The sequence below is a fragment of the Gymnogyps californianus genome, unplaced genomic scaffold (assembly GCF_018139145.2).
Source record: "Gymnogyps californianus isolate 813 unplaced genomic scaffold, ASM1813914v2 HiC_scaffold_33, whole genome shotgun sequence".
Classification (NCBI taxonomy): domain Eukaryota; kingdom Metazoa; phylum Chordata; class Aves; order Accipitriformes; family Cathartidae; genus Gymnogyps; species Gymnogyps californianus.
This window is the reverse complement of record NW_026114213.1, coordinates 545,593-617,681: the sequence shown is the minus strand read 5'-3', so window position 1 is coordinate 617,681 and position 72,089 is coordinate 545,593. Positions and strand designations below refer to the sequence as shown.

General features: G+C 42.9%; 1 protein-coding gene across 1 annotated transcript; it reads left to right on the top strand.

Moving 5' to 3' along the window:
* The first annotated feature begins 18,389 nt into the window (after positions 1 to 18,389).
* LOC127028492 (alpha/beta hydrolase domain-containing protein 17B-like) lies at positions 18,390 to 45,290 on the top strand. Its single transcript, XM_050914255.1, has 4 exons — positions 18,390 to 18,503; positions 25,133 to 25,607; positions 43,727 to 43,906; positions 44,814 to 45,290. Exons 2-4 carry the CDS (start codon positions 25,141 to 25,143, stop codon positions 45,031 to 45,033), a joined length of 867 nt encoding a protein of 288 aa, XP_050770212.1. The 5' UTR covers positions 18,390 to 18,503; positions 25,133 to 25,140; the 3' UTR covers positions 45,034 to 45,290.
* Positions 45,291 to 72,089: the final 26,799 nt, after the last annotated feature.

Genomic DNA, 72,089 nt, shown 5'->3' with positions numbered 1-72,089 from the left:
CCTCAACAGGCTGGAGAAATGGGCAGGCAGGAACCTCATGCAGTTCATCAAGGGGAAGTGCCAAGTCCTGCACCTGGGGAGGAATAACCCCAGGCAGCAGTACATGCTGGGGGGATGACCAGCTGGAAAGCAGCTTTGCAGAAAAGGCCCTGGGGGTCCTGGTGGACACCAAGTTGAACATGAACCAGCAATGTGTCCTTGCGGCCAAGAAGGCTAATGGTATCCTGGACTGCATTAGGCAAAGTATTGCCAGCAGGTCAAGGGAGGTGATGCTTCCCCTCTACTCAGCACTGGTGAGGCCACACCTGGAGTCCTGTGTCCAGTTCCTGGGCTCCCCAGTACAAGAGAAACATGGACATACTGGAGAGTCCAGGAAGGGCCACAAAGATGACCAAGAGGGACATATTTGTTTTGTCTACAAATAAGCTGCTAACCTATTGCAGGTTTTAATTATTTTTCCCTCTGCCAGGGCAATGTTTAAAGTCTGTACAGACTCCTCAGATGCTGAATCTTACATTTTGCATAAAACATATCTTGAAAGTCAGACCTCACACAATCATAGAGATTGGATTAATATATTATATTGGGAGCCTTGCGGAAGACATTGTATTTGAGGAGTTAGTAATCTTGAGCAAGCTCTGACAGCCATATTGGGCCTTATGCTAAGGCTTGCGATACCTGTATGTTAGCATGAGTGACTGCTGTATAACCCCAGATATATAACAATAAAGGGGAACATGCTGGAAGACTCTGGATATGTACTGTTCCTGAATACGGTTCCTAGATACACGTAGCTAGATATGCTCTAGTGGGCATTAAGAAAGAGATGGCATTCCTATCTGTTAAAGCAAGATGTATAATTTTTTTGGTACACTAGATATAAGGAGCTACAGTATTGGGGGAGGGCGAAACTCTCCAGAGACAGGAATTCTGCGCAGCATGCTGTGGCTGTCCACTAGGGGCTGTCTGATGCTGCATGAGAGCGGGGTTCCCAGCATCTGAAGGGACGTTAAGATTTACTTGCTATCTGTATTTCTACTTCTATTTCTGTCATATTATTATTGTTATAAAAACAGTTTTGTTACACCATTTGCTGCTGTGCCTTTCTTATTGAGATCCGGAAAGAACCCTGCACCCCTTCCCAGTGCAGAACATATGCATCTTATTACCAGCTTGTATCGACAGCAATAATTAACCCTGCTAAGGTCCTAATGACCTTGGGGGAACTGATCCCTAGGCTGTTCTTTAAAGGATATTATTCTATACATAGATTTATGACAAGGTTACAAGGCATTTCCCTGGAGTAGATGTAGCTGTGATCAAAAATGGCAGATGGTGCTATCACACAGGTGATGCAAAACTGAGCAGCAGTGGGCCCATTTCTCATCCTAGGGGACCAAAGAAAGCCTGGTTCAGCATCTGCTCCTTCTTCAGTCCCTTCCTACCTCCACCTCCCTTGTATTAGTTAGATGGATAATAAATTAGTGTTATCCTGATCCCACATATCAGAATACATAGCAATTTTAAAAATTTGAACACCCTATAAAGATGAAAGAGAGGGCAGTTGGGTGGCTAAAAGCTTAAATTATTTAAATGGAATAATTTGATTTAAAAGTAAGTACAATATGACAAACTGAAGCACCCCAAGTGCAACAGAGTTATTGTTTCAGGCCTTCTATGAATTGAGGAAGATAATGCTGTGTCACTTAAAGTTTGTCTTATGTTGGTGCCATAAATAAAAACCAAAATCCCTCCAGCTTGTATTTTTAAAAGAAAGCTTAAATTTTAGATCACAGTACGCAACAAATTTTTCAGTTGTTTAAAACTAGACTAGTTTACAGCTAGGTAGTATTTGCCTGGCCATGTGTCTTATTCGAACAAGGGTATGTTTGTATCAAGGGAGGAAGAATAACTTATTCTTATACCTTTCTTTTTCAGTAGACCATTCTCTCTCTGCCTCCCTCACTGATCAGACCTGACTGCTTAAGTCCATCTCAGAGATAATTTATTTTTTTTAAAAGATGAAAAAGTGCTTTTGAATCATGCTAAATTGGATCCTACATTTACACATTTAACAGTTGACACAGCCATGCTCATCTGCCTCCACAAACCTGACAATATGCTTTGAGCCTTGTAGATCAATCTGCAAGGACAGTTTCAGAGGTAATAGGTGAGTCGAGATTTCCTTACTAGTCTCTGACTTGCCTTCTGATGCTACAAACAGCAGCACTAGTTGTGGTGACAGCAGTGTTGTGAGTTGCCACTCCAGTGAGCTCTGATGTCAGGGAATCACTCCATTCCTGCTTCCTGCCTTGACACAACCTGCAACACATATCCAAACACTTGAACTGGAAATCTGGAACACTTGAACTTGAATCTGGAAAAACTACTCAGTCTAGCCTTGATCTCCATTGAAATCTATTACTTCAAACAATATTTGCCTCTAGTCATTTTTAATATATAAAAGGGCTATAATGCTTTTGTGTTTTACATTCCTCTTGTTTTTGGGAAGTTCTGCAAAGATTTTTTTTTTTTTAAATCCAAGGCTAGATTATGGGAAACTGTACTTTTCACCTCCCTGCACATTGATTTCAGTAGGAGCCCCAAGTTGGGATGGCTCTTCTTAAACCTCTACCAACTGAATAAGCAGAATGTAAAGTTGGGAAGGACAAAACATTAATTAGAGCACAAGTAGGTAAGAGAGCACTGAAGTATCATCTATGGCTAGATATTCATATATGCAAACATCAAAATTCCTGTTACACTACAGACCTCAGCATCAAGAAATAGAGTAAACACTCAGATAAGTAATAAAAGATCTTTCTATTGACTTCATGGATCTCAGCTCCACAGGTGACAGAACTGTAAATAGAGGCAACTAAAAAGGTTCATGGAACTTCACCAAAGCTATGTTAATATACACAATAGGCACAATGATAATGAGAAACAACTTCTCTTCAGAAGATCTCAGTGCACTTTACAAAGTGAAATCTCTTTCTTGTTTTTCTGAGGAGGCACAGAAAAGGGGAATAATCAAGGTTGCCAGCTAGACAGCAGACCAAGAGCAAAACCTTTTTTTTTTTGAGCATCAGAAAACAACGTCTAACCACTGCATTTAAAAACAAAAATAGAGAAGCAGAGTAAGATGTTAAGTATAAGTAACTATATTAATTAACTGAACTCCTTCCTCCTCCTTCCCTCTCACCTCTACCCTGAGGTAAACTGAAGTCCATCTGTGCCCCTCCCCCTGCAAGGTTCTGCCTCTGTTTATCTTATTTTGCATTTTGATATTGTTGTGGTTTAACTCCAGCCGGCAACTAAGTACCACACAGCCACTTGCTCACTCCCCCCTCAGTGGGATGGGGTGAGAATCAGAAGGGTAAAAGTGAGAAAACTCATTGGTTGAGATAAAGACAGTTTAATAGGGAAAGCAAAAGCTGTGCGCGCAAGCAAAGCAAAACAAAACAAGGAATTCATTCACTACTTCCCATCAGCAGGTAGATGTTTAGCCATTTCCAGGAAAGCAGGGCTTCATCACATGTAACGGTTACTTGGGAAGACAAGCGCCATAACGTCAAATGTCCCCCCTTCCTCCTTCTTCCTCCCAGCTTTTATTGCTGAGCATGACATCATATGGTATGGAATATCCTTTTGGTCAGTTGGGGTCAGCTGTCTCAGGTGTGTCCCCTCCCAACTTCTTGTGCACCCCCAGCCTACTCACTGGCAGGACAGAGTGAGAAGCAGAAAAGGCCTTGATGCTGTGAAAGCACTGTTAAGCAATAGCTAAAACATTGGCGTGTTATCAACACTGTTTTCATCGCAAATCCAAAATATAACCCCATACGAGCTATGGCCAGTTCAAACAGTGGGAAGCCGATGCTAGCAGCAGCAGCACCGACAGCAGCAGTTTTTGCCATGTGCTGAGAGGAGTGCGAGGCTTGTAAGGTCCCCGGGGGTGTCTGAGGGGGTTTCTGTGCCCCCGGCACCCTTGGGCTGTGTATGTGGAGGGACAGGCCAGCAGGCAACCATTCTTGCAAGAGGGGCGGGCAAGAGTTGGGCAGTCAGTTCAAACCACGGGAAGCTGCATATAACCAGTCCCTAGGGAGCACCAGCGACCAGGAGCACTGCGAACAGAGTGTGGCTTCAGTTGGGAGTGGTATTGGCAGTTTGCGTGGAAGGGTGGGTGAGAAGGGCAGCCAGCTATCGGGCTGCTGTCTGCTCTGCTCACCAGCAGGCTTAGGCTGCTACCCCGATGGTCACCCCAGCTAGCTTGTGGCTGTGCAAGCCTACCCAGAAGCTTGAGGTCTCCAGGGAATTAGAAGGATGATCTCTTTCAAAAGAATGCCCATTTTATAAGTGGGCCTTTTTTTTTCTGGTAACTATAAGGAGACTGTGACCTGCTGAAAGAAAATGGTGCCTACCTGCTGCAACCATAAGGCTGAGGCTGAAACCCAAACAGAAGCACTACAGCCTACCTATGCTGACATCTCCACCCAAACAGACCTCCTAAGGACTGAAATAGCTGTCCAGACCTTAGGTTGCATGGAGCTCCAGCACTTGGAAGTCCCCGTAGCACCTGAAGGCAGCGATGGATGTCGTAGCTGCAAGCGTGCCCAGCTAGAAGAACTCTTCAAACAAGTAGCTATGTTACAAGAGGAACTCAACAGGCAGCACAGTATCCGGGAATGTGAGCGGTATTGTGCACTGTCCCAGGCTGAGCGACAGCCTGCCTTAAGGCTGCACAAGGGGAAGGTAAGCCTGAATTCAACCTCGAGCAGGCTGACAAAAGTAACCCATGAGAGATGAAGGAGATTGGACCCTTGTCTCTGCTCGGGGCAGAAGGAAGAACCTTCACCCTTCCCCTAAAGTGCCCCTACATAACAGATATGATGCTCTGGGGTTGGAGAATGAAGAGCACGTGAGTAACAGACAGAATCCAGGAGAAGCTGACCATGCAAAGTTGATCCAATCATTCACCCACATTAGAACCAGTGCCACCAAAAAAGAAAAGTATTAGTAATTCAAGATTCCTTACTGAGAGGCACCGAAGCATCCATTTGCTCTCCAGGCAACTTCTGTAGAGAAGTCTGCTGCCTACCAGGAGCTTGCATTCATGACGTCACTGAGAGGCTGCCAAGCCTGGTGAACCCTACAGACTATCATCTGCTCCTACTATTCCACGTAGGTTCTAATGATACTGCGATGAGGCAACTTAGAACCCTCAAAAGAGACTATATGTCCCTCGGAGCAATGCGAAAAGGATCAGGAGCACAGGCGGTGTTCTCCTCTATCCTCCCAGTCAGAGGAAGGGGTCCAGGAAGGAGGAGACGGATTGAACAGGTGAATGCCTGGCTGCGTAGCTGGTGCCATACTCAAGGTTTTGGCTTCTATGATCATGGATCTACCTTTGAGAAGCTGGGTCTGCTGGGAGCTGATGGGATTCACCTGACCAAGCGGGGCAAGAGGGTCTTGGCCAACAAGCTGGCCAGACTTACAAGGAGGGCTTTAAACTAGACTCAGCAGGGGGAGGGGATGGAGTTTTGAGCAACAGAGAAGAGCCAGGGGCTGCTAATGCGTTAGGAACCAACAGGGAAACACCTGTGAAATGCCTCAAAGGAATTAGGGCTTATTCCTCTAAAAAGGTGACATGGTCAATAGCCCAGCTGAAGTGCCTCTGTACCAATGCACGCATCATGGGTAACAAGCAGGAGGAGCTGAAAGCCACTGTGCAGCTAGAAAGCTACGATCAAATCACTATCACCGAAACGTGGTGGGACAAATCACATTACTGGAGTGCTGCAATTGATGGCTATAAACTGTTCAGGAGGGACAGGCAAGGAAGGAGGGGCGGGGGAGGGTTGCCCTCTATGTAAAAAAAAATTGATTGATTGCACAGAGCTGTCTTTGAAAGACAGCAATGAACAGGTTGAGAGCTTATGTGTGAAAATTAGGGGCCAAGCCAACAAAGAAAACCTCATGGTTGGTATTTCCTACAGGCTGCCCGATCAAGGGGAGCCTGTAGACAAAGCGTTCCTACTTCAACTACAGGAAGCATCACGCTCACAGGCTCTGATCCTGCTGGGGGACTTCAGTCATCCTGACATCTGCTGGAAAAGCGGTACAGCGAGGTGTAAGCGGTCCAGGAGACTTTTGCAGAGCATCAAGGATAATTTCTTAATCCAGGTGATAGACAGCCCAACCAGAGGAGAAGCATTACTGGACCTGTTGCTTACCAAAACAGATGAACTAATTAGAGAGGTCAAGATTGGTGGCAGCCTGGGCTGCAGTGATCATGCCCTGGTGGAATTCACAATCTTGAGAGATATGGGCCAGGTGAAGAGTAGAGTCAGGACGCTGAATGTGAGGGGAGTAAACTTTCAGTTCTTTAAGGAATTAGTGGATGGAAACCCCTGGGAAACTGCCCTCAGGGATAAAGGAGCTGAAGGGAGCTGGCAGCTCTTTAAGGACATTTTTCTTAGAGCGCAAGAGCTCTCGATTCCCACGTGTAAGAAATCAGGCAAGGAAGGCAGGAGACCAGCATGGCTGAGTAAGGACCTCCTGGTCAAACTAAAGTGTAAGAAGGAAATGCACAGGCAGTGGAAACAGGGATGTGTATCCTGGGAAAAATATAGGGACGGTTCCTGGATGTGTAGGGATGAGATCAGGTAAGTTAAGGCACAGTTGCAGCTCAATTTGGCAAGGGATGTGAAAAATAATAAGAAGGGCTTCTACAGGTAACTTGCTCAGAAAAGGAGGACAAAAGAAAATGTGCCCACCCCTGAAAAATAAGACAGGAGATCTAGTGACAAGCAACATGGGGAAGGCTGAGGTACTCAACAATTTTTTTGCCTCAGTTTTCTATGGTAATCTCTCTTCCCACATTTCTCAAGGCCCTGAACCTCAAGGCAGGGACTGGAGGAATGAAGTCTGTGGTAGGTTGACCTTGGCTGGATGCCAGGTGCCCACCAAGCTGCTCTATCACTCCCCCTCCTCCACAAGACAGAGGGAGAAAATATGATGAAAAGCTCATGGGTCAAGATAAGGACAGGGAGATCACTTACCAAGTACCATCATGGGCAAAAGAGACTCAACTTGGGGAAATTAAATTAATTTATTGCCAATTAAACAGACTAGGATAATGAGAAATAAGAACAAATCTAAGACACCTTCCCCCCACCCCTCCCTTCTTCCCAGGCTCAACTTCACTCCCAAAACTTCTAACTCCTCCCCCCGAATGGCACAGGGGGATGGGGAATGGGGGTTGCGGTCAGTTTATAACGTTTAGTCTCTGCTGGTCCTTGCTCCTCACACTCTTCCCCTGCTCCAGTGTGGGGTCGCTCCCACAGGAGACAATCCTTCACAGACTTCTCCAATGTGGGCCCTTCTCACAGGCTGCAGTTCTTCAAGAAGTGATCCAGCATGGGTCCTTTCCACGGGGTACAGTCCTTCAGGAATGGACTGCCCCAGTGTGGGTCCCCCACGGGGCCACAGTTCCTGCCAGAAAGCCTGCTCCAGCATGGACTCTCCACGGGGTCACAGCTTCATTCAAGGCACATCCACCTGCTCTGGCCTGGGGTCCTCCACGGGCTGCAGGTGGATATCTGCTCCACCATGGACCTCCATGGGCTGCAGGGGGACAACCTGCCTCACCATGGTCTTCACCATGGGCTGCAGGGGGACAACCTGCCTCACCATGGTCTTCACCATGGGCTGCAGGGGGACAACCTGCCTCACCATGGTCTTCACCGTGGGCTGCAGGGGAATCTCTGCTCCGGCACCTGGAGCACCTCCTCCCCCTCCTTCTTCCCTGACCTTGGTGCCCGCAGAGTTCTTTCTCTCACATATTCTCACTCCTCTCTCACAGCTGCTGTTGCACAGTGTTTTTTACCCTTTCTTAAATGTGTTATCACAGAGGCGCTACCACTGTCACTGATTGATTGGCTCAGCTTTGGCCAGCTGTGGGTCCATCTTGGAGCTGGCTGGAACTGGCTCTGTCCAACATGGGGGCAGCTTCTAGTGTCTTCTCAAAGAAGCCACCCCTGGAGCCCCTCCTGCTACCAAAACCTTGCCACGTAAAACCGTCGTAGCAGATCAGGTTCGAGACCACCTGAGAAACCTGAATATACATAAGTCCATGGGACCTGATGAGACGCATCCCAGGGTCCTGAGGGAATTGGCTGACGTAGTTGCAAAGCCACTCTCCACCATATTTGAAAAGTTGTGGCAGTCAGGCAAAGTCCTCAGTAACTGCAAAGAGGGAAACATCATGCCAATTTTTTTAAAAGGGTAAAAAGGACCCTGGAAACTACCAATCAGTCAGCCTCACTTCCGTGCCCGGTAAGATCATGCAGCAGATCCTCCTGGAAGTTCTGTCAAAGCATATGGAAGACAGGGAGGTGATTAGAGACAGCCAAAATGGCTTCCCCAAGGGCAAATCGTGCCTGATTAATGTAGTGTCCTTCTACAATGTCATGACTGCATCAGTGGACTGGGGAAAAGCTAAGGATATCATCTATCCGGACTTCTGTAAGGCCTTTGATAAGGTCCCCCACAATGTTCTTGCTGCTAAATTGGAGGGAGATGGGTTTGATGGATGGACTGTTAGATGGATAAGGAACTGGCTGGATGTCTGTGTCCAAAGAGTTACAGTCAACGGCTCAATGTCCAAGTGGAAACCAATAATGAGTGGTGTCCCTCAAGGCTCCATACTGGGACCAATACTATTCAACATCTTCATCAGTGACATAGACAGTGGGATTGAGTGCACCCTCAGCAAGTTTGCAGATGACACCAAGCTGAGTGGTGCAGTTGATTCGCTTGAGGGAAGGGATGCCATCCAGAGGGACCTGGACAGGCTTGAGGAGTGGGCCCATGTGACCCTAATGAAGTTCCACAAGGCCAAGTGCAAGGTCCTGCACCTGGGTCGGGGGAATCCCAAACATGGATACAGGCTGGGGGATGAAGGGATTGAGAGCAGCCCTGTGGAGAAGGACTTGGGGATATACTGGTGGATGAAAAATGGGACATGAGCCAGCAATGTGTGCTTGCAGCCCAGAAAGCAAATCATATCCTGGGCTGCATCAAAAGAAGCATGGCCAGCAGGCCAAGGGAGGTCATTCTCCCCCTCCACTCTGCTCTCGTGAGACCCCACCTGGAGTACTGCATCCAGCTCTGGGGTCCCCAGTACAAGAAAGACATGGACCTGTTGGAGCAGGTCCAGAGGAGGGCCACAAAAATGATCAGAGGACTGGAGCACCTCTCCTATGAAGACAGGCTGAGAGAGTTGGGGTTGTTCAGCCTGGAGAAGAGAAGGCTCCGGGGACACCTTATTGAGGCCTTTCGATATATAAAGGGGGCTTATAAGAAAGATGGAGAGAGACTTTTTAGCAGGGCCTGTAGTGACAGGAAGAGGGGCAACAGTTTTAAACTGAAAGAGGGTAGATTTAGATTGGACATAAGGAAGAAACTTTTTACGATGAGGGTGGTGAGAGACTGGAACAGGTTGCCCAGAGAAGTTGTGGGTGCCCCATCATTTGAAGTGTTCAAAGTCAGGTTGGATGGCGCTTTGAGACAGAGAAAGGGGGGGTGGGGGTGGGGGGAAGAGGAAAGTAAGTAAAAGAGAGAAAGAAAGAGTTAGAGGAAGAAAGAAGGAAAGAGGGAATGAGATAAAGAAATAAAGAAAAATAATGAAACAGAGAGACAAAGAAAGAAAAAGGAAGGGAGGAAGGGAGGGACTTAGGAAGGCAAGGCAGGCAGGCAGAAAGAAAGCAATCATGGTGAGTAGACCTTGGCTGGCTGCCAGGTGCCCACCAAGCCATTCTATTACTCCCCCTCCTCAACAAGGCAGGGAGAGAAAATACAATGAAAAGCTCGTAGGTCAAGATAAGGACAGGGAGATTACTTACCAATTACCCGGGCAAAACAGACTCGACTTGGGGAAATTAATTTAGTTTAGAATCATAGAACAGATTCATAGAATCATTTAGGTTGGAAGAGATCCTTAAGATCATCAAGTACAACCATATAAAGTAGAAAAGCTATGATGTTCCTTAATTTTTTTTTTTTTAAGAATATGGAAAATTATTCCAACTAGTTTTATTTACCTTTGTATTCAAAGAAACATATTTCAATTTCTACTTTACTTAAAGGAATATGCTTCATTAGATGGGAGAGGTTACTTTAAAATATTAAAGAGATGACTTTCATTACAAAGTAGAAATTATTTACAACTTGTCTTGCCCTCTATGCAATATAAAATGGAGCTGTATTTAATAATGAGAAAAAAATTCTTTAATGTGCTGTCGTGGTTTAACCCTAGCCGACAACTAAGCACCACACAGCCGCTCACTCACTCCCCCCCAGTGGGATGGGGAAGAGAATCAGAAGAGTAAAAATGAGAAAACTCATGGGTTGAGATAAAGACAGTTTAATAGGGAAAGGAAAAGCTGTGTGCGGAAGCAAAGCAAACCAAGGAATTCATTCACTACTTCCCACTGGCAGGCAGGTGTTCAGCCATTTCCAGGAAAGCAGGGCTCCATCATGCGTAACGGTGACTTGGGAAGACAAATGCCATAACTCCAAACGTCCCCCCTTCCTTCTTCTTCCCCCAGCTTTTTATTGCTGAGCATGACATCATATGGTATGGAATATCCCTTTGGTGAGTTGGGGTCAGCTGTGTCCCCTCCCAACTTCTTGTGCACCCTCAGCCTACTCGCTGGTGGGGTGGTATGAGGAGCAGAAAAGGCCTTGACTCCGTGTAAGCACTGCTCAGCAATAACTAAAACATCCCTGTGTTATCAACACTTTTCAGCACAAATCCAAAACATAGCCCCATACTAGCTACTATGAAGAAAATTAACTCTATTCCAGCCAAAACCAGCACAGCGCTCACAGTACTTTAGCAACTGAATACTGAGTCTTATCAGAAAAGTTAATTTTGTACATGTAAAACCACTGAATATTACTTTCCTCCTTTCCTATACGTTAAAAAACAGTGATTACATCTTGATTAACCTTTCTATAATTTTATTCCACCTCTCAGATATATTCACAGGAGCCTAATAAATAGAAAAATATAAGTCTGACCCCAAGTGACCAAAAGCAATTCCAATCACTTAGATGCCTCAAAGTATCTAAAAGCTGTCATATTTGTGACCTTTAAGAATTGAAATGCTCTGTGGGGTTTCTTACCAGTGGTTGCTCTCCTAACATACACACACTTCTGCGTGTCTGTATGTGCTGAGGAGTTATATATCCACCCAGTCCATGCTCACTCTTGTGATGTTAGGGGAAAAAATGAAAAATAAAATTTTGGCTTATCTGCACAAAAGAGAAATCAAAGACAGAAATGCCTCCTTCAAATCACAACTGTAGTTGTGATACTCTGGGGGGAGTAGTGCCTCTGGTGTCACTGCTGGGAACTACACTGTCCAAGTTTGCTCACTGGGTATTTTCTTGTCCTCCCTCTATTCACTTCAGCTCAGGATATGCTCTCTTCTAGCCTTGACCTGACCTTAGGAAACATGCTATTTGCATGTATCTCAGTTTCTTGCACTGCTGCACATATGTAAGACTACTATTCATTGGCTAGGCTGGGCCCCAAGGCACCAGTATCACTAGAAGACCCATCATTATCTCATTCCTGACCCTTTCTTCCAGGTGCTATTTGTGGAAAGAGAGAAGTAGCCCCTAGTCCCTGTGCTATCTAGTGTACATGACTCATGTAGCCTGGTATTTCTTACAAACTGATAAGGTTTGCTTTAAAAAAAGGAAAAAAAAAAAAGATTAATATATTCACAACTAATTATGAAACTGACAGATTAAGCCTTTCATGCTCAGGGAATATGACAGCAAACGATTACAGAAAATGTATCATTTGATATAATTATTTTGGGGAATACCTTAACTCTGTAGATCAGTCCCTAAGTTCTCCACAAGTATTTGACATTCCATATCAATAGTTGGTACTTGCAAGTCATGTTTTGTCCTGTGCTTCAGCAAGGCGTTTAAGCAGGTACATATCTTCAGGTAGGTAAGTTATCTCATTAAATTTAAATGAGAGTTTGCATGTGTTTAAATTCACTTTACAGAATCAGACACCTGTTTAGATGTGACTCTTCAGATAGTCAAGTAGTTTGAGGAACTTTTGATAAAAATAAACTGAAATGAAAGAGTGAAATCAATGTAGTTAATCCTGCTGTAATACAGCAGAAAGAATAAGCTTATTCTCCAAGTAACAGAAGAACATCTCCATACATTCTCATTGTTGTCATATATGCCATTCTGCCATAAAACAGTGAACATCAGAGAGTTTTTCATTGTTCAAAAATTAGGTCATGGAGCAGATTTTATTGATGTTACCCTTGTTTATTATTGTAAAAACGTTTATTACTGTAAAAAGACAACACAGAGATAGGATGGACATGTTCCACTTATCTTTCACCATAGATGACTGTTATCAGCAAATCACTTGGAGAGGATCATCTGACTAAGGATACCAATTGAAGTTGAACAAAAGCAAGGCTTGAATTATGTTGATGACAGAAAATAGCTTGAGTTGGAAACCATGCTTATTATCATTTTCAGTGGGAAGTATACATCTTCAAATTGTCAAGTCAGTCTATACTCCACGATAGTTCCTCAATTTCTCATTGATGGTAAAGTCTGGGGGACCATCCCTGAGCAATTTTTTTCAACACTCCCAAGTCCTGTTGTTTCCACCAGGAAGCAGTGATCTAGTGTTCATCACTTCAGTTTTATCATTGTTCAGCTGAACTAGAGCTAAGCTGCCCAGCTGGGCTTGTGGTCTTTGGCGCTGTCGTGGTTTAACCCCAGTCAGCAACTAAGCACCACGCAGCCATTTCCCCCTCCCAGTGGGGTGAGGAGGAGGAAAGGAAAGAAAAAAAGTAAAACTCGTGGGTTGAGATAAGAACAGTTTAATAACTAAAGTAAAATATAATACTAACAATAGTAATAATGAAATATAATAATAATAATAGTAATGAAAAGGAATACAACAAAAAAAGGAAGGGGGGGAAGGAAAAAAACAGTGAGACACAATGCAATTGCTCACCACCCGCTGACCGATGCTCAGTTAGTTCCCGAACCGCGATCCACCCCTCCCGGCCAACTCCCCCCTGTTTATATACTGGGCATGATGTTCCATGGTATGGAATACCCCTTTGGCTAGTTCAGGTCAGCTGCCCTGGCTATGCTCCCTCCCAGCTTCTTGCACACCTGCTTGCTGGCAGAGCATGGGAAACTGAAAAATCCTTGGCTTAAGATAAGTGCTACTTAGCAACAACTAAAACATCAGGGTGTTATCAACATCATTCTCACACTAAATCCAAAACACAGCACTGTACCAGCTACTAAAAAGAGAGTTAACTCTGTCCCAGCCGAAACCAGGACAGGCGCATACAAGACTCCAGCCAGTGCCAAATTGGCAGCATGTGTCTTCGCTGACCGTGGCCCTGTGAACAAACCCCAGCTCCCGACCCAGTGCACTCAAAGAATAGAGTTCAGTGCCATAACCCTTATCTTCAAGATCTCAGTTGATCCCCATATTTAGGGGACCAAAACATTGATTTAAGTACTGTGAGAAAGACAACACAAAATCACTTTGTTCCTTTCACACTAAGAAATTGTCTGTATTAAAAAGTTATCAGTGCAGACTTCTGTGAGCTTGGTCTAATATTGCAGAATGGTCTCCCAGGGAAATTAAGGACCATCAGATACCTCACTACCTTCCCCTCAAAATGCACGCTGTGCTCTGCTTCCTCAACTGTGCTATCCCAAACCTATTATTCCTCTGGATATCTTTCAAACTAAAACACACCACTCCGCTTGTTTTCCCCCAAGGGGAAGACAAGAGAGCAAACACAAGATAGATGTTACTCCTTCTGTTTAATTCAGTACACAGATACATTAAGAGTGTGGTATAAGAACCTACACAAGCATTACAGACTACACAGCTACTAATGAGTCTAATTTTACGGTACCTTAAAAAAACTGGTTTAAGAAGTGCTCCACAGAATAACAACATACCTCTTATTCATGCCTTTCACTCAGTGGCTCAAAAAGTCCAGGAAATAATAGAAATGAGATAACAGAAGTTTCATGCTCTCTGTACCAATTTAAAAGCTATTAAGTTCATGCATTTTCAGATTATGTCAGGGTGTCATTTGTTTTTGTTTGGCACCAATTCTCTAGTAAGCTTGTCTTTTCACCATATAAATGGGTCTGATGCTGTATTAGCACAGAGGACTAAACAGAAGCAGCTGTATTATACTACCCATGCATTTAAAGGCACAACCTATTTCAGTTGATGTCAAAGGAGCTGAGCTTTCCCACTATTAAAGCTGAAACAGGATCTGACCATAACAGATAGCTATATTCCACTTGCAGTGAGTAGAAATAAATCTACAGCAATGCCATTATCAATACATTTCACTCTGAATTTACACTGTTGTCTCTGAAAGCAGAGTTTAGTTCTGCTTATCCTCAGTTTTAGTTTATTTAGTGAAAAGCATGGTTAAAGGAATTTTATATAGCTAGGACTACTGAAAGGAAGATACGTTTCAACCATTTAAATACTTTCAAATACAGGTTTTCTTTCTCAATTTATTGTGATAAGATTTGTTTCCTGAGGTGGAAGATGTAATTAACAATTAAACAACTGACAATTAAACCACCTGCAGATGACCCTGTAGAAATGGAAGATTTTTTTCTTTCTTTGTTTCTTTTTTTGGACATCTTTTTCTGCTAATCATACTGAAAGGAAGAGGAAGTACACATTAGACCTTTCAAATATGAATGTTGAATCCACCTTTTGATTTTGAGGCCTATTCTCATTTAGTGCAAGTATGAAAATCCTAGTAACACTCATCTGAGTTCTGCACCTGTCTGTTTAATTTATTGCCAATTAAACAGAGTAGGATAATGAGAAATAAGAACAAATCTAAAACACCTTCCCCCCACCCCTCCCTTCTTCCCAGGCTCAACTTCACTCCCAAAACTTCTAACTCCTCCCCCTGAACGGCACAGGGGGATGGGGGTTGAGGTCAGTTTTGTCTCTGCCGCTCCTTCTCCCTCATGCTCTTCCCCTGTTCCAGCCTGGGGTCCTCCACGGGCTGCAGGTGGATATCTGCTCCACCATGGACCTCTATGGGCTGCAGGGGGACAACCTGCCTCATCATGGTCTTCACCACGGGCTGCAGGGGAATCTCTGCTCTGGTGCCTGGAGCACCTCCTCCCCCTCCTTCTTCCCTGACCTTGGTGCCCGCAGAGTTGTTTCTCTTGCGTATTCTCACTCCTCTCTTCCGGCTGCTGTTGCTCAGCAATTTTTTTCCCCTTCTTAAATATGTTATCAATCACAGAGGCGCTACCAACATCACTGATTGCCTCAGCTTTGGCCAGCAGCAGGTCCATCTTGGAGCCAGCTGGAACTGGCTCTGTCTGACACGGGGGCAGCTTCTGGCATCTTCTCACAGAAGCCACCCCTGCAACCCCCCTGCTACCAGAACCTTGCCGCATAAACCTTGCCCAATACAGAAATAAAGAAGGAAAAAAGGCAGGAAGAAAGAGGGAAAGAATTAAGGAAGGAAGGTGAAAGAAAAGAAGGAGGGAGCGAGGGAGGAAGGAAAAGAAAGAAGGGAGGGAGGAGAAAAGGGGAAAGAGAGATGGAGGGAAGGAAGGATAGAGGGAACGAGGGAAGAAATTAAGAAGGGAAAAAGTAAAGGAAAGAAGGAAAGTGGGAGGGAATGAGGGAGGGTAGGAAGGATGAAGGGCTAGAAGGAGGGAGGGAAGGAAGGAGGGATGGAAGTACAGTAGGAGGGAAGGAAAAAGGGAAGGAGGGAAAGGAGGGAGGGAAGGAAGGAGGCAGGAGGGAGAGAGGGAAGTATTGAAGGAACAAGGGAAGGAGGGAGGGAAGGAAGGAAGGAAAATAAGAAATCATTTCCTGATATAATAATCTGATAACATAATTCTTTGTTTCTAGGATGGGCTATAGTAATGTCTCATTTTAAGGAGTGTCATTTTTGAGCTGTAATAATACCTTGGTGAGTAAATGGTCATTAAAAATCTTATAACTCTGTGCCTAAGATTAGGGCTAGTATTAAACTCCAAGCACTCAGTGTTAAACTTAATTATGGGCTAGTTCATGCTGCAGGATTGTCAGTGTAACTACATCAGTTTTAGTTATGAAAAGCTTTTTTTTAGTTTCACGGAATAGCAAGAAGAGTAGCTTCAGGCCTAGGATTAGGGCCTAAGTTCTGGTTTGCCTCTAGCTTTCCCCTCCCTCCCCTAAAGGACAGAAAATAATATAGGGTTAATTATTTTTTTAAAAATAATAAACATAGGGCCATTAAAATGTTTTCTAAACTGTTAGGGAACAATCAAGTCACATTTTCTTGTTTTCCCACAATCAGTAGTTAAAAATTTCCTGTGTTAAAAAAAAAAAAGATAATTTATCAATTACATGATTTCAGAAAGTATAGGGGGTGAGAAGGAAATAAGTAGGATAAAAAAATTACGGAAAATTGCAGAGTGGAACACCATGGTGAGAGGCATTGTGCATGTTTCCATCAATGCCAGACCCACGTGGGGCTGGCTGGTGCACCCTCAGAGCCACAGGTAGGCCTGCGAAGCAGCAGTGGCATCTTGCCAGGGCCACAGCTGCAATACAGGTTATTCCAGCTGTGCAATGTCAGGGTGGCTGTATGGCAGCTGCTGCTGCAGGGACCAGCATTAGGTTGACACGTTTCAAGTCACCCAGACAAGCAGAGGGGACCTTCGCAAGGAGGCGTGAGTGGTGGCCCAGGCCTCTCCAGGGTGGGAGGCAGGCCTGTGTGAGGTGGGTCTGTGTTGAAGCAGTGGCCATGGCTGTGAGGGGTGGGGTGACAGGGAGGCAGGAGCATAGGCCCCAACAGAAAAGGGTTGATCAAAGCTCTGTCCACTGGCAAAGCCACTTCGCAGGGCTATGCAGGTTGAGCCTGCCTCACTCCCCCCGCTTCCACTACCACAGAGGGGTGGCATTGGGCTAGTGGGTAGTAACTTTAGTGTGAGGCTCCGCAGCAGCTGGCAGATCCTGAAGCAGTGCCCACCTCGAGAGCATGCAGCAGCGGGAGGAGGAGTGAAGAGCAGTGGTGACTCCTCATGTGTCATCTTCTCCCTCTCCTGGGTTTCCCTCTTGTGGGCTGAAGGAAGACTCTAGGAAGAAAATAGAGCTGTTCCCCAGCAGCGAGTAACGTGGCAGCACCATGCTGCCAGTGGGTGCCCCTCTGAACCGCTGCTGTTGGCCTTGGGTGGGGGGCACAGCCTTCCTGTGGCAGGCCTACCCAGCAGCCAGGAGCACTCTGGGCAGCTCACCCCGTGGAGAGGAGCCTTCCTGGGTGGGTCCTCAAGCAGCTGGGTACAGCAGCTCTGCAGCCAGGATGGAGGCCAGTGGCCAGGCAGGACAGATAGCTCCCACACTAGGGACATGAGCACAGACAGGGCTCCTGACAGGTGCAGCTTGCTGTACTGGTTTTGGCTGGGATCGAGTTAATTTTCTTCACAGTAGCCGGTAAGGGGCTATGTTTTGGATTTGTGCTGGAAAGAGTGTTGATAATACAGGGATGTTTTAGTTATTGCTGAGCAGTGCTTACACAGTCAAGGCCTTTTCTGCTTCTCACACCACCCAACCAGCAAGTAGACTGAGGGTGCCCAAGAAGTTGGGAGGGGACACAGCTGGAACAGCTGACCCCAACTGACCAAAGGGATATTCCATACCATATGACACACTTTTCCTCTGCTCCAGCATAGGTCCTCTCCACAAGCTGTAGCCCTTCAGGGACAACCTGCTCCAGCATAAGTTCTCTGCTGGCTGCAATTCCTTCAAGAAACATCCAACTACTCCAGCAAGGGGTTCCCCACAGGCTGCAGTATGAATATCTGCTCTGATGTGGTCTCTCCTATGTAACCAGCACCACTGCTCCACCTTCGAGTCTACTCTAACTCCACCACCTTCCCCTTGGCTGCCAGAAGAAGGGCCCAAATCAACCTATCCATTGGCTAGAGCCAGCGTCTGTATAATTCCTCCGCGCACACCGATTTGCTGCCTCCTGGCTGCCCCTGCCTATCCCCGCTCAGGCGGAGCTTCAGTGGTCAGAGCTGAGCTGTGGGCTGTGTTCTTATTGGCGTACTGCAGCTGGTTGCTAGTTCCTGCAGGTCTCTTCCTCCTTCACCATTCTTTTAGCCGCTGAGGCAGTTACGTGGTTAGATGCGCTATTTTGGTGAGACTAGCGTAGCTCTCCTTGGGCCTTGTTTTATCTTCTAAAGAGTGTGGCTGGGGAACTGTAGGTGTTGGTTGGGGTCGTGCCATTACTCAGCACAACCGATTCCTTCGTCGGTCTGGTGTTCAAGCGGCGGCTGTTGGGGAAAGTGCGGGGCCGTGCGCGCGCTGTCTGCTGCCCAGCGAGGGAGACGGAGGCGGCCGCGCGCTATCGAACGAGCGTCAGGTGTAGGTACGGGTTCTTCTAACCTACCGCTCTCGTGGTGTGCGCGCGCCGGTGAGCCCCCCTTTCCTTTTCCCCTCCTCCCCAGCCACCTGCTGGAGGTGGTTGCTCAGAGCGAGGCTCTTTCAGCGGGGCCTTAGCATGGTGGAAGTTGTGGGAGCGGCAACGCCGCCGGTTGCGGTTCGTGGATCCGCTTTCAAGTTGCGGAGGCGAGTTAGCTTCTTGGTAGCTCTGACCGTTTATTTCTTTCCTCACCTTTTTATGTGCCCCCTCCCCGCACCTTCTCCATCACAGGGCAGGTGAGGGGAGATACCCACCCCCGATAACTGTTGAGCAGGTCCGGGAGGAAAGGCCGGGGTAGTCGCTGAGCCTCGGTGAGGGAGGCGGCGGTTCAGATCTCTGACCCTGGAGCGTGTGGGCAGGGTAGGTGGGTTGTGGTGATCTCCGCCGATGTCCTGGCTGCAGACCCTCGGAGGCTTGTGCCCTGCACCCTGTGGGGGGAGCAGCTCGCCGCTTCTCGCGCCACGGAAAGGGATGAGGGGATCTCTGCGCCCAGGGAGTCGGGGTGTCGTCCGCCGAGGTGCTTTAGAGGGCCTGGGGTGCTGTGTGCAGTCTGTCCTGGGGCTTCCGTTTCCGTGGTCTGGCTGTGGACGTCTTTGTTTAGGAAACGGGGACGTTGACTTAAATGCTTGTTAAATACTGTCTTTTACCAGATTTAAATAGTGGTTCTGTGTGAGTGTCGCTGACTTCCATGAGGTCCTTATTAAATACTGACACTTGAAGAGCTCCTTTCAGTTTGTCCAGCCTGACTTAATTTATTTCTTCAATTTTGGCTATTGATGGTGGGAGTGATGTGTGCCTTAAAATTGCATTAGAATGCATAATTTAAAAGTATTTGGCGAAAAGGTGACTATCGAAGCATGACTGCAGAAGCTAAAATAGAACTGCTTGAACATAGTCTAGTTTTAAAAGCATAGCTTTTCGTTATTTATACACTGACTGGTGCAGTGAAGCACCAGGCTGATGTCCGTGAAATACAATAAGGAGCTTAAGTGTCTGTCAGTGTGCAGATTGTTTTAGCAGGGCAGTTCCAGGAAAAACACTGTACTACAGAACATACAAAACACTATGTAATCTAACATAATCCCATGCTTGTCTATCTGGGATCTTATGAGGTTTTTTCTTTGGTTTTGGGGAGTTTGGTTTTTTTGGGGGGTAGGTTTTTAGGGGTTTTGGTGGTTGGTTTTTTTGTTTGTTTTGTTTTGTTTTTTTTTTGTGAGAAGGAATGGCTAGATTTTTGCAATCTATTTTCTGTGTTCCCCTTCTACTTTCAAGTGTGCCATTAGGTCTGTTTTGAAATATACAAAGTAACCAGCAAAAGAGTTGATGGTACAATTAAGAATGTTTCTGTATTACTGTAAAAACAAGTTAGGTTTTCTAATATTGTTAGAACTTGTGAGACTAGTAAAACTATATATATATATTTTTTTTTCTTTTAAAATCTGATGATTCCAAAATGAAATTTTGGTCACATCAGGCCACTCAGTCTTTGTGGGTTGTTTTGCTCTTTGAGACATACTTGAAAGGTTAGAGTTACTTCACAGTATTTCTGGGTATGGTTTTTTTGTTATTAAATAGACTTCATCTGTGTTCTTTTCCAGATCTACTGTGTGTTCTTTTTAAATTCTTAGTTGAATCCTTTTATATAATATTTGGTTGGACACTTTTTAATTTTTGTTTGTTCTACACATTTTGTTTCTTTAAACTAGTTGGAAAATGTTCATACCTTTCTGTTCCATGATAATATAATGCAGATGTTGAAATGAGTACTAGTGTTTCAGTAGTGAACTCAAGCCTTCATTGAATTGTGCTCAATGAAAGGGTGAGGGGAAACTGTTACAGTTTCTTACCTCAGCAGTATATAATGAAAAATGATTATTCAAAAAAAACCCTCAACAATGTGAATATCTTGCCTGTTGCACAGTTAGAGCAACACCAAAGATTTACAAATTGGCAACTGCATTTACAAGTTTAACTTTGTTCTAGGTAAGTGTTTGCAAGGGTTAGGCTTTTAAGGCTAAGCTACTAATATGGAGTGAAGTACTTGGCGACATAAATAATGGGAGCCGCTCTTGTTATGGCTTGTGGAGGAAAGAGGACAGGAATGATGACTTATACAAAAGAATTACATTTGTGTTATCATAGGAATCCCAAGATAAATATTTGAGGTGCTTCTGATTAGACAGATTATTTTTTTCTCCCTCTTCTATCAGCTTTAATGAAAAGGTTAATTGCTAAAGAGTGGACTAAAACTACTGTCTGTAGGCACTTTTAATTTTGTCATTCTGTATGTTACTTTTTTTATTCATATGAGAGTTAGACATAAGTTTGATAGAGTGATTGCTTTCCTTTTAAAAGCTTATCCTGCTGTACTGGTTTTGGCTGGGATAGAGTTAATTTTCTTCACAGTAGCTGGTAAGGGGCTATGTTTTGGATTTGTGATGAAAACAGTGTTGATGATAACACAGGGATGTGTCAGTTATTGCTGAACAGTGCTTACACAGTGTCAAGGCCTTTTCTGCTTCTCGGACTGCCTGACCAGTGAGTAGGCTGGGGGTGCCCGAGAAGTTGGGAGGGGACACAGCTGGGACAGCTGACCCCAACTGACCAAACGTCCATACTATATGACATCATACTCAACAATAAATGCTACAGGGAAGAAGGGAGGGCATTTGGAGTGATGGCGTCTGTCTTCCCGAGTAACTGTTAGGCTTGATGAAGCCCTGCTTTCCTGGAAATGGCTGAACACCTGCCTGCCAATGGGAAGTAGGGAATGAATTCCTTATTTTGCTTTGCTTATGCATGTAGCTTTTGCTTTCCCTATTAAGCTGTCTTTATCTCAACCCATGAGTTTTCTCACTTTTACACTTTTGATTCTCTCCCCCATCCCACTGTGGGGGGGAAATAAGTGAGTGGCTGTGTGGTGCTTAACTGCCGGCTGGGGTTAAACCACAACACTCACAAAGGCTGGGTAATGCCACTTGGGTCTATTTTGTTTCTTCGCCTGTCTTGGTACAATAGTAAGTTTTATGTTCTGTTTCTTCAACAGAATTTTATTTATATATGTAAAATATATGTGTGCAAAGTCTTGTATCATTTTTAAAGGTTATATACGTTTCTTAGTATACTTTTTTATTTTTGCTGTTATTAACTTTACAAACTTCCAGAATTGTATTTGCAGAACAGAACTGGCTTCTTGATTAGTACTGAATTAACAAACAGAAGTAGTGAAATAGGTATGTTTTTGGGATGTGTTGATCTCTATATCTGAAGATGTTACTCTAATAAGGGCAGAGATTTGCATTGTAAATGCTGAAAAGGCTTTATATGATAATGGGAGTCTTTCTCTAACATATGTTTTGAATAGATGAGTTAAAACTATTCATCTGTACCTGTGGAACTGTCTCCTTGAGGTAATTTGTGGTGGGTGTTCTTTTCTTCCCAGTTTTAGTAAGAGTTCAGGTAAAGCATTCATCAAGCCTGTTTGTTATTAGAGTGATTTTTAACACAAGTTTGTTTATGATACTTTGTTCATGTTCCATAAACTGTATTTTAGACTTGATGAAATTATTGGTCTTTTTAAAACTGATCTCAGAATGAGATTTTTTGAACTGTTTTTTGCCAAGGCTGGGCAATGCTAAATGAAGGTGTACTTCTGTGTGGTTTTTCTCCTTCTCCCCCCCCCTCCCCTTTTTTTTTTTTTCTTCTTTTTATCTTAATAGATGGAGAACATCTCTGGGATCAGAATCTTTAGATTCAATAGAGATAGCTTCTATTGGATTAAATGGATGTTACATTAAATCTGCATTACAGTCTAGTATAGAAGAGAAATAATACTTTAGCTATATTCATCAGCATAGGAAGTTATTTGCCATATGTGGCAAAACCCCATTTTTAGCACATTTAAGCTGTCTTGGGGCACTGTGCCCACCGCAGCTGATTTTAGTTAATAGCTAGTGTTGCTTGAAATGTTCACTGCAGTACTGCCCTGTATGTGAATTCCATAGGCCAGATTCCAGTCTTCTGAAACTATTATGACAAATAATTAACTTTTTTTTTGTGAAATCATATTTGCAGTGTTGTTGGGTTGTTGATAGTTATAGTGAAAACTGTTTTATTTGCTTCTTGATCCACTTGTCAGAAAGAACTAAGAAATTCTGTAGCTGTTGTTCTATTGCTGGCATGGAAGGCAGCCTGCTGTTCCTGGGCATAACAGGCTATTTGTACCTCACTTTTTGAGGTGTAGCTTTTCTTGTGCATAAGACAGTCTAAGCCTTTTGCAAATCCCTGGTCCTCTTCAATAGACCTCTTCCACTGCAAATTAAGGTCAAGTTTAATGTCAGATAATCTCACCTGACAGGGAAAAGATGAGCCATTACAAATTTGAGTGACTACTTGTGTGGAGGCTGTTGTTTCTTTAGCTAGCAGAAATATAGTAATTTTTATTCAGGATCTGTCATTCAAGAGGTAATTTACTCTTTTATGGGAAGTGACTAATACCCTTTTTCTGCCATCTCTAAATTGGTAGTGTTGGCTACCCATAGGTATCTAGGAATCTGTGGCTTCCCTCTGTTTTGAAGAAAGCTAGAGACCTTGGATGAAAGCACTTGGCTGTAGCAGTCTCAGCAAAAATACTACTGCTCTTCATAGTTCAGAGTATTCTAAAATCCTCATGTTTATCAGGCTGACTTGTGTTTACTGCTCTACAAGTATACTTTATTAATGTGACATTTTATGCAGTATATGTCCATACCCTACCATAGGAAAGAGACTACTCGTACATCCAAAATAAGGTTAACTGTTCTGTGATCTGTATTCAACAGTTCCTGCAGTGGTGCCTGATGGAGGTTTTTTTAAAAAAAAAAAAAAAAAATTAAAAAAAAATGCATGTAGGCATGAAAATTATGCTTCTATACAAGTTAGAGGATTGACTTTGAGATCAGTTCTCAATATTGTCAAGTGTTATAGTGTATTGGGTTTATGTGGCAAAGTTTTGATAGCGGGGAGGCTGCAGGGGTGGCCTCTGTAAGAAGAGGTAAGGGGCTGCCCCCAGGTTGGACAGAGCCAGTTTCAGACAGCTCTAAAACAGACCCACTGCTGGCCAAAGCTGATCAGCGAAGCTGGTGGTGCCTCTGTGATAATGTATTTAAGAAAGGGTAAAAAAAACCACTGCACAGCAGTTGTGAGAGAAGAGCGAGGGGAAAAAAATGTGAGGAAAAACAGTCCTGCAGATACCAAGATCAGTGAAGGAGGGGGAGGAGGTGCTCCAGGTTAACCCACCACATATAGTTAGAAGTAAGATTTTTGTTGTTGTTGGATTACATGGGTATTTCTAAAACAGAATGGGACTATAGACATCAGAAGTTAGCTTGTTTTGTTCCTGACTGTAAACTTGAATCTATCATTGAAGGTGGTGCATGAAACTATAAGAGTGTTTCTATTTCTATGACCTGGTAAGAACTGAACTTGAGACCTGTGGATAGAGTTGGGATGGAAAAGCTGTTTAAGGTGATACACCTTAGCATCATGAAAGTAGTATAAATGCTTATTTCAGCTGCACTGGTGTGGCCAGCATGGCTCTTGGCAGATTTTGTCACCCCTCCTCTCTGGGGGGGGGGGAATATTGTTGACAAAGGATATCCCCCTGCACCCACCCCTGTTGTAAATTAAGAGGACAAAGTACCTGTTGGTCAAGGCAGCTGTATCTTTACCTAGCTTGCTTCAGGTGTATGTGCAGTTATTGTTTTGGTTTTTTCTTCCCCGCTCTATTAACCAATAGTTTGAATAGGTAGTGTGGCACTTATTGATTTGCAGAATATCTATGTTAGAGCATTTGGGTTTGGGATGTTTTTGTTAAAGCATAGTACAAAAATAGTCTTATTAAAATGGATAATATCAACATAATCCCAATTCCTACTTACAAGACAGGAAACCTTGGTTAATTTCTGGAGGGTTTGAAAACATTGATGTCAGCCAGCATGGGAAGAGTTTATGTCTGGATTTCAGTGCACTGAAGGTCTACAGTGATCTGTAAAGCATCTCATTTTGTTTCTTAAAAGTCTTGACCTTCATGCACCTTTCCTACTGCTGATAGTGCTTGCAGGGGCCCATAACTTATACTTGCCATACTTTCTCTATAGTTGGGAAACATTGTAATGATTTTTTTTGCTGCAGAGCTCTTCATTGCGTTATTACCCTGCAAATGCTATAACATATTCTAATTGTTCTTTGACATGTATATTTGTCAAGGAGGTGAACACTTCTGTTATTGCCTTAAGGGGAGGGACTCTATTTCCTCAAAAGAAACTCCAAAACTCGTGCTTGTTATTGTTCTGGGTAAAAATTTTTTTGCTTTTGGTTTGTGGTGTGGTTTTGGTTTTTTTAGCTTTAACATCTGGCAGGGCTGTAGTTATCACTAAACTGTTGTATAGAAATTTGCTTATATTTCAATGTGTTTTGTTAAATGTTTCCACAGAAATTGCTTATTTACTGGAGAGATGAAGTTTGTATTTTTCATGAGACTTTTTTAATACGGGATTGTAACTAGAAACTGATACCATTCTCTCTTCCTATTTCAGACTAGAAGATGAATAATCTTTCCTTTAGTGAACTGTGTTGCCTGTTCTGTTGTCCACCATGCCCAGGGAAAATTGCTTCCAAACTGGCATTCTTACCTCCTGATCCTACGTACACACTGATTTGCGATGAGAGTGGTAGTTGCTGGACTCTACATCTCTCAGAGAGAGCAGACTGGCAGTATTCTTCTAGAGAAAAAGATGCCATCGAGTGTTTCATGACTAGAACAAGTAAAGGTAACAGGATTGCCTGTATGTTTGTGCGTTGCTCGCTTAATGCCAAGTATACTTTGCTCTTCTCGCATGGAAATGCTGTTGACCTAGGTCAGATGAGCAGCTTTTATATAGGACTGGGTTCACGGATTAATTGCAACATATTCTCATATGATTATTCTGGATATGGTGCAAGTTCTGGGAAGCCAACAGAGAAGAATCTGTATGCTGACGTTGATGCTGCTTGGGTGGCTCTTAGAACAAGGTAAGACATCTGTGGCCATTTTTATTTTTGTGGTAGGTTGATCCTGGCCAGCAGCTAAACACCTACCAGTGTGAGCTGCTTGCTCGCTCCCCTCCCCCAGCAGGATGGGGAAGAGAACTGGAAGAGCAAAAGTGAGGAAAAACTCATGGGTCGAGATAAAAGTTTAATAAGTGAAGGGAGGGGGGGACAGGGAATGCAAGTGATGCAAAGGCAATCACCACCTCCCACAGGCAGACTGATGCCCAGCCAGTCTCCAAGCAACAGCTACCTTGGAAAGACTAACCTCCAGTTTTATTGATGAGTGTGACATCATATGCCATGGACTATCCTTTTGGTCAATTTGGGTCAGCTGTCCTGGTTTTGTCCCCTCTCAACCTCTTGCTCACCCCCTGTTGTGGTTTGACCCCAGCCAGCAACTAAGCACCACGCAGCCACTTCCCCCTCCCAGTGGGATGAGGAGGAGGATCGGGGAAAAAAAAATGTAAAACTCGTGGGTTGAGATAAGAACAGTTTAATAACTAAAGAAAAATAAAATACACTACTAACTAAGAATAATTAAAATATAATAATTGTAATGAAAAGGAATATAACAAAAAAAAAAAAAAAAACCCAAGAAAAGACAAGTGATGCACAATGCAATTGCTCACCACCTGCTGACTGATGCCCCAGCAGTGATCCACCCCTCCTGGCCAACTCCCCCCCCCTTTATATACTGGGCATGATGTTTTGTTGTATGGAATATCACTTTGGCTAGTTTGGGTCAGCTGCCCTGGCTATGCTCCCTCCCAGCTTCTTGTACACCTGCTTGCTGGCAGAGCATGGGAGACTGAAAATATCCTTGGCTTAAGATAAGCGCTACTGAGCAACAACTAAAACATCAGAGTGTTATCAACATTATTCTCACACTAAATCCAAAACCCAGCACTGTATCAGCTACTAGGAAGAGAGTTAACTCTGTCCCAGCCGAAACCAGGACACCTCCCAGTCTATTCACTGGGGGGGCAACAGCAGCAGAGTGAGAAACCGAGAAGGCCTTGACATTGCACGAGCACTGTTCAGCTATAGCTAAAACATTGGTGTGTTATCAGCACTGTTTTAGTTCCAAGTCTAAAACACAGCATCATACAAGCTGCTATGAAGAAAGTTAACTCCATCTCAGCCAGACCCAGTACAATTTTCCAGCATGCTTTCCAAATGGTTGTACTTAATCTGCACTGGCAGTTTAAATAGAAATACTGTATTTTAGGATTAGATTAGTGGATTCATATCAAAGCTGATTGGTGGTGTTTTATACTGAAGGTATTGTCAATATTTAGCAGAATTATTATATAGTGCTGATGTACTAGAGAAATTGAAATATACACTAATAAACTTCATTCCACTTCAGTCTTACTTGAATGATTAGAAGATAATCCTTACTTATCACCATTTAGGATCTCCTCGATTGGAAATCTCAGAAGAGAAGAAAAACCTGTAATAATTGATTGCCCAGTAACTGAGCCACTGGTTTGATGTGGGTGAGAGAAAAATGCAAATTGGTTCTTCAGATGCATCTATTGCCTACTTTTTGTAGGGAGGAGTAGTAGAAAGGGGACCCTGGCAAGACTGCCAAAATTTTGTTGTAGTGTTCTGGTCACCTATGTTTCAGAATTCAGACTAGAAGCTACAGCCTCTGATTTTTAGAGAGATTAAATGGTAAGTTAAAAGGCTGTAGAGGCATTCTCCAATAAATGTAAGAAGCCCAAGTGTCAAATAAATACAGCACTGAACACCCAGTTCTTAAATTTGAGAGCATTTTTTTCACCATGGCTTATTCCATTTAAAAACAAAATTCTTCTTGTTCTACAAATGTCCAAACTACAAAAAGATTATTTTTGAAAATACTATGTGACCATAAGAATAGATGTTCACAAAATTACCATCATATTGCGTATTTAGCAATAGAAAAGCTGTGAAAAACTGAATTTTAATATTGTACAGCTGCTTATGGTTGGATCATCACAACTTGAGTATGCTGTTTAATAATAGGATGTGACAATGTAGGGACATGTGTAGAGATTGTGCAAATCTTGGGGCCTGGCTGTCACAGTGAATTTTGAACTTGTTCCATGTAATTTTAACCATTTCTCTGTTACTTTGGAGGGGATTATCCCTTTTCTGGGTTTTAAGTATGCACATTGTCTTGAATTTTTATTACATTATAACAAGGGCTTGATGCTTCCTTTTTAAAGCAGCATATATTTTAATCATATATTAAACCTCGTACAACCAGAGGGGGCAGGTATTCAGCCTCAGATATTATTATAAAACACTTGTTCTGTGTAGTTAGGCTAGTTTTGGCATTTCTCTTGATTACAGTAGAAAGTTGGGATAAACTAGACATCTGTTCTGTAAACAAAGAGCTACAGGTGCATTGGTGACTCTGGTCTGTAGTTGACAGGTTATCTGGAAGATAGCTACTTGATGAAAGACCCGGTAACATTGGCCACAAACAAGGTTATGTTTTTGGTCAATGTGGAAAACAATCAATTGCTTATACATATCAGCAAAACAGAAGCAAAATAGATGATGAAACTTAATTGCTTGTTTACATCAGTTTACAGGCTCTGTTATATGAACTAATTAGTAATTATATCCCTCCCAAATAATGTCTGATTGAAAAAAATTAAAGGAAATGTGATTTCAAATTGAATTCTCCCCTCTGTATTTCAACAACCCATAGTATATCTTCCCCAATCAAATAAGATTATTGATCAGAATAATATCCTATCTGAATATGCTCTTGATACATTCCATTGGAATATGCCCTTTTCTGAAGAGCCTTTGGGGGGGGACAGACTCTAAATACATGCTCTATATATTTGCTTTTCCCTTTCCAATTCAGGAATGATTTCACCTCAAGCACATCTATTGCCTGCATTTGTTTTTGTGTCAAAAACTTCTTTAGAAATGTAATAGGGTGTATAAAGCTTAGATTGTTCTGCCCAATTTGTGGATTTTGCAAACACGAACTTAAGGTTTTTTTTCATTAATTAAAAAGTGATTGGTACTACTAGTTTCCCCTGTGCTACTTTCAGCAACTTTCCAACTGGTAGACCTGGTCTTGTCTTCGTACCTGGATATTGAATGGAGAGGGGACAAATCTAGCATATGACTTTGGGTATACTGGCTCCTATCCAGTTACCAGTCCATGGTATTCTCTTGAGCCCTGAAACACAATGCTCAGCTGTGTTTAAATACTTGATTAATATGTGGACCAAAATACAGCCTTTGAGCATTTGCTGCAATATTGATTCTTTTTTCTAGCATAGCCTGTTTTGTCAGTATTACAATGATTGCATAATCAACATTTATGATGTCAGTGTTCTGCAAAAACAAATCTGTGGATTGTTTGCTGGATGGACATAAATATAGCTGTAACTCCTTTGAAATTCATGTTAATGGGATGAGAGAAGAGAAGGGATCCTAGGCTTTCAAACCATGTCTCCCGGGTTATATGATGGGACAAAGAAAGGAACAGAGAAATTATTACTGTGGGAGGTTGATCACAGCCATCCACAGCTCTCTACATTCCCTTTTGTGAGAAATGGAATCATAGGACCCAGCATTGAAAGGTGTTTCTGGGGCAATTGAAATATTGATGTGGATTTCATTTTACAGTCAACACAGCTGCTTGTGGTGGAGATGTGTTACTGTTTTATGTGGTATTTTGGAAGGACAATCCTGATGGCCTTTTGTAAATTGGCACAACTTTCCAGTGGGGACTGGAGACCTGAGATGAAATAGTCTGTGAACTAATATTTAGGGGGATGGTGAGGTTAGTACAACACTGTTTTCTTAAAAGTGGCTATAGTAACAGTATGTGAATATTGTCATTCATGTAGATGTATATAGAAAGCTAATTTGGTGGCCAAATGCTTCCTGAACATATAGAGGCAAAACATTAATATCTCTTTTCACAATCTTGAGTGTAAAGGGCATGTGAGTATAAATACACACCACCACCACCCCCCTTCAATTCTTGCAAGTTAAATTGCAGCCCTTGTGCTGGAGGCTGCTTCAATTTGTGAGGCAGCAGATCAGAAAAGGAAAAAAGCAGATGCAGATTCTGAGTTATCCTCATTTTTCACCTGCTTTGAGTATTTTAATAGGAAGCAGTACTTAGCTATGTGGATGCTGACTCTGGAAGATGACAAGATGTGATTCATTTTCATCATGTTTGGGAAAGGTGCACAGTGTTCCCATATTCATGGGCGTGGGACTATATAAAAGCTGCAAGTGAGGACACTCTTTTTGACTGTCACAGCTACGAAACGTTGAAATGCTAGTAGTCATTCTAGGGCAGCAGAAGATGGGTATATCTCAGTCTGTGAAGGCCTTTGACATCCTAGCAAGGAAGATGATGTCTAATCAGCCCTAGGCAAATGCAGGGTGAGGGGTGCTCACACAGATACCTGAAAGCTTGCCAGAGTTGCCTTATGGACCTAGATCTAACTTTAGGAAGCCAAACAACCTTGTCACTGTTGCTTACTGTGGACCCTGCCTGGATCCTGGGCCCTCTTACCTGCTTCACAGGTCTCCTATTTGCCAGATAGTCCAGCTTGATGCTTGCTAGCCAACAGATGCATGCATTCATGCACTTGTCTGACAAGCACTCCGCACTTGCAGATCCCCTTGAATACCAGTATGGACCCTCTGCCTGTCTGATATCCCTACCTGGACCTGGGGCTTACTACTTGCAGGCTAGTCCAGCTTGAAGTTTTCCAGTGAATTGCACATGGGCACCAGGTTGAGGGAAGATGCAATCACTTCCCCCTGCCCCCCAACAGCTGGTGCCCAGGTATATGGGCTTGTGACCCAAAGCTCTGCTCCAGTTGCTGATGCTGAGCTCTATACTTGCTTCACTAACCCTGTTCCCTCCCAGTAGTAGCTGGTTCTCAGGACATGTGCCATTCCTATCCCAGTGGCTGGTGGTCAAGACTCTTACCCATTCCAGTGGCTGGCACTGAGACTTCCACTTGCTCCAGTTGCTGATGCTGCAGGCCCAGGGATGCTTACACCCCTGGTCTGACTCAGGTTCCTGACCCCATATCTGCTCACACTGGTCTCACCAGTAGCTGACACTTAGTCCTTGCAGCACATGCATACATGAGTTGATAGTTAAGATTTAATAAGAAGATAGGACAGACTGCAGTGATCAGGTGCAGGGCTCAGTCAGACAAGCATACTGACCAGCCCCATTTTACACTCAACTGGCCCCTTTTATACCCTTTTCTGTGTGTTCCTCCCAGATTCCCTTCCCCTGCATGTTCTCTCATCAGTTGGCATAGTTCCACTGCCCCCCCTCAAATATTCCAAATCCTCTTGTTTCCCACTTATCAGTTACAAAATCCAGGTGTCCTTCTCCAAAGCTGTGCCTGGAGTTTAATGGTCCATTAATTAGCAGCTGGAGACTTTTGGTCTTTGGCATTGTCTCCATTATCCCTTGTCTACCAGGTTTGTGTCTCTGTGTTCTTGTTTATGCCTTCCCCCTTTACTTATTTTACCCTTTTGCATTGAAAAGGTCCTTGATTAGATAGCCTCAATGAAGCAGAGGCTCTCACCTTCCACATGCCCTTACAGGGAAAAGCAGTCTAAATTTATCATGAAGAGAAATCTTGCCAATAAAACAAATGTACCATAACTTTGTAAAGTTTAGAAAAGGCCAAACCAGTGTGAGAAAGGCTGAGGTGCAGTTTGTTGATTAGTACATGCATGGACTATGAGCTTGCCTTCCATAAAACATAGTTCCCTTTTTTTAGCAGTGTTACATTGCATAGGCTGTAGAAGAAGGTTGATCCGAGTTGAGGAAGAGGTATATGCTCATAAATTTTATTCATGGCATAGAATGCGCATAGCTAAAGATGTAGAACATGTTCACGCCCTTCATGTTCTGCAATTTGCAGCTGTAATCTCATGTGTTATGTGCATGATGACAAAAGGTCCTGAAACCTGCATTTAAAACTTCCTCAGGATGTGCCCCCTCGTTCCATGTGCCCCAAGTGCTGCTGTCACTTGGCTATGTCTGTGTGTTGCAATAGCTTCACAAACAGTAGCCTCTCTAGAGCGTAAGGGCCAGCAAAGTGTACTATGGAAATTTCAGCTGGTATCTTCTTGTTTAAGATGACTAAAGTGTGTTTTTTTAAAAAAAAAAAAAAAAAAAAAAAAAAAATCACTTGTTACAGCCAGACATGCATTTGGCAGTTTGCATGTCAGTGATGGTAACGATATATATCCGATCAGTAGGGAGAGGAAAAAAAAAAGACTGCTGCTAAGATAAGTGTTTAGGAAAAAATATAGTAAAGGTCTCTTGTTACAGAGGGAGAGGCAAAAATATAAAGGAAATTATAAAGGAGTTTCTGCTAGAGCATGTTGTGAAGATTGTCATAAAGGTAAAAAAAATAAATTTTTTTAGTTGAACAATTTTTTTTTTTTTTCTTCCCCTGCCAGAAGCTGAAAAGATCAGGCAGGAACATTCAGGGTTGCCTCCATTACAAGAAACTATCTATATCTAATCAACGTATATAGGCTTATAGAAGAGGATACTAGCTTTATCAGTGGCACTGTGTTAGCTTGGATGCTGATACTAGGGAGTGGTCTGATGGTACAGTTCAAATGGTATATTGGCTTGCTACTTCCTTCACTCTACCAGTGGCATGTCCTTTCTTGTCCTGGCAGACTTCAGGATCAGACAAAAGAACAGAAAACTAGTTGCTACCCTACTCCCCTGTCGTGGTTTAACCCCAGCCAGCAACTAAGCACCATGCAGCCACTTCCCCCTCCCCCTCCCAGTGGGGTGGGAAGGAGGAAAAAAAAAAAAGTAAAACTCATGGATTGAGATAAGAACAGTTTAATAACTAAAGTAAAATACACTACTACTACTAATATAATAATTGTAATGAAAAGGAATACAACAAAAAAAGAAATAACACCCAAGAAAAGACAAGTGATGCACAATGCAATTGCTCACCACCCACTGACCGATGCCCGAGCTGTGATCTGCCCCTCCTGGCCAACTCCCCCCTGTTTATATACTGGGCATGACATTCCATGGTATGGAATACCCCTTTGGCTAGTTTGGGTCAGCTGCCCCGGCTCTGCTCCCTCCCAGCTTCTTGTACACCTGCTTGCTGGCAGAGCATGGGAAACTGAAAAGTCCTGGGCTTAAGATAAGTGCTACTGAGCAACAACTCAAACATCAGGGTGTTATCAGCATTATTCTCACACTAAATCCAAAACCCAGCACTGTACCAGCTACTAAGAAGAGAGTTAACTCTGTCCCAGCTGAAACCAGGACATCCCCAAAGAGATTAGTTCAGTTTACTAAGGTAGTTGGCTATCCCCAGTGAAGGGGAACAGGTGGTGGAAGATGCAAATGGGAAAGTGGTTTCATTCCCCTTGACAATATATTGACTTAACAGGAACATTAACCTGCATCTTTAGTGTGCTGATAAGTCAGAAGTTTGTGAGCTCTCAGATGCTCTATTTAGATGCTAGCAAACTTGTGTCAATAGAGGTACATTTAGTTCTACATAAATACTGTTCTTAAAGTTCAACATGTTTTTGATGAAGGTAGACCTTAGGTGCATAAACATAAAGAATGAATCAGGTGTTGAAAGGAATTGAAATATCAGTTGCTGTGAGAAACAAAATGTTGTGCGCATCCTTTACACTGCAGAAAATATCTGCCTAAATTTTATGCCAGATTCAGTCCAGAGTAATTTGTCCCTGGTATTGCTTTCTTTGAGAATATACATCTGTGCACAACTACTTCCAGATTTTTTGTTCTAAGGTCAGTTCAGGTGACCACAGCTTTAAAAACAAACAAACAAAACCAACAACAAAACACCCAAAAAAATGAAGGTCTGTCTATCCTGGCACAAGTTACCTAACATTACTCAAGTGGATAGTAGTGTTTGCATTTGCATTGTTATGATCAACATAATGAGTTTTCAAAGATATCAACAGGTTTTGCAGCATATCTTTTGAGCTTGTCATCTGAACTTCAACTTAGAGTATAGCTCCTTAACTGTTACTTTTCCTTTCTTCAGGATGTCTTGTAATTCTAAGGCCCTGTTTAAGTGACCAATACTGATGTCACTTTTTTTTTCTTGTGTGGTAGGTTGACCTTGGCTGGCTGCCAGGTGCTCATTAAGTTGTTCTATCACTCCTTCTCCATCAACAAGACAGAGGGAGAAAATACAACAAAAAGCTTGTGGGTCGAGATAAGGACAGGGTGATCAATCACCAATTACCGTCATGGGCAAAACAGACTCGACTTGGGGAAAAATTAATTTAATTTATTACCAGTCGAACCAGGGTAGGGTAATGAGAAATAAAACCTGTCGTGGTTTAACCCCAGTCAGCAACTAAGCACCACGCAGCCATTTCCCCCTCCCCCTCCCAGTGGGGTGAGGAGGAGGAAAGCAAAGGAAAAAAAAAAAGTAAAACTCGTGGGTTGAGATAAGAACAGTTTAATAACTAAAGTAAAATATAATACTAACAATAGTAACAATGAAATATAATAATAATAGTAATGAAAAGGAATGCAACAAAAAAAGGAAGGGGGGGGGAAGGAAAAAAAAACCAGTGATGCACAATGCAATTGCTCACCACCCGCTGACCGATTTCCAGTTAGTTCCCGAGCCACGATCCACCCCTCCTGGCCAACTCCCCCCTGTTTATATAGTGGGCATGATGTTCCATGGTATGGAATACCCCTTTGGCTAGTTCAGGTCAGCTGCCCCGGCTCTGCTCCCTCCCAGCTTCTTGCACACCTGCTTGCTGGCAGAGCATGGGAGACTGAAAAGTCCTTGGCTTAAGAGAAGCGCTACTTAGCAACAACTAAAACATCGGAGTGTTATCAACATCATTCTCACACTAAATCCAAAACACAGCACTGTACCAGCTACTAAGAAGAGAATTAACTCTATCCCAGCCGAAACCAGGACAAAACCAAATCTTAAAAACACCTTCCCCCCACCCCTCCCTTTTTCCTGGGCTCAACTTCACTCCCAAAACTTCTAACTCCTCCCCCCAAGCAGTGCAGGAGGATGGGGGTTGGGGTCAGTTCATAATGCTTCATATCTGCTGCTCCTTCCTCCTCATGCTCTTCCCCTGCTCCAGCATGGGGTCCCTCCCACGGGAGACAGTCCTTCACAAACTTCTCCAATGTGGGTCCTTCCCACGGGCTACAGTTCTTCATGAACTGCTCCAGCATGGGTCCTTTCTACAGGGTACAGTCCTTCAGGAATGGACTGTTCCAGTGTGGGTACCCCATGGGGCCACAGTTCCTGCCAGAAAACCTGCTCCTGTGTGGGCTCCTCTCCACCATAGCTCCTGCCAGGAGCCTGCTCCAGCATGGGCTCTCCACAGGCTGCAGCTTCCTTCAGGGTACATCCACCTTCTCTGGCGTGGGGTCCTCCACAGGCTGCAGGGTGGATATCTGCTCTACTGTGGACCTCCATGGGCTGCAGGGGGACAGCCTGCTTCACAGTGGTCTTCTCCATGGGCTGCAGGGGAATCTCTGCTCTGGCGCCTGGAGCACCTCCTCCCCCTCCTTCTTCCCTGACCTTGGTGTCTGCAGAGTTCTTTCTCTCACGTATTTTCACTCCTCTCCCAGCTGCTGTTGCACAGTGTTTTTTCCCCCTTCTTAAATATGTTATCACAGAGGCGCTACCACTGCCTCAACAATGATATACATTAATCACACAATCTTCACAAACTTCACTTACATAAACAAAAAGAATTCCTCACGCTAAAATCAAAATAACATCATCACAACACCGACGAAGGTGAACAATTTACACGCACTCCACCCCTTGTCCCTTCACCACAATTACAACAACAACAATTCCCCACAATTATTCTGCTCTCTAGCAATGTTCAGTTCATGTTTTGCCTGTTACCTCTCCCAATTACTTTTCTTATATCGGATTCCTTATGCCCCATGTTGGGTGCCAGAAAGGACTGGCTGCCAGGTGCCCACCAAGCTGTGCTCTCACTCCCCCTCCTCAGCAGGACAGGGGGAAAAAATAAGATGAAAAACTTGTGGGTTGAGATAAAGGCAGTTTAATGAAGAAAAGCAAAGGCTGCACGAGGAAGCAAAGGAAACAAAAAGATTTATTCTCTACTTCCCATCAGCAGGTGATGTCCAGTCACTTCCTGGAAAGAAGGGCTGCAGTACACGTATTGGTTGCTTTGGAAGACAAATGCCCCCCCCTCCTCCTTTCTCTTAGCTTTTATTGCTGAGCACAACCTCATACGGTATGGAATACCCCTTTGGTCACTTTGGGTCAGCTGTCCTGGCTGCCTCACCTCCCAACCTCTTGCCTGCCCCCAGCCTACTGGCCTTTGGAGCGGGGGGTTTGGAGCGACAGCCTTGATGCTGTGCAAGGTGTATTAGATTTGCATGGCAAAGTTTTGGGAGCGGGGGGCTATAGGGGTGGCTTCTGTGAGAAGCTGCTAGAAGCTTCCCTTATGTCTGACAGAGCCAATGCCAATCATCTCCAAGACGGACCTGCTGCTGGCCAAAGCTGAGCCAATCAGCGATGGTGGAAGCATCTCTGGGATAACATATTTAAGAAGGGGGAAAAAAATTGCTGAGCAACAGCAGCCAGGAGAGAGGAGTGAGAAGATGTGAGAGAAAGAACTCTGCAGACACCAAGGTCAGGGAAGGAGGAGGGGGAGGAGGTGCTCCAGGCACCAGAGCAGAGATTCCCCTGCAGCCCGTGGTGAAGACCATGGTGAGGCAGGCTGTCCCCCTGCAGCCCATGGAGGTGGAGCAGATAACCACCTGCAGTCTGTGGAGGACCCCATGCCAGAGCAGGTGGATGCGCCTGAAGGAGGCTGTGACCCTGTGGAGAGCCTGCACTGGAGCAGGCTCCTGGCAGGACCTGTGACCTCGTGGAGAGAGGAGCCCACACAGGAGCAGGTTTGCTGGCAGGACTTGTAACCCCATGGGGGACCCACGCTGAAGCACTCCGTTCCTGAAGGACTGTAGCCTGTGGAAAGGACACGTGAAAAGGACCCACGCTGGAGCAGTTCCTGAAGAACTGTAGCCTGTGGGAAGGACCCACGTTGGAGAAGTTTGTGGAGGACTGTCTCCCGTGGGAGGGACCCCATGCTGGAGCAGGGGAAGAGCGTGAGGAGGAAGGAGCGGCAGAAATAATGCGTGATGAACTGACCGAAACCCCCCTTCCCCATCCCCCTGCGCCTCTCAGCAGGAGGAAGTAGAGAAATTGGGAATGAAGTTGAGCCCGGGAAGAAGGGAGGGGTGGGGGGAAGGTGTTTTAAGATTTAGTTTTTATTTCTCATTACCCTACTCTGATTTGACTGGTAATAAATTAAATTAATTTCCCCAAGTCGAGTCTGTTTTGCCCGTGATGGTAATTGCTGAGCAATCTCCCTGTCCTTATCTCGACTCATGAGCCTTTTGTTATATTTTCTCCCTCTGTCCAGCTGAGGAGGGGGAGTGATAGAGTGGCTTTGGTGGGCACCTGGCATCCAGCCAGGGTCAACCCACCACAGTGAGCACCGCTCAGCAGTAGCCAAATCATTGGTGTGTTATTGACACCGTTCTAGCTACAAATACAAAGCACAGGGCTATGAGAGCTGCTATGGGGAAAGTTAATTCCATTCCAGCCAGACCCAATATATTTTTATTTGATGCTTCTTAATTCTTTGCGAGCAAGTTGGCTGACCTGGTAAGAAGGGCTTTAAACTAGGAACTGGGGGGGTGGCAGAGAGTTACCAGCAGCCCTGTGTGGAAGTGATGGACAGGATTGACAAGTAAAGAGCTGGAGTTGATGTGAATGAAAGGGAATACATAATCAACAAAACAGGGCTTAAGTGGGATCATCTCCAGCATTTGCATGTAAGCAAGGAAGTGCCTACAAGGCACTGTTATGGGGAACACTGCCTCCCCCACCCCCCTCGACACATTCTTGGAAATCAGCACGCGTGGTGGGAAATCAGCATGCATGGTGCCTCTCTGAAGTGCCGATATGCTAATGCATGCAGCATGGGGAATAAACACAAGGAATTAGAGCTCTGTGTGCAGTTACCAAGACTACAGTCTTGCTGAGATCACGAAGACATGGTGGGATGGCTCGCATGACTAGAGTGCTGCAATGGAAGGATACAGGCTCTTTAGGAAAGATGGGCTGGGAAGACGAGGAGGTGGAGTTGCTCTTTATGTGAAAGAACAGCTGGAATGTATGGAGCTCTGTCTAGGGATGGATGATGAGCAACCTGAGAGCTTATGGGTAAGGAATAAAGAGCAGACCCATATGGGTGACATTGTAGTGGATGTCTGCTATAGGCCATCTGATCAGGAAGAACAAGTGGATCCATCCTTCTACAGACAGCTAGGAGCAGCCTCACCTTCACAGGCCCTGGTCCTCACGGGGGACTTCAACCACCTCGATATCTGCTGGAGGGACAACACAGCAGGGCATAAGCAATCCAGGAGGTTCCTGGAGTTCATCGATGACAACTTCCTGATCCAAGTGATAGAGGAGTGTCATGGATTAACCCTGGTATCCAGCTAAGCACCACACAACTGCTCACTCACTCCCCCATAAGTGAGGACTTATCCACGTACCACAGCCCCTTAGAGGTGTACCTGCTCCAGCATGGACTTATTCATGGGCCACAGTCTCTTCAGGGGTATACCTGCTGCGGCCTGGACTTGTCCACGGCCACAGACACTTTGAGGTGTACCTGCTCCCGCACAGACTTATCCAGAGATCATAGTCCCTTTGACTGGAGTTCACACTGGAGTTCCAGCCTGTCCAGTACAGTAGCACAGAAACAGCAGTGATGCCCTGGTCATCTGCCAGCCCAGGCACATGGCCATTGCTGTTATCAAAATGTTCCCAGGCACAGCAGAGTGAGATGATAAGCAGTACAGCAAACATCAGCCACAGTACGGCAGTACAGCAGCAAAAAGCAGCCACTAACAAGCACTAGACTCTAATATACAGTAAGGCGAGCAAGCCCCATGGCAAGTACAAGAGCCTGTCAATTAATACCTAAACAGCTATAACAGCTATAAATTCAGTCTAGCACACTCCAATGAAATCTGTTGTTATCTCAAACCATTCGAGACCCATGTTGGGCGCCAAAATGACTGTTGTGGTTTAACCCCGGTAGGCAGCAAAGCACCACACAGCTGCTCGCTCACTTCCCCCACAGTGGGATGGGGGAGAGAATCAGAATAGTAAAAGTGCAAACTTGTGGGTTGAGATAAAGACAGTTTAATAGGTAAAGCAAAAGCTGCGTGCATAAGCAAAGCAAAACAAGGAGTTCATTCACTACTTCCCATCGGCAGGCAGGTGTTCAGCCATTTCCAGGAAAGCAGGGCTTCATCATGTGTAATGGTTACTTGGGAAGACAGATGCCATCACTCCGAACGTCCCCCCTTCCTCCTTCTTTTCCCCTGGCATTTATTGCTGAGCACAATGTCATATAGTACGGAATATCCCTTTCGTCAGTTGGGGTCAGCTGTCCCAGCTGTGTCCCCTCCCAACTTCTTGTGCACCCCCAGCCTACTTGCTGGCAGGGCAGTGTGAGAAGCAGAAAAGGTCTTGAGGCTGTGTAAGCACTGCTCAGCAATAACTAAAACATCCCTATGATGTTATCAATACTGTTTTCAGCACAAATCCAAAACATAGCCCCATACTAGCTACTATGAAGAAAATTAACTCTATCCCAGCCAAAACCAGTACAAAAAGCCAACAAGGAGAGGTGCTATGCTGGACCTCATACTCACCAACAAGGAGGGATCCGTTGAGGGTGTGAAGGTCGAAGGCAGCCTTGGCTGCAGTGACCATGAGATGGTGGAGTTCAGGATTCTGAGGGGAGGGAGCAGGGCAAAAAGCAAGCTCACAACCCTGGACTTGAGGAGAGCAGACTCTGGCCTCTTCAGGGATCTGCTTGGAAGAGTCCCATGGAATAAAGCCCAGGAGGGAAGAGGGGTCCAAGAAAGCTGGTTAATATTCAAGGATCACCTCCTCCAAGCTCAAGAGCTGTCCATCCCAATGAGCAGAAAGTCAAGCAAAAATGCCAGGAGGCCTGCATGGATGAGCAAGTTGCTGTTCCCAAGTAGCAGCCCCCTGGCCAGCTTTCCCCCCAGCTTTATATGCTGAGCATGACATCATATGGTATGGAATATCCCTTTGGCCAGTTTGGGTCAGCTGTCCTGGCTGTGTCCCCTCCCAGCTTCTTGTGCGCTCCCAGCCTCCTCGCTGGCAAGGCAGCATGAGAAGCTGAAAAGTCCTTGACTTAGTGTAAGCACTGCTCAGCAACAACTAAAACATCAGTGTGTTATCAACATTATTCTCATTCTAAATCCAAAACACAACACTATACCAGCTACTAGGAAGAAAATTAACTCTATCCCAGCTGAAACCAGGACAATATCCACCCCTTATTCTATACCATTTACGTTATGCCCAGATCCCACACTTTCCAATACATTTCCAATTAATCACCACCACTTTTCCTGTCTTTTAATATATACACACAGATATCATTCCCTTAGTCTACGGGCCATCTCTGTCAAATGTCTGTTGAGTTCATTCAGTCCATGACTTTGGGCTCCATCTGTCATAACAGTCCTTCAGGGCAGGAGAGATGGTGTGTGGTGTTGGATTGTTGCATGCTGAAGCCAGTTCTGGTTCCATCAAAATTCATTCTTCATTAATCTGGGTAATTCTTACTGTAATACCGTTGATATGGCATATAGCAACCATAGTAGTGATGACATACACTATTATATAGCAATCAACATCATACAATTTAAGCTATTGGCTGTTCTCACCTAAAATCAAATCCCCTTGAGGCACACATCGGACTTCCCCATCCTTCCGCATTACCCACCAAGCGCACCTGGGTCTTTGAGCAAAAGCAATCCCATGAATGGGTTTGCCTTTGCCTGAGGCAGGAGTAACCCAGACTGTCTTCACATATTCTTCATGTGCACTACAGGGACTTTATCCCTTTCTACAGTGCGTAAAAGTTCTGATTGGGCGGGGCCAGCTCGATTGGCAGATCCTCTAGTGTTGACTAACCAGGTGGCCTTTGCTAGATGTGTATCCCAATGTTTGAAGGTCCCACCACCCATTGCTCTCAATGTAGTCTTTAACAATCCATTGTATCGCTCGATTTTCCCAGAGGCTGGTGCATGATAGGGGATGTGATACACCCACTCAATGCCATGCTCTTTGGCCCAGGTGTCTATGAGATTGTTTCAGAAATGAGTCCCGTTGTCTGACTCAATCCTTTCTGGGGTTCCATGTCGCCATAAGATTTGCTTCTCAAGGCCCAGGATAGTGTTCCGGGCGGTGGCATGGGGCACGGGATATGTTTCCAGCCATCCGGTGGTTGCTTCCACCATTGTAAGCACATGGTGCTTACCTTGGCGGGTTTGTGGGAGTGTGATATAGTCAATCTGCCAGGCCTCCCCATATTGATATTTCATCCATCGTCCTCCATACCAGAGAGGCTTTAACCGCTTGGCTTGCTTAATTGCAGCACGTTTCACATTCATGGATAACCTGTGCGATAGTGTCCATGGTCAAGTCCACCCCTCGATCACAAGCCCATCTATATGTTGCATCTCTTCCCTGATGGCCTGAGGTGTCATGGGCCCACCGAGCTATAAAGCTAAATACTAGGAAGAAAATTAACTCTATCCATCCCAGCCGAAACCGGGACAGTACCGAATGCCTTATGTGCCTCAGTCTTTACAAGTAAGACTGGCCTTCAGGAATCCCAGGCCCCAGAGACCAGTGGGAAAGGTTGGAGCAAGGAAGATGTACCCTTGGTGGAAGAGGACCCGATTAGGGAATACTTAAGCAAATTGTACATACATAAGTGCATGAGCCCTGATGGGATGCATTCATGAGTGATGAGGGAGCTGGCAGATGTCATTGCGAGGCCACTCTCAATAAACTTTGAACAATCATGGTGATTGGGAGAGGTGCCTGAGGATTGGAGGAAAGGAAATGTCACCCCCATCTTCAAGAAGGGCAGGAAGGAGGACCCAGGGAACTACAGGGCAGTCAGCCTCACCTCGATCCCTGGGGAGGTCATAGAGCAGCTAATCCTGGAAACCATTTCCAGGCACATGGAGGACAAGGAAGTCATCAGGAGTAGTCAGCATGGCTTCACCAAGGGGAAGTCATGCTTGACCAACTTGATAACCTTCTGTGATGAAATGAATGGCTTGGTAGATGAGGCGACAGCAGTGGATATTGTCTACCTAGCCTTCAGGAAGTCTTTTGACACTGTCTCCCATAAGATCCTCATAGACAAGCTGTTGAAGCATGGGCTGGATGAGCAAAACAGCCGGGCCCAGAGGGTGGTGATCAGTGGCACGAAGTCTAGTTGGAGGCCGGTGACTAGTGGTGTACCCCAGCAGTCTATACTGAGTCCAGTCCTGTTCAACATCTTCATTAAGGACCTGGGTGGTGGGGCAGAGTGTACCCTCAACAAGTTTGCTCATGACACACAACTGGGAGGAGTGGCTGATAGGCCAGAGGGTCGTGCCACCATCCAGAGGGACCTCAACAGACTGGAGAAATGGGCTGATAGAAACCTCATGAAGTTCAACAAGGGTAAGTTCAGGGTCCTGCAGCTGGAGGAGGACACCATGGAGGAACAACCCCATGCACCAGTATATGCTGCAGGCTGCCCAGCTGGAAAGCAGCTTGGCAGAAAAGGACCTGGGGGTCCTGGTGGACACCAGGTTGAACATGAGCCAGCAATGTGCCCTCTATCGGACATACGGGAAGCTTCTAGCAGCTTCTCACAGAATTCACTCCTGTAGCCCCCCGCTACCAAAACCTTGCCACACAAACCCAATACACTGGCTTTACTGGAGCTATGCAAAAAGGACCAATTTGAAAACTCCTCTGTGGATGTGGGTGTTCTCATCTGATTCTGCTGTCCTGGCTTTTCCAGAAAGGATGTATGCATCTATTGTAAGAGAGGTTGCAGCCTTCCTGTAAGCTTAAAACAGTTTGTTGTCTGTCCTTCTAGGAATATAGCCATTTGGTAGGCATTAAACTTATCCTGATGCTATGTATTCCTTCATATTTAAGGTACTCCCATTCCCAAACAAATAAAAAAAAAGGTGCTACAGGTGCTGACTGTAGAAGTGTGTCTAAGAGTATTTTGCTAATATAGGTTGATTTATCAGTAGTTTGTTTCTGCTGTGAATACTGCATTTGCCAGCATAGCTATCTGCTTACAGGCTTTTTCAGTACTGCTGTGTTACTTGGGAATCAGATCCTCTTTGTGTCCACACTAGTGCAGAAAAATATATTAGATCTGACTTGTATATGTGTTAATTTCAGGTTTCACAACTCAGTTGTCTACCTCAGTTAATTACAGAAAAAGTGAGAGTGGTTTCATCTAAGTATGAGAGGCTTTGACTTTAATTTTCTAGTGCTTACTGGACTGTCTCAGTTGTGGGTTAGGTTAGATATTCCTCTTCCTGCCTATGTGTCAAAGCAACTGCGATAAAAAAGAAGCATCACAGCTATTACACAGAATCCATAATATTCTGGCTACTGTCTGTATAGGGATCATTTAGGTCCCCATAAATTGCTGAGCAGGATTACCAGCTTTTAGCTTTTACCAAATATCAGAATAATAAAGCTGACCAAATTTTTGCATGTTTGACTACTTTCCACTTGATAACCATAGAGATAGTAAGTAAGGCTCCAATCAGTTTTCTGTTGCAGGTCCACTAGTGTTATCACTACTTGTATATGACTAGTATACAAGTTGTAACTGCATTCACAAATCCATATTTTAAAAAATAAACCCATATTTCAGCATCATTCAGGGCATAAGGCAAAAAAAGTACTGCAAATACAAAATAAATAATTTTCCTTTTATTTTAAGTCAGAAATGTTATAAAACATATTTGCTTGTTCTACCAGCTCCTGTTTCATAGTTTATCCTCTTCAGGAAATTTTTATCTACAGAGGGGCTTTTTTGTCTAGTTGTGTAGAAACCGATCTGTTTCATTTTAAATGACATTTGTGTTAACGTTTTTAATTTTCTAGGTACGGAATCCGCCCTGAAAATGTTATTATATATGGCCAAAGTATAGGAACAGTACCATCTGTGGATCTTGCTGCTAGGTATGAAAGTGCTGCTGTAATTCTTCATTCTCCACTGACCTCAGGAATGCGAGTAGCTTTTCCTGATACGAAGAAGACCTACTGCTTTGATGCATTCCCAAAGTGAGTTGTGGGATTTTTTGTGCATGCGTTTTTTTCTATTACAGAAGTTGTAGAATAGGGAAACAAGTAATATGGCAAATACTCTGAATTTTATTTTGATGGTTTAAAAACAATAATTGGAGAATAATCAGAGTGAATGAAAAAAATGAGAAACTTTTGAGGGAGCTTACAAAACTTTGTAAATCTTTTAGGTTTTTCATATCATAAATCATTTCAGTGGGCATCTGTGTAAAAGTGATTAGTTTTCCTATACATAACCCCTAAATACTAACAAGTAGTTCTCTTACAGTGAATTGTTACTCTAGGTGACTATAAATAGTCTTTTGCATGTATTTCTATAAGTAGCAAAGACTGGAAAAAATAAATAGACCTTAATTGAAATAAATAGAGTCCTGTCATGTATTTCAGAACTATGCCATTAGTTGGCCATTACAAACTGGTACACTTTGCTAGAAGAATTGCTTGCATTTTAAATATCTATCTTCAAGGAGTTTCCCATAGAGGATCAAAAGTTAAGAGCCAAAATTCTTCCAGTTCTGACAGGCTCTTTTTCTATTGAGGAAAAACTCTGAAGCAGTATTTTTATCAGTCCAATGACTTTGATTTTTAAAGTGAACATGGTAATGAATACCATTTTAAGATTGATTGCTCTGTTATGCAATCCTAGTAGTTTCCACTAGTGTTTTTCCTTTCTGTGTAGTTTTGCATATGCTACTCTAATGGCTTCCAGGGTGTTGATAATATCTAAATTTCTAATGATTTAAACAATTTTAAAATTTAATTATACATTGTACTTTTAATTACGCATTGTACTTTTAACCATTACAAAAAATTAAATTAAGACTCTCTGGTCCTTCAAGAAGGTTTAAAGCTGACTGTGTTCATGGATATAATCTTTTTCTTACAGCATTGACAAAATCTCTAAAATATCATCTCCTGTGTTAATCATCCATGGGACTGAAGATGAAGTAATTGACTTTTCACATGGCCTAGCATTATTTGAGCATTGCCAGAGACCTGTAGAACCACTGTGGGTAGAAGGAGCAGGCCATAATGATGTGGAACTCTATGGACAATACCTTGAAAGATTAAAACAGTTTGTGTCACAGGAACTGGTGAACTTGTAATTTTCTTTGTATATTTACATGCTTTTTCATTTCACTGCAGAATTGCACACCTTGATAAATACATAACATAAAATTTGCAGGTTGTGTTTTGAAATAATGTTGGTTGCCTTCATTAAATGTACAGGTAATGATTTGTCAACATAATTAATGAAGGTTTTAATGCCAGTATTATAAACTGGAATGACATGATCATGCAGTAAAGCTTGGCAGTTCATATAACTTTGAGGGTTTTTTTCTTTTTAGATGTACAAATAAAATCACAAGGAATACTGTATGAAATATTAATTATATAAAATGAAATGCTGTAAAAGTGTTGCCAAATGCTTTAGCATATCAAAAACAAATTTATAAATATTTTTTAAATATCTCAAAATGTATTGTGACTTACTCTCTTGCACAGGTGTAAAGTAAAAAATGGACTTTTAAACAGTTGTCCTGTAAAAATGCAATAGCCATTAAATTTGAGCAAATACTCATATATATCATGAGAATAGACAGTCACTGGAAATGACCTATGCCCTGTTATAGAGGGAGGGGCTCAAAATAGATTTCTTTTTCCATATTTTTCATGTCTTTTGTGCTTAGTTTTGCATTAGTTGTTTTGGGTTTTGGTTGGGTTTTTTTAACCTGAAAGATAAGGGTCAAATTTACCCAATCATCTTCTCAGTGATCCTGGTCTTGCCAAAATAATGTCACAAGTTATCATTTGTATAACATAAATATCATTTACATGATTGCTACTAAGGCCACTAAGTACTTCTTTGAAATCAGTAAGCCTTTTAGAACTTAGAAAAACTTTGTGGGCAACATAGTTTTAAGCATTGTAGAGATGCAGTATTTCAATAGAAAGAACCTAGAAGTTTATCCAACTTTGCAATAAACAATTTGCAAGTTTGCAGATGTCTGTTCAGGCTTACTTTTGGCTGTTTAGTGTAAGAAAGAGCTTGTTTTTTGAGTATTGCATGGAAATTTCACCAGTCACTCCAGGACAGTGCAAGGAGGGGACAAGAAGATAATGTTGACATTTTTCTACTAACTCGTAGTAAAATAAACTTTGTAAGATGCCTTTCCCTTGAATGCATTTTGCTTGAATAAAACTATGAAAGATAAACTTAATTATAAGTAGCCTAATTTGTAAACAAAGTAATATTCCAACAGTGCACATTGTGCTTGTAATTTTAAGGCCTTATGCAGCTTAATTGTTCTGCTTATTTTTGTGATTGTTTGAGAGTATTGTATAATTAAATGTATTATCAAGTATTATGAAGACTTTGATTCAGATCTGTTGATTAACAGTAAACAAAATTCCACACACTTGCTGTTCTTTCTTTTTTTCTGAAAAGAAATAGCAACTGTTAATTGTAAATCAAAATAATAAGCAACTCCTCACTTACTCTAGGAAATCAAAGAGCTAATGCAGTAACGAACTGTTATTAGTTATTGGCAGATTTCTATATTGGCATCTATTGCTCTGATTACCCTCCTATCCCCGTGTCAATTCGTACTTCTTTCTGCAGTCAGCTGTTCAACATACAGGTTTTCTGTTGCAGAGTTGCATTATAAACATTCTTCTGTAATGAATTCAAGTTTATCTTTCACTGAAATCATCAGTGACTTCTTGTCTTGTGCTTCCTGGTTTGTTATTTGAATATAAAGGAATTTAAGATTGTTCTCAAACAACTGGCTTTTTTGTTTGCTTTTTTGATCACTTTTTTGATCAAGAAAAGATCAATGTGTTCTGAACTTCAGACTAGTATTGAGGCACAATAATATTAGACTCATAATTTTCATCTTAATCCAAGATTTTGCAATTGGAAACACACTTCATTGGATATGTAACTCAGCTTTATTACATCATACTTTATATACAATTTGATTTCAGTTCCTTACTACCTTTCAGCCACTCTGATTTATATGGAAATCCTGAGCCTTTTTAATGAATTAGATCTGTTTCCAGAACCCTCTTCAGAAATTCACAAATAAAGAGTGTGGAACTGCAATGAAAAGTGATATAGATCAGCTGGTAGTATTGCAAATTGCAGGCAAATGATCAAGTGTCATCACTAGAACTATCTGATTTCTGAATTGTATGCTGGGGAATGCTATGGCACCCTGTAATTGAAATGACAAAAAAGGTGGCATAGCCATTTTGCTGCTCTTGTTTCTGTGTTTTGTTGAGGCAGAACAAAAAAAAGGCCTAATAGAGTTTTGCTTTCAGTAGATGCAGCTGTGCTGGATTACACTGGTGAGTAAAGATTCTGTTCTCTTAGGGACCACTTATGAATGATTAATTATTACCAGTTTGTTCTGATTCGTATTCTATACCTAGATTTTTTAGATAACTTGTTTACTGAAGGAATTGAAATAGCTTTTATGCATAGCCTTGTATTTTGTATCATATTATGGCAACAAATCTTTTATTGACATAAAGCAACTCCGAGCTATTTCAACTAGAAGGAAAACATTTCACATGGTGGTTGACTTGTCCTTAAACCATCATTTTGGTGAAATCGACAATGGGCTGTTATTTTATGTTATAAATACAATTGTCTCGTGATAAATAAGAGTTGATTCAGCATTCATTAATAAGACAATGTCTGATTTCAGAGAAAAGAACATTTTGTGAACCATGTAGACATTCCTTTTTTCTTTAATAGCCAAATATTTGACACTAAACTGTCTTTTCAGTTTTGGAAAGCTGGCAAATCAGCTTTAAAAACAACTTAATTTATGTAAAATGTGAGGTGACTTTCTAAAGGTGTGGTCTTTTGGGTCATGTTTTGGTCCTGTGCTGTCTCATACTCCCAGCTACAGATTTAAAAACAAACAAACAAAAAAGTCACAGCAATCATCTCCCTTCTGTTTACTGTCTGCCTGCAGTGGCCAAGTGATCTAGTGCATGGTCAATTAGCTACTGTTACTGACTGATTTCAAACCTGCTTTCCTTTTCAATTTTTTTTTAGTGAAAAAAAAAGCATGCCTTTACTTTTGAGCTTTTTTAATTAAATGCCATTGTGCAGTGATGTAGTCATTGCCTCCTGTTGTAGAATATTACAGGTGCTGCAGATACAAATTTTCCTCAGTGTACAATAGGCATTGTTAGTGAGTATTTGTCTTGATCAGCCAAAAATACAAAAATGAGGAAAAAATTGTTTGAGAAGTAGAGGAGGAAGAGGCATCCTGAATAAGTATGATATGGAAATCCTTCTTTAAATGGTTGGCAGTAGGAATATTTGTGCACCATCATTGTACACCATCTCAAAAGTGGAGGAGACTGTTGAATTACAAACATTATCATTATTTAGTGCTCCTTACTATGGATGCTTCATCTTTCAGCAACAGAAAGACAACAAAAAGACTACTATAGAAAAAGCCCACATCTGGCTATCTTAATCCTGAGACCATCAGTGCTTGATGTGCTATTGCTGGGACTGACTCTAATACCAAAATTTATACCACAGACAGTGTCATCAGAGCTCACATTGGTATCCTACTACAAAAGGAAGATTGAAAAGCTAAATGGAGCATAGGCATGCTATCCTAAAAAGAGAAATGCTTGAAAGATATCCTAAACCTTCTCAAAGATGGGAATGTTGCACTTATGACTACTATTATGTAACATGTGACAGACTTCTCTTTCACTTAAATAGTTCAGATAACAAAGTCTGACTCTTTTTATTCTTGAAAAATTTAACATGAAAATTGAGTGTAAGTAGTCCTAGATTGAAATTTCATCATGAAATAGCTTTAGAACTCTTGACAGATTGTATTGGGTGTACATGGCAAGGTTTTGGTAGCAGGAGAGGCTGCAGGGGCAGCCTCTGTGAGAAGAGACCAGGGGTTGCCCTGTGCCAGACACAGCTGGTTCCAGCCGGCTCCACAACGGACCCACTGCAGGCCAAACCTGAGCCAATCAGCGAAGTTGGTGGTGCCTTTGTAAAACATACTTAAGAAAGGGCAAAAATGCCACACACAGAGGAGGAGAGAAAAAAAAAGTGAGAAACAGCAGTGCAAACACCAAGGTCAGAGAAGGAGGTGCTCCAGGTGCCAGAGCAGATATTCCCCTAAAGCCTGTGGAAGAGAAAACACCGGAACAGGTTTTCACACAACAGCCCATGGAGGACCCCACACAGGAGCAGTTGGATATTTCCTGAAGGAATTACAGCCCGTGAAGAACCCACACTGGAGCAGGTTTTCCTGACAGGACTGCAGCCCATGGAAGAGCCCACGCTGGAGCAGATTTCTCCTGAAGGGCTGCAGCCTGTGGAGAGGGCCCACACTGGAGCAGGGGAAAAATGTGAGGCAGAAGGAGCAGCAGAGGAACTGTTATGTACTGACTGTAACGCCCCCCATTCCCCATCCCTCCCGTGCCACTAGGAGGGTTGGGTGGGTAGAGGAGTCAGGAGTGAAGGAGTGAATTTGAGCCTAGAAAAGGGGGGGAGGAAGTGTTGTTTTAATTTTTGTCTTTGTTTCTCACTACCCAAATCTATTTTAACTGGCAAGAAATTAATCTTCCCCAATTCGAGTCTGTTTTGCCCATGACAGTAATTGGTAGCCAATCTCCCTGTCTTTATCTCGACCCATGAGCTTTCCCATCTTATTTTCTCCCCCTGTCCTGTTGAGGAGGGGGATTGAGTGAGCAGCTGGGTGGATGTCCAGCTGCTGGCCAAGGTTAACCCACCACACAGATAGATACAGAACTTTTTAACCAATTTGCGTTGAGCAAATATTAATTGTAAAACAACCATAGAAAGAAACAGTGTTTTCCTGTGAAGAAATTCTACACCATACCTCCTTTAATTATTATCTTCTTGCGTTTATCAGGTATGATCTCTTGTCGTTTCTTTCTGTGAAAGTAAGCAAAATTTTAGCATATTTCTGAGAAAGTGTCAAGGAAAACCCTTTAAGAAACAGGATAGTTCTTAAAAACTTATTTTTCTGCCAGAGAGGAACGAGTCTTAAATAAGTGTCTCAGCATCAACTTCTCCCTAGAGGCATTAATAAAGTATCTTAACCTAATAATCTATTTCAAAATACTTAGAAAACCTCAGAAGGGTTTTGTGGTTGGTAAAAGGCATTATACAAAGGACTGTGATTTTTATAATGTGTTCCATTTGCAAATTTTTCTTGTTTGCAGAGGGCAAATAGTTTTCTAACCTCCAGCACTGAAGAGAAGACATCGAAGAGAAATTATCCAAGAATAGATCATCAATTTACCTTCCTATTATGATAGAATAGAATAGAATAGAATAGAATAGAATAGAATAGAATAGAATATTTCAGTCGGAAGGGACCTACAACGATCATCTAGTCCAACTGCCTGACCACTTCAGGGCTGACCAAAAGTTAAAGCATATTACTAATGGACATTGTCCAAAGACCTCTTAAACACTGACAGGCTTGGGGCATCAACCACCTCTCTAGGAAGCCTGTTCCAGGGTTTGACCACCCTCTCAGTAAAGAAATGCTTCCTAATGTCAAGTCTGAACCTCCCCTGGCACAGCTTTGAACCATTCCCACGCATCCTGTCACTGGATCCCAGGGAGAAGAGATCAGCACCTCCCTCTCCACTTCCCCTCCTCAGGAAGCTGTAGAGAGCAATGAGGTCGCCCCTCAGCCTCCTTCTCTTCAAACTAGACAAACCCAGAGTCCTTAGCCGCTCCTCACAGGACATGCCTTCCAGCCCTTCCACCAGCTTTGTTGCCCTCCTCTGGATGCATTCAAGGACCTTCACATCCCTTTTAAACTGTCAGGCCCAGAACTGCACACAGTACTCAAGGTGAGGCTGCACCAATGCTGAATACAGCAGGATAATCACCTCTTTTGACCGGTTGGTTATACTGTGTTTGATGCACCCCAGGATGCAGTTTGCCCTCCTGGCTGCCAGGGCACACTGCTGACTCCTATTGAGCCTGCTGTCAACCAGCACCCCCAGGTCCCTTTCTGCAGGGCTGCTCTCCAGTCACTCCTCTCCCAATCTATACTTGGGCCTGGCGTTACTCCATCCCAGGTGCAGAATCCAGCATTTGGACTTGTTAAATTTCATGCCATTGATGATTGCCCAATGCTCCAATCTATCCAGATCCCTCTGCAAGGCCTCTTGTCCCTCAAGAGAGTCACCAGCACCTCCCAGTTTGGTATCATCAGCAAACTTGCTAATGGTGCATTCAACTCCTGCATCCAGATCATGGATAAATATATTGAACAGAACTGGCCTCAGAATTGAACCCTGAGGAACACCACTGGTGACTGGTCACCAGCCAGATGCAGCCCCATTCACTACAACCCTTTGAGCTCTGCCCTTCAGCCAGTTCTTCACCCAGCACAGTGTGTACCTGCCCATCTCACAGTTGGACAACTTGTCCAGAAGGATGCTGTGAGGGACAGTATCAAAAGCCTTACTAAAATCCAGAAAGACTACATCCACCGCCTTCCCTTCATCCACGAGGAGGATGACCTTATGATAGAAGGATATCAGGATTAGTTGGACAGGACTTTCCCTTCATGAACCCATGTTGACTGTGCCTGATGATTGCATTGTTCTTTAAATGCCTTTCAATAGCACCCAGTATGATCTTCTCCATAATTTTTCCAGGAACTGAGGTTAGACTAACAGGTCTGTAGTTCCCTGGGTCTTCCCTCATGCCCTTTTTGTAAATTGGAATAACATTGGCTAGCTTCCAGTCAGCGGGGACCTCCCCAGACTCCCAAGACCTTTGGTAGATGATCAAGAGGGGTCCTGCCATAACATCCACTAGCTCCTTCAGTACTCTGGGATGAATCCCATCAGGCCCCATGGACTTATGAACATTCAGCTGATACAACTGGTCCCTTACAATTTCAAAATTTCATTTTGAGAAGTCAACAGATGAGTTTCTGGTGTTTAAGAGTACTCAGCTTCAGGAAAAGGGCTGGTGACAAGACACACCCTTATGTTACGGACTGACTGCTGTAGAATGGTCTTTTCAGCACAGTCTTCTCAGGGCATAGTCTGCAACTTAACATAGATATTTTGATGGTGAAATATAACAGAAATTTCCACTGTCTCAGAGATAAACTTGTTTTGTGCCATTGGATTAATATTCATATTTTCATAGAATCATAGAATAGTTTGGATTGGAAGGGACCTTTGAAGATCATCTAGTTCCAACCCCCCTGTCATAGGCAGGGACATCTTTCACGAGATCAGGCTGCTCAAAGCCCCGTGCAACCTGACCTTGAACACTTCAAATGATGGGGCACCCACAACTTCTCTGGGCAACCTGTTTCACTGTCTCACCACCCTCATCGTAAAGAATTTCTTCCTTATGTCCAATCTAAATCTACCCTCTTTCAGTTTAAAACTGTTGCCCCTCTTCCTGTCACTACAGGCCTTAGTAAAAAGTCTCTCTCCATCTTTCTTATAAGCCCCCTTTAAGTATTGAAAGGCCACAATAAGGTCTCCCCGGAGCCTTCTCTTCTCCAGGCTGAACAACCCCAACTCTCTCAGCCTTTCCTCATAGGAGAGGTGTTTCAGCCCTCTGATCATTTTTGTGGCCCTCCTCTGGACCCGCTCCAACAGGTCCATGTCTTTCTTGTACTGGGGACCCCAGAGCTGGATGCAGTACTCCAGGTGGGGTTTCCCAAGAGCAGAGTAGACGGGGAAAATCACCTCCCTTGGCCTGCTGGTCACGCTTCTTTTGATGCAGCCCAGGATATGGTTGGCTTTCTGGGCTGCAAGCACACATTGCTGGCTCATGTCCAATTTTTCATCCACCAGTGTATCCCCAAGTCCTCCTCCACAGGGCTGCTCTCAATCCCTTCATCCCCCAGCCTGTATCCATGTTTGGGATTGCCCTGACCCATGTGCAGGACCTTGCACTTGGCCTTGTGGAACTTCATTAGGGTCACATGGGCCCACTCCTCAAGCCTGTCCAGGTCCCTCTGGATGGCATCCCTTCCCTCAAGCGAATCAACTGCACCACTCAGCTTGGTGTCATCTGCAAATTTGCTGAGGGTGCGCTCAATCCCACTATCTATGTCACTGATGAAGATATTAAACAGCATCAGTCCCAGTACGGACCCTTGAGGGACACCACTCATTATTGGTTTCCACTTGGACATTGAGCCCTTGACTGTAACTGGATGCAGCCATCCAGCCAATTCCTTATCCATCTAACAGTCCATCCATCAAAGCCATATCTCTCCAATTCAGAAGCAAGAATGTTGTGAGGGACCGTATCAAATGCCTTACAGAAGTCCAGGTAGAGGACATCCTTTAGCTCTTCCCTTGTCCGCTGATGCAGTCACTCCATCATAGAAGGCCACCAGATTAGTCAGGCATGATTTGCCCTTGGTGAAGCCATGTTGGCTATCTCTAATCACCCCCCTATTTTCCATATGCTTCAACAGAACTTCCAGGAGGGTCTGTTCCATGATCTTACTGGGCACAGAGGTGAGGGTGACTGGTCTGTAGTTCCCAGGGTCCTCCTTTTTACCCTTTTTAAAAATGGGTGTGATGTTTCCCTTTTTCCAGTTCCTGGGGACTTCGCCTGACTGCCACGACTTTTCAAATATGGTGGGGAGTGACTTGGCAACTACATCAGCCAATTCCCTCAGGACCTTGGGATGCATCTCATCAGGTCCCATGGACTTGTGTATGTTCAGGTTCCTCAGGTGGTCTCGAACCTGATCTTCTCCTATGATGGGATGGACTTCATTCCCTAGTCCCTGCCTTGAGGTTCAGGGGCTTGAGAGATGTGGGAAGAGAGATTACCAGTGAAAGCTTAGGCAAAAAATTGTTGAGTACCTCAGCCTTCTCCGTGTCGGTTGTCACTAATTCTCCTGTCTGACTTCTTACATGTGGGAATCGAGAGCTCTTGCGCTCCTTTATTCCTGAGGGCAGTTTTCCAGGGGGTCCCATCCACTAATTCCTTAAAAAAATTATTGAGTACCTCAGCCTTCCCTATGTCACCAGTTCTCCTGTCTTATTATTCAGGAGGGTACATTTTCTTTAATCTTTCTTTTCTGAACAACGTACCTGTAGACGCCCTTCTTACTATTCTTTGCATTCCTTGCCAAATTGAGCTCCGACTGTGCCTTAGCTTTCCTGATCTCATCCCTGCACATCCAGGCAGTGTCCCTATATTCTTCCCAGGATGCGTGTCCCTGATTCCACTGCCTGTGCATTTCCTTCTTACACTTCAGTTTGACCAGAAGGTCCTTACTCAGCCATGCTGGTCTCCTGCTTTCCTTGCCTGATTTCTTATGCATGGGAATCGAGAGCTCTTGTGCTCTAAGAAAAATGTCCTTAAAGAGCTGCCAGCTCCCTTCAGCTCCTTTATCCCTGAGGGCAGTTTCCCAGGGGGTCTTTTTACTTTTTTACTTTTTTCCTCTTGCCAATTCAGATTCTACTTATGAGAGCAATGCAAGAGAAAGAAGATATCTTTAGAAATCTAATTATCTCTATGGTGTCTATTGTAGAAATGACAAGATTATCATGATATTAAAAGGAAATTCATGTATAATGTTCAAATATAAGCCACTTATTGCAAAAGTAATGTTCATATCACATAATGGAAAAATATGAACAGCTGAAGACCTTCAGTCTTAAAAACTGAAGCATGGATTTCTCTGGCATGCAGTTTCCATTCTCACAGGCCACCTTGTCTTCTAGCCATGATTTTGGTTTTCTGACTTTCACTCTGCAGCTCTCTTTGCTAATCACCAGGGAATATATGCGATCCTTGAGGTGCATTGCAGCAGCGTTGCTGAGGCTAGTAGATAGCTTTGGAGTTAGATGTTGGCAAAATGCTGCAAGGTGCCATAAGGAAAAGCACTCATTCACAGCCTTTCTTTTTAAAAAGACTCCTGCCATTTTTCCATCCCACCACTCCCCTGCAAACAATATCCAATGTACAGGAATGCAGCAGTGTTTACATCCATGCTATGCTCATGGGTGGCATATGCAGGCTAAATAATTGTGGTAGCCTTAATGTCTGCCCACTCACTGTATCCTTAAAATGTTAAACAGTGACTTGTACTTTTCTTAATGGTAGGCATGGTGTCTCAGTAAAACACAGAGTGTTGTGCCAGGATACTTGACAAAATCTTCCAGTGACTACATTCTGTTCTGCTGGTGTTGACTTGTAAATCTTTTGCTGCACAAAGAGATCTGTTTATTCTTTATATAGACTCCAGCAACAAAATTTGTGTACAGCGTAGATATTCCCCAACTTTAGAAGTTAGTATTTGGGTTCTAGCTTGAGCCGATTTCAGTTAAGGCATCCCTAATTAAAGTGAAAAGCTGAATGTCTCAAAGTATGCAGAGAAAAAACATGAGTTCTGGTTCAGCTTTATTTTTCTTGCATATTCTCTTCATGTTTAATGAAAATTGTACTGATTCCTTCCAGGAATATTCCTTCCTACATGTTATCCATAAGTATCAAAAAGCTACCTTACATTGATTTTGCTTTATATAAACCCAATAAACCTAACAAGTTTCTATCCTTCTATGGGCAGAGATGCCAGAAGTCTTTACAGTGGGATTCTGAAGTAATTTTTAATATCATACTAGTAAATTATGTTGCCATTCCATATTCTTTCAAGATATAGAGGCAAATTTTCCATGCTGTGCTTCCCTAGGAGAAGGGAGCACAGACCCTCATTCTCTAGATATGGTTTTGTCATAAACTGACCATTTACACAGAATCTAGAACGGGAGAGAGATTTTTCCCCCAGCCCTCATCTGGAGTCAGTTGCTCAGATTTTGGGACTGTCCAAAATTCTCTGTGAGTCCTTTGACTTCATAAATTAGCATTTGCTCTGAATGGCACCAGCAGAAGTCTACTTTTGCATCAAATTCTCCATTTCACTGAGGAACTAACTGAAGATTAGTATTTGTCTTGAGGATTTTTTAAAGACTTTAATGAAATAATGCTTTATAAAATAGATTTTATGCCATAAATGCTCTGTCTTCTATCCATCCTTTTCATCATCCAAGTATTACATTAAACTCATGAACAGTTTTTGTAATCAGGGAAATAAAATCCACACTGTAGAAGGCTCAACATCTGAAGGGCCTTAAGTAAATGCCTGGTTGTGTTCTGAAATCTGGATGTTCTTGTTAATGGATATTTCTAATCAGTTTTTAGTTACTTTCCATTTTTCACAGTAACACAGGTGTTTCAATAGCCACAATGGTGACACTGCTTAAGTCAGCCTTTTAGCCATGGCAGTCTATCTCCAAAGCAAAGAAAGTTAAACATATCAATTATTAAATACTTTAAGATAGATCCTTCTTAAAAAATTTAAAGGAAATGTAGGCTGTCTAGACTGGACAAAATAAGAAACAGTCTTCAACCAAAATCCTAGTTGAACTAGAAACGGACTAGAAACAGAGAAAATTTTCCTTATTTAAAGGAAGTTCAAAGGAGAGTTTCAATTTGTTCGCACTTTGCCAAAAGAAATTGTATTTCTAAATAGTTGCCGATAATCTCTATAGACAAAGTCAATAGAAATGTCTATCAAAGATGTCTATTAAACAAATGAAGTTAAATCATTCCCGCAATGTGAAAATGTGTTTAAAGCTACCTCCTTCTGAAGTCCTCTTAGCTTCCTTTATGAAAGTAAAAATTGAGATTATAAATGAATACTAATGTGGTGGGTTGACCCTGGCTGGACGCCAGGTGCCCACCAAAGCCGCTCTATCACTCCCCTCCTCAATTGGACAGGGGAGAGAAAATATAACGAAAGGCTCATGGATCAAGATAAGGACAGGGAGATCACTCAGCAATTACCGTCACGGGCAAAACAGACTCGACTTGGGAAAAAAATTAATTTAATTTATTACTAGTCAAATCAGAGTAGGATAATGAGAAATAAAACTAAATCTTAAAAACACCTTCCCCCCACCCCTCCCTTCTTCCCAGGCTTAACTTTACTCCAGAATTCTCTACCTCCTCCCCCTGAGCGGCGCAGGGGGATGGGGAATGGGGGCTGTGGTCAGTTCCTCACACGTTGTTTCTGCCGCTCCTTCCTCCTCAGGGGGAGGACTCCTCACACTCTTCCCCTGCTCCAGTGTGTGGTCCCTCCCACGGGAGACAGTCCTCCATGAACTTCTCCAATGTGAGTCCTTCCCACGGGCTACAGTTCTTCACGAACTGCTCCAGCATGGGTCCCTTCCACGGGGTACAGTCCCTGAGGAACAGACTGCCTCAGTGTGGGTCCCCCGCAGGGTCACAAGTCCTGCCAGCAAACCTGCTTCAGCGTGGGCTTCCCACGGTGTCACAGCCTCCTTCGGGTGCATCCACCTGCTCTGGCGTGGGGTCCTCCATGGGCTGCAGGTGGATATCTGCTCCACCGTGGACCTCCATGGGCTGCAGGGGGACAGCCTGCCTCACCATGGTCTTCACCACAGGCTGCGGGGGAATCTCTGCTCCGGCGCCTGCAGCACCTCCTCCCCTTCCTTCTTCCCTGACCTTGGTGTCTGCAGGGTTGTTCCTCTCACATCTTCTCACTCCTCTCTCCCAGCTGCAATTGCTACTCCCCTGTAACTTCTTTTCCCCTTCTTAAATATGTTATCACAGAGGCACTGCCACCGTTGCTGATTGGCTCGGCCTTGGCCAGCGGCAGGTCTGACTTGGAGCCAGCTGGCATTGACTTTATTGGACATAGGGGAAGCTTCTAGCAGCTTCTCACAGAAGCCACCCCTGTAGCCCCCCCACTACCAAAACCTTGCCACGCAAACCCAATGCAACTAATTTTCCTAATTAATACTTTATAAGTCATATCCAGTGAATGCTGACATCTCTAGTGGACTGGAAAATCCTGTCACTTGTACTTTGTGAGTTTGGGAGGGGAGGATTCTAATGGGGAAAATCAGATTTAGCAAGCTCGCACATTCAATGTGCAACCGCATCTTCAAGAGTCAAAGGGAACTAAGTGCCCGTGGACTTTTTATGGAGATGTTAAACCCCAGAGACTTTCTACACCTATTTTTCACTCTTTGAAAAACTCAGGCTACACAAATAGCACTTTGTTCACTTTTCAAAGAACTGTTAATGCATGTGCTATCATCTTCGGTTAGTCTTGCAACATTTGCTAGATAGAAAATTCAGTCTTTTCTGAGTATACAGAATAGTCATGTTGAAAAGTACTATTAATTAACTGGATACTGAAATGTTTGAAGCAGTTAAATTGCTCTGAAGTCCTTGGACTTGTCCATAATACTAACTAGCATGAATCAGTGAAATCTGATTGGCATGAACATATGTATAAAAAAATTAAAGATTCCAGGGGCAATTCCAGTTTGCTTTAATGGATTTAATTTGGCTTGAAATACTTTTGTTGTTTTGTAGCAAACTCTTTCTGAACTTTTCTAGTTGTTGCTTCTATGGAATTTGTAAAACACATATGCAATAAATTCCTTCCTTCCATTGGGAAGTCTTACAGTGATAAATTTATATGAATAAAACTAGTTTTATGCCAGTGCAACTCCAGTGAAATAAACTACCATAATAATTAGCAATCTAATAGAAACAGGAAATATATTGATCTAAGGTGTGGAATTATGTGGAAGAAGGGAAGATTTTTCTTGGGTGAGGCATGCTTGTTAGTTCCCGCAGGTAACTTTTGTGTCTCTGTTTCTCTTCACTGTCTCAACACTGAGCTAGGAGGAAAGAGCTGAAGAGAAGCTATAGTATAGTGCAGCAGGCAGGGCTTGTCCTGTGGCATCCCACTCACCCAGGGCTGTGTGATATTTTTACTGTCATGTAGCTATGAGGTTCACACACACACACACACGTACTGTATTCCCTAATTATGTTTTCTATCATTTATATAACCAATACCTTTAATGCATGATGAGATACTACAAAGTCCTTACAATGTTTGCCTTGCTAAAGCAACAGTACTTCCATTTTACTGCAGATGAAGTAATTACTAGACATGAGACTTAAAAAGCTTTAAAGTCCTGTAACACAGGCTCATAAGACATCTTCAGCTGCCTTATCCATCTGGCAGTGTCAGTGCAACTGCAGTACAGTTGGGTGGCCAATGATTCAGATGCTGAGGAAGGCAAAGTACTCCATTACATAAAGAAATTATGGACCCCTGATAGCAGAGGAATAGACTCAGTGACTGAAAGGTCCCTTCTGGTTCTGCAGAATGTGCTCCTATTGTAAAGGCAAAGATACCTTTCTGTAGCACATCCTGCCAGCAGCTCTCTTTATGAAGTGGGAAAAAAATACAAAGGGTTCTGCAGATAGTAGCTATGGTAATATGGCACAGAGAAGGAAGCATTGTCTTAAGTAGTAAATTATAAAGCTATTTTAGTTTTATGGGTCACAGTCTTAAAGTCCATCCAGGTAGCAGAAGGCTTGTGGAGATCGTAGAACAAAGGCGGCATATGCTGTCTCTGAGAGACATACTGCCTGGCAAGAAGTATTCCCATTTTTTGCACTGGTTTAAACATTTCAGGAGATGTAGTCTGCGTTGCCACCTTTGATCTGAAGAGGTTTTCAAAAGCTGGGATCATGGTAGCAAGTTTGGATGCAAACATTCCAAAGTTAGTGTTTTTTTCAGACTCACACACAAGTTATTTTAGTTTTAATTTATCTTGACTTAATAATGAGAGATTTTAGAGTGATCCTTTTATTTTTAACAAGCCAGTGCTATGATCATTGTCTAGATGTTTGACTAGGGAAAGCAAGGCCTTAAGCATAGAAATGGTGTTATGTTGCAGAACATAATGTCTGTAAATTGCAACTCCCAAATAGAATGAAATATAGTACATGGAAATATTAGAAACTTGAGTATTACCATGCTGACTCATCAAATTAATACAGATTTCATAAGCTGCTGAAGGGGAGCTGGGCAAACTGAAAATGTGCTTTCATTCCAAACTGCAAATATAAAGGAAAATATAACTGTAGGTGCTCTGGACTGTGCTGCTCCTTCTAAGTCTTTTCTAATGCCTATTGAAATCTAAAAGAGTACTCCCCCTGGCTTCAATAAGCTTTAGATTTGGTTTTTGGTTATCTTCTTTTTGGTTGTGTTCTGAAACCATGTAATCAGCTGTGGGATGTAGGATAAGCTGCTGTAAATTCTACTAAATTGCATTAAAAAGAGAGAATTGTTTCTACTGCAGAACTTCCAGTTTACTAAATCTCTCATAATTATTAACAAATGCTCTGTGCATTTCCAGTATATTATTTAGATTCCATTTTTAGTTGAATTTACTCATTACAAATGTTTGCCATGATGGTAGTCAAGATAATATGCATATGCTACATGATATTTAATATAGAGACATCTGTATATAGGATGTTTTCTTTACAGTCTTTTTTCACTTTATTTTTTAATAAGCCCAGGCTTTTCTATGTTATTCGTTCAAAGTTACTAAACTTCACAAAAAGATTATTTAGGTATCCCCACAACAAGTGACCCCTTAGCCAAATGACTGGGATTGCATAAGTATTTTCAGGACAGTGATTAAGTTATAGTTAAACTGCTGAACTCCTTGCCACAGGATGCTGCTGATGTAAAAAGGCTAAATGAGGAGTTCAGTGGGAGACTGGACAATATTCACAGAACAGAAACCACCTTCAGGGTTGCTAAGGACTTAGAAACCATCCCAAGTCCAGGAAGCTGTAAATGGACAGGTGCTAGGACACTCACCGCTCAGCATTTTGTTTGCCCTATTGTTATTTTCTTCCATAGGCATCTGCTTTTAGCAAATGTTGGAGGCAGATTATTTTGGTCTGACTGCTCTTCTGTTCTGATGTTCTTAATATCTGTATGCACCTCAATGTGGTCTCCACACAATCTTTAAATTTGATGTGTGCTGTGTCACAGTAATCTTAGACGTGTTTTAAAGTTTGTAGAGCTCACATTTACAGTGGCTTTATTTAAAGATGCCTTCTCAAGAGGAAAGTGCATAATCAAGTTGATTATTTAGCACATTCATAGTATTTGGCACTTTAAATAGCCTATAACATATTATTGCAATATTATTTAATTGGACAATTTGTCTTTGATACATGACAGCAGGGTGAAGTTATGGGGAAAAAGAGGGTAAATAATGTAGGAAAAACTGGGAAAAGAGGAAAAAAATATGCCTAAGAGTGAAACTTCTCTAAATTATACAGGATTATCTGAAAGTTACAACACAGGTTTGTACTGAAGTACAGTACCGAGTACAAATGGAAAGAAAGTGGGTAAACATTTTTACAGATCTCATGTGATTTTCACAAAAGCTAGGAAGAGTTATTTCAGGTATATCTAGTTAATTTTTCTTATTGCTTTGATAATCAGACACCACTTTTCTTCCATAGCAATCTTGTACATCTTTCCCATTCTTCTCTTTCTAACCGAATTTGTTGTGTTGTGTTATACTCAAATATTGTTGTAATGACAAGAGAATAAAAGGGAGAAACTCAAGGAGAAATAGTGCAAAAAATACCAAAAAGAGAAAGTTTTTCCACAAATAGAGCATCAAGTTTGTTTTAAATTGATTTGTCTAAAAAGTATAGTCCTAAAATGGTACAACCTTATTTTCTGTCTAATAGATTTTAAATCTTCCTTGCCCATCATGGTGATATTCAGAACTTTTTCACAAGCTAAGAAGATATTAGAACACGTGGTTATTGAACAACACTTTAGATCTTTAGGCAAAAAGCTCCACCAGGTTTCTGTCAGCATACATTCAGATAAAATCCTTTCTTAGTGGGAAATCACTTTTATATTTATTTTATTAAGTTGCTACTCACAAGAAGGCAGTTATAGAAGTAAAAGCGCATGAATGATATAACAAAGATGTGTCATGATTAAATGAGGAAAAAACTACTTCTTAAGAAGTATCCATCTTCCTGTGGCTGTGGTATTAGGTAGCTATCACACTATTGTGGGTTGACCCCATCCAACAGCCAAGCACCCACCCAGACACTTGCTTGCTCAACTCTCCCATGGGACATGGAGAAAATAGAAGGAAGGCTAGAAGGCTTGTGGATCCAGATAAAGACAGTTTAATAGGTGAAACAAAAGCTGCTCACGCAAGCAAAGCCAAATCCCAGCCAGACCCAGTACACACACTCATGGCAGGAATTTCCAAAGCTTGCTGTTATGCAACTTGCAAATAAAATTTAATTCCACTGGCCACTGCAGATCTTTCAGCTTTACTGTAATGCTGACATTTGAATTGGTTTTACTGCTTCACAGTGTTTTTTAATCTCCTGGTACGGGTACCACAGTTTCCTGTTGATTATGGTCCATAATATAATTGTAATCTACAGTTCCATTCAATAGCTAGAGGGAAAGAATTGGAAAACATTTAATTCCCTCTAGGCAAAAAGCTTTCAAGCTTCCTTCATTTTTGTTCTTTCAAATCAGAATACTAGCATTTTTTTTAACCTAAATACTGATATGATTAGAAATTTCCAGACCTTTTAGGGGCAAGTTCATATAGCAGTGAAATTCAGGTATCCTGAAATGTTCATTTATAAAAGTTATCCTTTTACACCTAAGAACAGCCTCTCCTGTGTCAGTTCAATTGTTCACCCACCCCAGCTGTTTGTCACTGACACTGGTTATTAAGGAAGACTGTGAGACCGGGATGACCATATAGTGATATGGACACTTAAGGACACTCTCAAGCCTCCAGCATTTTTGGCATAGAGCCATTCAGACCTAGATGTGGTCTCTCTGTATTTAACAAACATGGATGGATTTTTTTTTTTTTCTCTCATGAATTTTTTCAACTTCTTTTCATATTCTGGTGAACAATGTCCTGGGACAAAGTGTTTCATGTTAAGTACAGACTGTGCAAAGGTGCCTCTTTTTTATTTTGAACTTTCTAGTTTTGTTTAACATCTCTTAGTTCTTGTAAAGAAAGAAACTGTGAACAATTATTTTCTGTTCATTATTGCTATTCCACTTGCAATTTTATGGCTTTCTATCAGTATAAGAACAACTTTTATCCAAGATAAGAAGAGACAGGTGCCATGCTCCCAGCTTCTGGCAGAAGCCTCACCCCCTCCAGACAGTCACATGCTCCACTTGCCCCAGAAGTCCCTCCCCTCTTCTGGTCTTTACTCCACCTCTTTTTGCCCCTAGGGTTGCCATTTGGTAAAACATATTAGCCACATGTTCACCTGTGTGATTGGCTGGCAGGACCAGCCTCCCCCTTCCAGTTTACCCAGAAGTATGTCAGAACAGGAATTACCCTCCCAATACATACACAGATGCCATTTTATGGCAGGGAGCTACCATTTTGCAACCTGGGGACAAGGATGAGGTGCCCTAGCTCCAGACTGCTGTGCAGGTCTGGGGAATGTTTCCAGAGGCACATGGCCCTGGCTATTAAAAAAGAAATTGATTGTTTGGCTATGATTTTTTGTGAGAATTGCAAGGCCTATGTGGAAAAGCATCACAAATGTAAAGGCTGGAAGTGCGGAATGTGCTATGAACAGATCTGTAACATAAAACAGCACCAGTGCTTCATGCCTGTGATCAAAAAAATCACAGAAAGGAAAACTGAAGGAGAATGAGACTTTAAAGGGGCCACATGTCTCATGGACTTTATTCAGTTGTTTATGGACACAAAGTTTTGGGGCTATGCTTTCCTAGTGCATAATGCCAAAGGCTATGATGATGGTAAACTCGTGTATAGAAGTACTCAACCTGTGTATACGATTCATAGACTCTTTAAATTTGTTACCCTTGAAACTAAGCAGCCTTCCCTCAAGCATTGGGAATCGAGGGCTGCAAAGGTTATCTTTTCCATTTTTTCATCACTACTGAAAATCAAAGTTATGTAGGCCTGTTCCACTACTGGAATATTATGGGGTGAACAGCATGGCACAGAACTAATTGGGAGAAGATTTTTGAATTGCAGAAAGAACTGAGTTACTATATCCAAAAACATGTAAAAATTTTGAGAGAGGCCTGCAGATGATACAGGAATGAGATTATGGCGATGACCTGTCGCACATTCTATGAGAAAGAGGGTGATGAAAAGGTGAAGGTTTATTGCTGTATAGATCCCTTTCAGTATAATACTCTGGCCTCTACTTGCATGTCTACTGCTGAAACCTGCCAGGCCCTCTGAACCCACAGTGATGAAGAAAGAGCCCTTGTGGGCATCTGGTATACCCCAGAACTGAACAAGGCTCTGGAGAAAGGTACAGGGTCTGTGAAATCTATGAGGTTTGGCATTTTGAAGGGGTAACAGCCTCTTCTCAGATTATATAAAACTCCACCTGTGCCAGAAGCAGAAGCTTCAGGCTACCCAGCCTGGTGCACAGATGATGATAAAAAAGGTAGATATGTTGAAGATTACAAGCAGAAAGAAGACATCATTTTACGGCCTGAGCATATTAAGAAAAACCCTGCCAAACACCAAGGTTACCTGTCCCTGCTTCTACCCTCTGTATGCTTCCTTTCTGTGTTTGAATTTTTCCTGGAGCTCCTTATTCATCCATGCAGGCCTCCTGGCATCCCTGTATTATCAACACTGTTTTCAGCACAAATCCAAAACATAGCCCCTTACCAGCTACTGTGAAGAAAATTAACTCTATCCCAGCCAAAACCAGCACAGCCACACATTGAAAGCACCACTCAGTAGGCCTGAGCCTACTCAGGTTAACTATATTGTAGATCACTAACTCCTTGATGTATAATGGTCAGGATCACTACACCTGTCCCTACTTCCACCTTCTATATACTTCCTTTTTGTGTTTGAGTTTTGTGAGGAGCTCCTTGTTCATCCATGCAGGCCTCATGGGATCTTTGCCTGACTTCCTGCTTTTTGGGATGGAACTCTCTTGAGCTTGGAGGAGGTGATCCTCGAATATTAATCAGCTTTCTTCAGCCTCTCTTCCCTCTAGGGCCTTATCCCACGGGACTCTTCCAAGCAGATCCCTGAAGAGGCCAGAGTCTGCTCTCCTCAAGTCCAGGGTTGTGAGCTTGCTTTTTGTCCTCCTCCCTCCTCTCAGGATCCTGAACTCCACCATCTCATGGTCACTACAGCCAAGGTTGCCTTTGACCTTCACATCCCCAACGAGCCCCTCCTTGTTGGTGAGTATGAGGTCCAGCAGAGCACTTCTCCTCATTGGCTCCTCTATCACTTGGGTGATAAAAGAGCCATGTCATTGCTCGCAACACAAAATATATGGTGTTATTTAAGAACCCCTAAAATAATCTCTAGGTTGTGTCACTAGCCAGGCAAATGTATCCTGGCAAGGCCTGGTTCTTTTTAGAAGACTAAAGATGCTACAAAAGCACCCTGTGGGTACCTGGTTGTCGATTTAAACACTTCTGCACCAGAGGCTTTTAGACTAACAACTGGCATAGGTAAACCAGGGCAACACAAACATATTTCTTCTTGGAACAATCAGGGAAGTTCTGTACAGAAAGGTGATGTTATCAAGAGGTCCAGCCTGCTCGACTTAGTCTGAGACATCCTTCAGACTTGTGCCACTTCTAGCCTGAGAACACCTAAAGGCTGGAATGTTTTTATGAAAGCCATGGCTGCGGTGAATGTCTCATCTTCTGTCATGGTTACTACAGCAAACTGGGATCTCTTGGAAAAATTAAAAGTGTTAAATTAAAATTAAAGACTGAGAAGTACCACACACACCACCTAAGGAGTGAAAGATACCTAAAGCCCAGTGGCTTACCCTGTAAAGTTTCCTGTCAAAAATAAATATTCATAAAAACTTTCTACTTTATTCTCTGTATGGGGGAGTAGTTAAAGAACACAAACACACAGCCCTTCAGTTGGGTTGTAAGTCTTATTTACAGAATACATTTATGAAAATCATTACAAGAAATGCACATTTGGGTCTTTTGAAAAATATTTTGGGTAGCCCTGGTCACAGGGAAAGCTCCGTATTCATTTTTTACAAAATGCATCACCACCTGATCATTTTGAACTAAATCATTAAATACAGTTTTAAAAGCTGTTTAAAAGGTAGTCCCCTTGTTATGATTACATAGGAAAAAGACATAGTGGTATCTACAGGCTGTAGAGAGAGGATGCTGCAGTTGCTTCCTCTGGAAAGCAATGATGTCCAATGCATTGTGTTTTAAAAACAACAAAATGCTTTCAGGAAAGAGAATGTTTTTTGGGGGATAGCCATATGAGTCAAAAAGCTCTGCGTGGCTCTGACCTGCCAGGAAAATTGCTAACCAGTTGTGGTTTAACCCCAGGCAGAAGCTAAGCACCACACAGCGGCTCACTCATTCCCCTCTCAGTGGGATGGAGGAGAGAATCAGAAGGGTAAAAGTGCGAAAACTCATGGGTTGAGATAAAGACAGTTTAATAGGGAAAGCAAAAGCTGCATGCGCAAGCAAAGCAAAATAAGGAATTCATTCACTACTGCCCATCGGCAGGCAGATGTTTAGCCATTTCCAGGAAAGCAGGGCTTCATCACGCGTAACGGTTACTTGGGAAGACAAAACGCCATCACTCCAAACATCCCTCCTCCTCCTTCCCTGTAGCTTTTATTGCTGAGCATGACATCATATGACATGGAATATCCCTTCGGTCAGTTGGGGTCAGCTGTCCCAGCTGTATCCCCTCCCAACTTTTTGTGCACCCCCAGCCTACTCGCTGGTGGGGTGGGGTGAGAAGCAGAAAAGGCCTTGAGGCTGTGTAAGCACTGCTCAGCAATAACTAAACCATCCCTGTGTTATCAACACTGTTTTCAGCACAAATCCAGAACATAGCCCCATACTAGCTACTGTGAAGAAAATTAACTCTATCCCAGCCAAAACCAGTATACCAGTACTCTCCAGGTTGGTTATGTGGATGCATATTCACAATCACACTTGTTAGTCTTGGAGAAACATGGGCCCTAGGGAGCCAGTTGCTCAGGTAAACACCTAGAAATGTTTCCCTGGCTTAGGGGTCAGCTGAAAAAAAACAAGAGTGCTGTTTGGTGTCCATCCTCAGATGTCATTGAAGAGCACGTGACTCTTTCAGTTTGCTTCAATCTCATTGTCAAATATGCCATACACGATCATATTAACGGTGGTGGTGAAGGCCCCTGCAGAGCGTACTTCTGTTCTCAGGTTTCCTGTTTTAATCAGGGAATAGTGATCAGTACATTCTTGGTCTGGAGACAAGTCAAAGATGAACAGGGTATACACATCGATGAATTCTTCCCTGTCAACCAGCAGGGAATGGTCTTTCATATGGCTGCCAATTGTCTAAACAAGCTGCATGTATTATTCCACAGAGCAGCTGCAGTGGTTTTGCCAGGGTTTGTTCATCCTTTACATAGAAGGCCACAAAATTTATAATAAAGTTGAAAGGGTTCTTTTAGCATAATTGCTGCTAAAAGTGTCATAATCTACAAACCCAATAACAACAAGCTTGGGCAGTTGTCCCAGGAACAAATTTTCCTGGTTGCTGACATGGCTGCCATCTGGTATGCTGAACACTTTCATACCCATCCAATCTACTGGGTATTTAGTGTTTGCCTGCCTTAATGCCTCAGCATGTCCCAAACGTACCCCAGGTACTGCCTGCACTTGTTTCTCATTTTGAGGCATAGGTAATAACCAGTTTGCAGGCCCCTGCTGCCAGGGAGTTCATCAAACAAAAGCTGTCAAGAAAAACTGTGCATCAGGTTAATTTTTACATCCACACCATTCAGCAAAAGCTTGCCTTGAAAGAACAGATTGCTGTGGAGGGGTGCCAATAGCTTACTCCTCCTATTCTGGGCCATCAGAGCTGAGCATTGCCTGAACTCCTGATTACCGGTTCTATCCAGTATGACTGCTTCTTGCTGCCTGGCTGTGTCTTTGTAGAACAGCCCTATGGAGAAGTGTGTGGACAGGCTGTAATGGCTGTAATTGAGAAGCAGCTCAAAGAAGGCACAGTAGGGGTAGCAGTTGTTGCTCTGGTTTATCAGTTGGTCCCCCAGCATAACATCCAGCTGGCTGAAAATAGAGGCCAGTGGATAATTCATGAAGCCCACAGGCTCCCTGGCAACAAGGTTGGACCTGTCAGCTTTTACAATCTTGCAGCAAAGATACAGCAGGGTGGTGTTCAAATCTATGTAATCTTCCCCATTCCCAGCTATAAAAAAGTCCAGAGTTGCAGACTGCAATAGTAGAAAGTGGAGGCACCTCAATAAACAGGCTTTTCTCAATGTTGTTCTGCATTGGAGACACTTCAAAGAAATCCAGCTTGGATTTGGTGCATTCTTCTGAGCAGCCATGAACAAAAGCTTTTAAAATATATCCCTTTTAAAATATATCTCTTTTTCTAGTGGTAGAATGGGCCCTCTTTCTCTGGGTTTTCTGTTTCTTTTGCACCATTTGTCCTGGGTTGTTCTTTTTCTTCTTGTCCTGGTCAGACTATTATGTGGCACCCCCCTTCCTTTTTCTTTTAAAGGGCTGGGGCAGGCCTTCCCTCCAGGGGCGTGACATGGCTTTCTTTCTTTTAAGGCTTTTTCTTTGAATACAAGCAAACCCTGCCCCTTCCTGATTTGCCAGTGTTTCCAGCTTGTCCAAGACAGCCATGGAAACATGTCCAAATATATTTCTTGCAATGCCTTGAGCGGCACTTTTAACATGTGATTTTACAATTTTCAAGCCCCTTTTCAAAAGCAGAACAGCCTTTCTAAAGAGGCTATGGAATATACCTCCAACGCCCACCCCATACATCACAGGAATGCCTTGAAAACTAGAAGGCCCATTGCCAGCCTGGGCTCTGTAATAATTCATGTACAAGGATGGGTCCCCATGATTCTTCACTACTACCATTTTGGTGTGGTTTCTTAAAATAACAGAGACTTCCATGACAGAAGATGCAGCTTCACAATCACCTTCCCAAAGCATAATGAGACATGCTTGTTCTGGTCGACCTTTATTTCAGTGCTGATCGTGTCAATGTATTGGCGGTTTACAGGCACAGTGTGATTTATCATGTCAGCATAATGATCTCGTTGTTATTACTGGCGGTAAGAACACTGCTCGATAACTGTCCCCAACAAGCTGGTGTTCCACAAGATCTGTGTAGAGGTAGAGCAAGTTAAAACATCCAATGATGTCTGTCACAAAGAGAAATTTCTTAGCAGCAACACCAGGAGAAGCCCCCAAAATATGTGCTAGATCCCATGTTGTAGAAAAAGCGTAAGGCTTTTCATCCATTTCAAACTTTGATTTCGTTATGACGGGGTCATAGACCAGGCCCACTGCTGGAGAGTTGACAGCTGAAGCTTTGTTGTGGGGGTTAATAAGATGGTTTATACGTTCCATCAACATGGAGAGGGACAGATAATAAATAGCCTTTCCACAAAGTATACTGCCATGTCTTGCCCTGCAGCACTATTTCAAAGATGGCATCTTCATTAATGTTATTCCAGTTGTGCAGGTACTGTATTTCTGCCAGCCTTACAACAGTACAGCAAAACTACCTCAGTCATCATCACTGATTTAGCACATAAGGATCTAGTGTGCTGCTGCTGGTGATCAATTCTGGTTAATACAAGAATCATTCTCCTCTTGCTCATGAATTTCCCTGCTATTAAGTTCTTACCCATAGAACATGTCTAAGAGGTAAAACGAATGTGTGAATCTAACTTGCAGGATTACACTAAGTGAAGACATCTTGTGAGTGGGCATCTACTGCAAATAATACAAATAGCTAGATTAAGTAGGCAAAGTCCCTTGAGAGTATGTTCTCTGGTAGCTGTACCAGCTATGGACTATACTAATACAGCCTTAATCCTTTTGCTATCTGTACCTCTGTACCATATAACATGTTGATATATCGGATGCGCTAGCATGCACACCTTTTTTTTTTTGTAGGCGTACCCAAAGTTGTCAGTTGGACAAAGTGTCCACTGACAGTCATAATCTGACATGAGTTTTCTGAGGCAGTAGAATGAAAGGCCTTTAAATTATTTCTTGGTTTTCATTATAAATAAGAAAGCAGGCTGCATTCCTGATATTTTTTTAATCATGTGAGTTGATAAAATAAAAAATGCCTGTGTGTCACTGACAAAACTCAATAGCTTCCCTCCTGTAATATGGCCAAATGCAGATTATTCCCAGCTTGCAAGTGGTGTGTGGCAATGAGTTTTGCTGACATGAGGTGCAACTCGTAACAAGAGAGGTATACAACTCTCAAGGAGTTGTGGAGCCAAATGAGGAGACATTTGATAATTGTTCCAATACTGGTTCATTCTTAGGCAGCTATTTCAGTATGAATGTTTTCCTAAGTAGTGAGATGACAATTTTTGTGCCTTTTCCTTGTTTGAAAACATAAAAAAACACCTTTAAGGCAAACCTCCACTTTTTTATTTACAAAAAACCCTCAGTGCCTATTTGAGAATAGCAAACAGAAGCTCCACAATGATAATCAGTAAGTTAGGGCACAGACATGAAAATAAAATCATCAATAACATTTTTCACTATATAATTTTTTAATAAATGAGTGCTTAACTGCAATGGTAAATTTAAGTCTAGGCTCCCACTTTGACTTATTTATCCTAATTCCTCTCCTCAAAAAAGCCAAAGTGTATATTACACTCATGGTCTTTATTGCCTGATTCCATTTTAATAAACGACAGCAATCTCTGATATTGAACCCTCTGAAAGCCTAGTGTGGCTGCATTAATCCTTTTTTTAATCCAGGTCTGCCAGAAGAGCGGTTTATGAGATGGTGTATAAGGCATAAGCAGAAGTCCTACTGTGTGGTTATACATTTTACAGCAGTCTCTTAAGAGTGTGGCTACTGTTTCTGTCTTGCATAACGCATTGGGTATATGTGGCAAGGTTTTGGTATCAGGGATGTGGGCTGCAGAGGTGGCCTCTGTGGGAAGAAGTAAGGGGCTGCCCTGTGCCAGCTGGCTTGGCAATGAATACACTACAGGCCAAAGCTGAGGCAATCAACAAAGTTTGTGGCGCATCTGTGAAAACATATTTAAGAAAGGGCAGAAAACACCACAGAAAGAGAGGAGGAGAGAACAAAAAGAGTGAGAAACAACAGAGGGTACACCAAGATCAGAGAAGGAGAAGGAGCAGGTGCTCCATGGTGAAGAAGATATTCCCTGCAGCCCAGGAAGAACCCACACCAGAGCAGAGGAAAAGTGTGGGAAGGAAGGAGTGGCATAGAGAAACCGGTATGTATTAACTGTAACATCACCCTGCCCCCCACCCCCCACACCCCACTACTCACAGGGGGTAGGGGAGTCTGGAGCAAGGAGTGAAGCTGAGTGTGGGAAAGGGGGGGAGGAAAGGTGTTGGTTTAATATTTGTCTTTTTGTTTCTCACTACACAAACTAGTCATTACATTTTTATTTTAATTGACAATAAATTAATTTTCCACAAGTCGAGTCTGTTTTGCCCACAACGGTAATTGGTAAGCAACCTTCCTGTCTGTATCTTGACCCACGAGCTTTCTTGTTCCTCTTCCTATTTTGTTCCCTCCATCTCACTGGGGGGGGGGGAGGGTAGAGTGAGTGAGAGGCTGGGTGGGAGTTTGGCTGTTAGCCAAGGCTAACCCACCACACATAAGTATTTGTATGCTGTTTACCCCCCAGGTATAATGCATTATGGAAAATGATTTATTTACAAAATTCATATCCTTTCCTTATCTATTGCATACAGTTGTTGTGCAAAGCTAACTGGTAGTTCATATCTTTTAGACATGTCTGCATATCACTGAAGGGGGATGTGAGATGATTAAACAGAGTTTTATTTTTCAATTTGAAATTGATAAATTTTGGAATCTTTCAGGGTGAAAAAAACTATATCAACCAAACTTTGTGGTCAATAACATGCCACCATCGATTAAAAATTCTACCATTTGAAGGGGAAATTCTAATTGTAACTGCTCAGCAGTGGTAATTTGTGACCAAGGAATGATCTGGCATGGAGTCCAAGAAGACCCAACTACAAGAAGGTGTTAAACTGGCTGGAGGCAGGAATGCCAGAGTCAGAATGACTCCTTGCAAGGGAGCGAAGCTGGGTGATGAGATAAGAAACAGCCACAGCATTGTCTTGTAGCCATCCTGGAATGCAAGCGCTCAGGGGCCCAAGCTCAGGGGCCACCTTTGGGCAGC

What these genes read in the sequence shown, in the direction of transcription:
- LOC127028492 (XM_050914255.1), top strand. Translation starts at nt 25,141, where the DNA reads ATGAATAATCTTTCCTTTAGTGAACTGTGTTGCCTGTTCTGTTGTCCA. An exon ending in TGGGTGGCTCTTAGAACAAG is followed by an intron (nt 25,608 to 43,726) that starts GTAAGACATCTG and finishes TTAATTTTCTAG; the next exon opens with GTACGGAATCCGCCCTGAAA. An exon ending in TGCTTTGATGCATTCCCAAA is followed by an intron (nt 43,907 to 44,813) that starts GTGAGTTGTGGG and finishes TTTTTCTTACAG; the next exon opens with CATTGACAAAATCTCTAAAA.